Here is a 72,089-nt window from a genome sequence, read left to right on the forward strand (position 1 = left end):
ATATATATATATATATATATATATATATATATATATATATATATATATATATATATATATATATAGTCATATAGTCAAAGAAGAGGTTGAAGTTGTGTCTAACTAGAGCTTGGTAATCTGATCACTATGAGTATTCCCCTAAATGCTGCTGTTATGAATTTTTCACTTACTCCTGAGTGAGAGAGGGTGTGTTGTGTCTTGAAAAGGGTTGTAATAACAACACCTTCAGTACGGATGTCCTCACGTGGATAAAAAGCAAATATGCCCCATGAACAGTACACAGTAGATGGGTAGAAAACAAGCGATAATTAACCGCTGTCGTATTGCTCTCCCAGCAATAGTTGTCTTATTATCATCTGTAGTGTGGGTAATCTTTATTCCAAGAGAACTGCTTTCCAGAGAGATATAGAATACCCCCCTGGTACTACTCTGTATTAATCGAAATATATATATATATGTGTGTATATATACTGTATATAGTAGAAAATATCACTATAATATACTACTCAGGGGTTAAAAGGTGTTTATCATTAGCTGCTAAAGTAGAATTACAACCAGCTCAAATGATGTGTCCTCCTCTAGCAACTTTTTGTTTGCAGGGAATAATCATCTGTGTCCTGAGCTCAGCTCCCCATAGGATGAACACTGTTGCAACTATGAAGCTCCAAAAAAAGAGAATAAAGCAAAAAGCTCATATTGTGAGCGCTTCCCATATAGTACTGGGGTTTATGTACATAATTAATGGTAATACTACTTAAAAGGGACCGTATACGCCAACACGTTTATTGTTTAAAAAGATAGATAATCTCTTTATTACCTATTTCTCAGTTTTGCACACACAGCACTGTTATATTAAAGTGATAGTAAAGTCCAAATTACACTTTCATGATTCAGATAGGGCATGTCATTTTAAACAACTTTATAATTTACTTCTATCATCAAATGTGCTATGTTCTTTTGGTATTCTTAGTTGAAAGCTAAACCTAGGGGGGGGTCGTATGCTAATTTCTAAGCTCTTGAAGGCCACCTCTTTTCTGAATGCATTTGACAGTTTTTCACAGCTAGAGGGTGTTAGTCCATGTGTTTCATATAAATAACGCATGTTAAGTCGGCACTAATTGCCTGAAATGCAAGTCTGTGAAAAGATCTGAGATAAGGAGGATGTCTGCAGAATCTTAGATACAAGGTAATTACAGAGGTAAAAATTATATTTCTATATCTTTTTAAACAATATCATTTTCGATGTTTACTATCCCTTTAATATATTTTTTACCTCAGTGATTACTTTGTATCTAAGCCTCTGCAGACTGCCCCCTTATCTCAGTACTATTTACATACTTGCATTTTAGCTAATCAGTGCTGACTCATGAATAACTCAACAGGAGTGAGCACACTGTTATCTATATGGCACACGTGAACTAGCAGTGGCTTGCTGTGAAAAGATATAAAGGTAAAGGTGGCCTGCAGAGGCTTAGAAACAGGCAGGAATTTAGAGGTTTAAATGTTATAAAGTAAATTAATATAACAATGTTGGTTGTGCAAAGGTATTATCTATCTTTTTAAAAAATAAAACATTTGGAGTAGACTGTCCCTTGAAGTTTTTATAGCATGGAGTTTTTTCATTGTTCATCATCAGATAAAACTTTCAACTATTTATAGCTTTGTCAGTCATCAATAATTACTATTTTCACTTCCTGTAATTCACTAAAGTATTAAGAATATACTGTTATTTACATGTATAATCGGTATTATGAAATATTGCCTAAATGACATGATATTTTTGTTTACACTTAGTTCCATGTCCTCTCCCAACTGTCCCATTATTAAGATGCAAGTATTCCAAAATCCAATCCGTTTCCAGTCCCAAGCAATTTGAATAAATGATTTTCTACCTGTATTGAGATTTACTAGATTTACTAGAAATATAACTCAGGGATGTTTCTACAGACTTGTCACTAAGATGCTTAATTCTGATCCACCTATATCAGTGCAAATTCACTATTGTTTACTTATATTTAACCCTTGGAAGTAGTTGGTCAATTATGCTCTTTTATTACTTGGATTACTGTATGATGTAAGAATATTGCTGCATCTCAGTTTAATTGATTTGTGTATCTTTTAAAAATGTAAATAAAGTTATATTTTAAAAAAATACTATAAGGGATTAAAATACTATTTTCTATTCAGTGAAATCATAACTAACACTATGCCTCCTCCTTCCACATTCTTATCCCTTCTCCTGATAGAACCAAAAATGAAATATGGACACAGGGACTGGGATAAAATGTGATCATGGTCCTCAGGGACACCTTTAGCGTTTGTAGGGCCCTGGGCAAGACAGATTTTTGGGGCCCAGCGCCCTTATTTCCATGCCCCATATGCCCTGCCCCCTGTATGGCCCACTCATTTCCTAACATTCAGTGTTGCCTATATAAAGAATAACATTATGTATTACACCTCCTGATACCATAAACACTTCTTCATAAACTAAATACACAATGTACATTGCACCTTTTCATACCCTCATCCCTGAAAGTGAGGGTTCCCCAAAGTGCAGGGCCCTAAGCCGATGCCCCTCTCGCCCTGCCCAAAGGGCAGGCCTCATGCTCATCATGTATATTAGCTTTATAGATAACCACTAACCTTTTTTGGTAGACTGATGATGGCGTAAAATGTGTTCCTAACCTAACACAAACAATGACTAGTCGATTGCCAACATTAGATGACCTGCATAAGAGCACTATTTTATTGTGCCATTGACAATTGCAGGGAACCCATCTGAGGTCTTCAAATACCCTACTCATGAGAAAGGGCACCCTTAGAGCATAACCTAAGATGTTTCACTCCTCATATCAGTTTGACTGTCCCTGACCCTGTCTGGTTGCTGGACTGAGAACAACTGCTGTGGCTAGGGGTACTTATTCTAATCATCAGCGGACTTTGGGTGAGAAAGTAATAAAGCACAAATAAAATATAAAAAAAAAGAGGAGAGTACATTTAATAAAGTATGGGGTTAGTTCACGCACATACATGGAGGCAACCATGAGAATTAAAATGAGACAAAAAAATATGAGACAGAAAAGAAGCATCCCCTAAGCAATCAGAGGTAGAAAAAACACAAATTACAAAGTCCCCAAAATATAACATGTAATTACACTTATAAAACGTAAAACATAACCTTTATTAGTGAAAGTTAAAAACATAGGTAAAAGCATTTAGAATGGGGAAAGAAATATAAATGAAAATACTGGTGAGTCCAGAGCCCAGCAAAAAAAAACAAAAAAAAACAAACAATATATAATAGTTATAATGGGAAAAAGCACAAAAGGGGTAACTATCCCCATTACAATGTGTGGCAAAGTTCCTTACATAAATCTATCTGTGACTATTAAATACTCCACACTGGAGCCAGAAAAGGGAAGCAATCTGTTAACACTTTTGCAAAACCCCATCACAATTATTTAAAAAGGACTGGGTGTTCCTGTGCTACTATCCCTGAAAACAGTAAAAAAAAAAAGTTATCACGATCAGGAAAAATCAATAATCTGACCCAAGGGGCCCTGGACTCACCAGGAAAGCCTGATGAACGTTTCACATTCAGATTTATCAACGGCCTTTGTCCTCTGTATCAGTTTCGCTGACTGTCACAATCTGCAGACTTTTTCCCAACCTTACATTTAATATGCGTCTGTAGGAGTCCTGTCGTACGTCACATGCTTAAGCGCATTTCGCTTGCCATCGGGCAAACTTTCTCAAGAAGTCTTTTGCTGAGTCATCTGCAGATCCATATCTGGATTGCCCGCTGGCAAATGAAACGCGTTGAAGCATGTGACCTATGGCAGGACTCCTACAGTCTCTTACAGACGCACCTTAAATGTAAAGTTGGGAAAACGTTGCTACCGGTCTGCAGATTGTGACAGTCAGAGACGATGATACAGACAACGTTACATAGGCAGAAAGTTTCCCATATTGTCGAGGAAAGTACTGGTAAAGGAGTCGGTTGTTTTTAATACTGTACCAAAAAGATTTTATTTCACGTGTGTGCAATTCTTGGGATTGCGTGTTGAAGCGATTTTGTTGAATATAAATTTTTTCTTGAATTGTAGATGCACTTTGTTTATGTTTTGTAGATTCCCTTTCTTCGTTTGAGCCAGCCATTCAAAGCAGAACTGTCTTAATTTCAGCAGCGCTCCGTTTGTTTTTTCGAAGTTTACTTCTGGACTCTAGGACATTTTAAGTTTTTTGTATTTTCCATTATCCTACTGAATTTTACACTTTTATGTTGTTTATGTCATATCTGTTTGTCATATTTCTAGCACTGAATTATATTTTAGTATATAGAGAGTGCCAGGGCAGATTTAGTTTTTAATATTTGTATTTTTTATATCTTTTGCTATTTTCTTCTCTACCGATATATAAGCTATTCATAATATGCAGATTTGAATCAGCATTTGCTGTATATACAATTTTTTTTTCTTCATTTTTTGGGTTCTTTTAATATTTTATTTAGATTTAATTGTTTGTTCCATAGTCTGAAGGGCTTGAACAAAGGGTAATTAATTGTCATAATATATAAATGTGGCTTTTATGTATGCATATCAATCAATCTAACTGTCTGTCGGTCTGTCTGTCTATGTCTCTATCTAAGCACATAAATATATAGATATGGAAAATCTAGAAACATTGCTGCAGCAAACTAATGATTTTAAACAATCAGCAATAATCTTCAAGAAGTAAGTAGGTTTCACTAACACGTCATAGCAACCTCTGAAATTATACCATTGCTCTTCTTGGCAGCAGTATTGATTATAACTAAGAAGATACTTAGCAGGATAAATGCCTTGTTGTTATCTGCTTGCAAGTTCCGGGCATGTTAATTAACCCTATACTTGTGGAAAGTCCTTAAATGAAATGCCAGTGTCCTAGGACAAATAGGCTCACCTGTGTAGGAGTTATAAGCTATGGAAAACTGGGAGCATCCTCCTGAAAATACAAATAAAATCAAATGCAGGGAAATTAGAAACAAAATAAAGGTCTATAATGTTAAAATCTCTAGTCACATTACAATATTTGTTATAAAGTGCCTATGGTGCAGAATCAAGCTAAACAACTGTATAGAGTCTAGGGAATGGAATAGAGACGGTTTGTTTTAATAATACAGCCTATGGTGATTCATATAACCTGTGGAAATGTATAGCTCACTAGGCATACCTGCAGATATTTTCCAGAGTTGGGGGGGGGAGGTAGTGACCCACTGTTTTATGGGTGGACCCATAGCAGGAGAGGTGGAGCTGTGTTTGCTAATTGTGAGTGTGTCATGGGTAGAACTGGGGTAGTCCCTGGTGGATACAGCAGGCAGACCTCCTAATCAGACGAGCATATAACCTTATGCAGATAAAAAATATATATATATATAGAAAGCTTCATTTAAAACTTGATTTGAGCAATATAAATATCAAGTAATACTTTATGGTTATGCCATATTGTGAATGAGGCTTTGTGTATATTCTGTGATTTACTGAATAAATTAGACGTTTTGTATTTAGATGTTCTCCTTGTCTACTCTAAATCTCTTACCAAACACTTTAATCATGTCAAACTTGTGCTACAGCATTTAAAGGAAATTAATGTATATGCTAAAACTGAAAAATGTGCTTTCCATCAAACCCATATTATGAAGTTGACAAATGCGCTTATATATTAATACCCCTAAAGGGTTTGAGATGGATCCGGACACACTGGCCACATCCCTAACTTCATAAAAGCTTCTCTAAAGATTCTTAGGTTTTATGTACTTTAGGCATTCAGGACTCGAAATCATCTGCGGACAAACCTTCCAGCTGGATTTTATTTTCAACTCTTCTGCTAAGTCGCAAGGGTTTTTTTTCTGTTCTTTATTAAAATAAAGCCTGGTATTTTCTTTTAATCTGTCTAAATTGAATAATGATGTTTCCTTTTCTAGCTTTGAATATAGAACTTTGGGAAATGTTTCCAGTGATGACTATTGCTATTCCCTTTAGCCAAACGCACTACTATTCCCTTAGAGGACCGTACATTTTTCAGGAACCATATAAACATGAAATTGGTAACCTTTCATGGAAAAACCTGGTTCATCAAGAATTGCTTCTGTAGCAGTTGTGTCTGCTCTTTGATGTTACAAATTGTCTGTGCAATCTCAGAAGACTCTGTGGATGAAGATTTTAAAAATGGTTTGAAACTTCTGAAGTTGACAAATGCACTTATTTGTGGTCCTATTGCTGATATAATTCCATTTTATTCTGAATATATGACTTTAGCAGTGTTCAAGAAAAGGACTTTATGATTTAAGTAATTGTCAACAGTGTCCAAAGATAGACTTTTATCTCTCCTTTTAAAGGAATAATTTATTTGGACCTGGTCTTGACATTATCATTTCCACTGTGTCTGGAGGAAAATAAACTTTTCTCAATTAGGACAAGAAGCCTAAGGGAAAAATAGAACAAATAGTCCTTTTTTGTTCCTTTTATAATTTTATGAACTGAAAATCTTCTTCCTGCTTACAAGAACTTGAAAACTTTCAGAATGTTTTTGACTTTTTAAAGGACTCAATATGATTTTGTTACCTAAATAGTTTTTTTTTGGATAACATCAATCAGGAGATTATGCCCAATCTCCTTGTCCTAATCCAAATAATTAATTTGATTACTTCTTTCTTAAAGGGACAGTCAAGTCCACAAAAAACTTTAATGATTCAAATAGGGCATGTAATTTTAAACAACTTTTTAAATTACTTTTATCACCAATTTTGCTTTGTTCTCTTGATATTCTTAGTTGAAAGCTAAACCTAGGAGGTTCATGTGCTAATTTCTAAGAAATTGAAGGCCACCTCTAATCTAAATTCATTTTGATAGTTTTTCATCACTAGAGGGCATTAGTTCATGTGTTTCATATAGATAGCATTGAGCTCATGCACGTGAATTTACCATGGGGTCAGCTCTGATTGGCTAAAATGCAAGTCTGTCAAAAGAACTGAAAAAAGGGGGCAGTCTGCTGAGGCTTAGATACAAGGTAATTACAGGGGTAAAACATGTATAATTATAACTGTGTTGGTTAGGCAAAACTGGGGAATAGGTAATTAAGGGATTATCTATCTTTTAAAACAACAAAAATTCTGGTGTTGACTGTCCCTTTAAATTAGATATTGTAAGAAAATTAGAATTCTACTATTAAATTACAACGGTTTTTAGATAATTTTTAATTTGTTTGTCACTTTGTTTGTAAAGGTCAGAGGGTTACATCTTTCTTGCTTAAGTTTCTTAAGCTTTTTGGCTAAATTTCATGATTTCTTGATCAGTTCCCTCTTCTTGGATTTTCAATAATGATGCTTATATTGATTACATTTGCAAAGCAGCAACATACTTTCCCTAAATTCTACCACTTTGATGTGTTTGGTAAAAAAAAAATCCCAGCCAATTACTTGTGGACTTCAGAGTTTGGTTATTAGTTCCCAGGAGAAATGGCTCTTAGACTCTCACTACCTTATGATAGATAAATAAATAAATATATACTTACCTGATAAATTTAATTTCCTTCATGCTAGTGAGAGTCCACGAGACCTGCCTATTTTAATTTTTTACATAATTAATTCACCTAATTTTCCCTACTTTGTCCGTTCCTATCTTTCTACTTCTCCTTTCTTGGTGATATGTCAGACTAGAATACCAGAGAGGTGAGAAAGATTAAGTGTTCTTAGAGCTTTGAGAATTTTTGCCTCTTCCTAGTGGCCAGGAGTTAAATCCTAAGAGTAATAGCTTGTGGACTCTAACCACCATGAAATAAATGAATTTTATCAGGTAAGCATACATTTTGTTCTTTTCTCTCTCGCTTCAGTCCAGTGTGACTATAAAAATTATACTTTTACCATCTACAAAATTAACATAATAAGTAATTCGTTCTTGTACGACATTCTGTAGTAAAACTTACTGCACTATATCAAGGCCATAGCTTAGAGCAGCGCATAACAATCCTTAGATTTTTCAGCTAGCCTGAAAACAAGTCTAGAATTATATCTTCATAATGATTAATCTGCCTTTCAAGATAGCAGACAGAGTTGCTACATCTAGCTGAAGTTTACCATAGCACCCAGAAATATTTGTCAATTAAAAAATACAGCATTTTTGCAGCACTTGGATATCATCTACGTAACCTTTTCATTAGTGTCTTTAGGGTAGCTGCCAAAATTCAATTCACTAGTCTTCTACAACATTGGCACCAGATATGGAGTGTTCTCCTCAGGATAATGAGTCAGTACAAAGTGTCTCATGTACTGGACATCACGTGGTTCTAAGCTTGCTCATTGGTGCAAGATTTTCCTGCTTTTGAGTCTTTTCAAGCTCAGTTGTGGTGGCCGTCTTTGTCTATGTATTGGAATGTGTTCCAGGTTTGATTTGGTTGCCTTTTTTCTTTGTATCTTGACTATTATACTTCATGCTAATTTTTTATACTTTGGCAGTGGGTTGCATGACTAAACTTTTGGATTCAGACTTTGTCCCTGTTTTCATTGCTAGTTGGTGACTGATGACCACTCATCAGTACTTGGATCCCCCGTACAACTAGTGGGTCACATATTTTCTTTATCTCTTTTTTTGTGCACTGGGAAAACAAAGATACTGTAAATACATACAATGGTGGACTGCTTGTTTTGTCACTGAGGGTTTTATCCTTCCAAGTATTTCCGTACCAAATGTCCTGTATCTAATTCAATATCTATATTGTAATAGTTAAATTTTAATAAAGAAATTGATGCAATTTTTTTTTATATATTTGAACATTTAAAGTATGTTTTTATTTAAATGATTTACTTCTTTTTTAAACAAGCTTTATTGTATATAAGTGACAACATTAATAACATTCACAGGTGATTGATTTATCAGTGTTAGATGTGCACTCTGTTATGCTGCGCAGCTTCAGTTCTCAAGTAGATAAGAACAGTTCTATCAAAAGTCTTATGGTGATGGTGAGGTTAACAATCCAGTGTATTGTAGCTTGTCATATAATTTTTGCTTTAACCCTTTCAGTGCTAAAATTTCAAAAAATAAAAAATTAAAAAACCTTTTAATCAGCTTAGCACCCAGGTGGGAAAGTGCTTAGCACTCAAAGGGTTAATATAAACACGTTTTATTAAGCCTGATGAAACAGCCACTGGTGGCTGAGAAACGTGTTGCTAGTTGTTTTTAATATTTTTAATAAAGTAAGCTGATTACTTTTACCACTTGCTGCCACAACTTGTAATCCTTTGGGAACACCATTTTGGGTTATCCTGTATATCATCTGGACCCCTGGAGTATCCTGACTGTCCTTGAACAAGTGTGTTGGGTGACTGTATTGATCCCAGCCTGCTCTATTAGCATCAAAGAGATGCTACAACGAATGTGAGTGCATTTCAAACATTTATTATCATCTATTTTGGGATAAACAGTACTAGGCCATATAGGCACCCTGTGTTTTCTACCATTTTCTACAGATTTTCTAATAATCTCAGGAGGTCAGTCTTCTGGGTGACTGTTATATATCCCAGACTGCTCAACTTGCACTACTTGAGGTGCTCCATCACATGTGAGTGCATCTGACACATACAATAATTATATCTTTGTACCAGACAATATTGGGCCATGTGGCGCATCTGTCTTCTCATGTTTTTTTTAGACTGCTGTACTTGGATCCAGGCCTGGTCCGTCACAAATTGCTGCCTCCATCAACAACATTGTCTTCAAAAGAGACTATATATATACTGTATATCTACTTATTATCATCTATGGTTATATATTTTGCTTTACTATATTGTCTCAATATTATATTAGCTAGTATCTAGTACCATCTATTGATATTAAACTTACAAACTATCGTATATTATATATACACCACCCTTTTGTGACACTTAGGTTGCATAGACCAGGATTGATTTGCTACCTACAAATACAGGTGAAACTTGAAAAATTAGAATATCGTGCAAAAGTTCATTTATTTCACCAATGCAACTTAAAAGGTGAAACTAATATATGAGATAGACTCATTACATGCAAAGCAAGATAGTTCAAGCCGTGATTTGTCATAATTGTGATGATTATGGCTTACAGCTCATGAAAACCCCAAATCCACAATCTCAGGAAATTATAATATTACATGCAATCAATAAAACAAGGATTGTACATACCTGTAGAACAATATCGGACCTCTGAAAAGTATAAGCATGCATACTGTATGTACTCAGTACTTGGTTTGGGCCCCTTTTGCAGCAATTACTGTCTCAATGTGGTGTGGCATGGAAGCTATCAGCCTGTGGCACTGCTGAGGTGTTATGGAAGACCAGGATGATTCAATAGCGGCCTTCAGCTATTCTGCATTGTTCAGTCTCATGTCTCTCATTTTTCTCTTGGCAATGCCCCATAGATTCTCTATGGGGTTCAGGTCAGGTGAGTTTGCTGGCCAATCAAGCACAGTAATCCCACGGTCATTGAACCAGGTTTCGGTGCTTTTGGCAGTGTGGGAAGGTGCCAAGTCCTGCTGGAAAATGAAGTCAGCATCCCCATAGAGCTTGTCTGCGGAAGGAAGCATGAAGTGCTCCAAAATCTCCTGGTAAATGGCTGCGTTGACCCTGGACTTAATGAAGCACAGTGGACCAACACCAGTAGATGACATGGCTCCCCAAATCAACACAGACTGTGGAAACTTCACATTGGACTTCAAGCATCTTGCAGTGTGTGCCTCTCCATTCTTCCTCCATACTCTGGGTCCTTGGTTTCCAAAAGAGATGCAAAATTTGCTCTCATCAGAAAAGAGGACTTTGGACCACTGAGCAACAGACCAGGTCTGTTTTTCTTTAGCCCAAGTAAGACGTTTCTGATGTTGTTTGTTGTTCAGGAGTGGCTTGACAAGAGGAATACGACATTTGAAGTCCATGTCCAGGATCCGTCTGTGTGTGGTGGCTCTTGTGAAAGTCCCCAACACTTTTGAATGGCCTTTTCCTGACAATCCTCTCCAGGCTGTGGTAATCCCTACTGCTTGTGCACCTTTTTTGTTCCAAACTTTTCCCTTCCACATAACTTTATATTAATGTGCTTTGATACAGCACTTTGGGAACATCCATCTTCATTTACAATTACCTTTTGAGGCTTTCCCTCCTTATGGAGGGTGTCAATGATGGTTTTCTGCACAACTGTCAGGTCAACAGTCTTTCCCATGATTGTGATTCCTACTGAACCAGACTGAGAGACCATTTAAAGGCTCAGGAACCATTTGCAGATGTTATGGCTTAATTAGCTGATTAGAGTGGGACACTTTGAGCCTAGAATAGTGCACCTTTTCACAATATTCTAATTTTCTGAGATTGTGGATTTGGGGTTTCATGAGCTGTAAGCCATAATCATCACAATTATGATAAATCACAACTTGAACTATCTTGCTTGTAAAGAGTTTATCTCATATATCGGTTTCACCTTTTAAGTTGCATTAGGGAAATAAATTAACTTTTGCACGATATTCTAATTTTTCGAGTTTCACTTATATATATTTTAAGATTGGTGATCATCTAATTACCATCATAGTAAGGGTGCCCCCTACAACACTTTTCACTTTAATATAAACATTAGTATTACGAGTATTTAAAGAATAGCATAGGTGTCCTATCAAACCTCGGCCAGTATTTTTTGTTTATTTTTCTTTATTAAATTAACTTTAAGGGTCTCTCAAGTCAAAATTAAACTTTCATGATTCAGATAGAGCATGCAATTTTAAACAACTTTCAAATATACTTCCATTAATAAAATGTGCACCGTCTTTTTATATTTATACTTTTTGTGTCACCAACTCCTACTGACCATGTGCAAGAATAAACATGTATGCATTTGTGATTGGCTTATGCCTGTCACATGATACAGGAAGAGTTGATTATGCAAATCCACTGTATTTACTGGTCCTTTAAAATAAATATGAATGCCATGGAATAATTTTTGTAGTTACTTGTGCAAATTGCTTCCAAGGCTGGGAACCACTGAATTTGAAAATTGTGTCCATCCTGTCCTCAACTCATTGCATTGATGATTATTAATATTATTATTATTATAACGGCTCTTTATTTACCCGCTTTAATATGGAACCATATAGAGAAAAAAAATCTGATGTGTAGAACAATTGTAAGCTATTTATGTAGAGAGAATACCAAAAGCCTTCAGTTATTAATGACAGTTTTAATCAAAAGTTTCCTTGTTTATGTAAAAAAGAAAAATAGAAATGAGTCATGATTGATATCACTGACTGCTAAACTATTAATAATGAAACAGTTATAGAAAATAAAACGTGCAATGCTGCAATTAAATGTGTCTCTGCTGTATCAATTATTTAGGTGTTTAAATATCTTTTGCAACTTTTTGTACCATTTTATATAGCTATCAAAGGAAATTATTTATTAGTATAGTTGGTTTCATATGTACAGTTTACTGTCAAAAGAGCTGATGAATTATGCAATGGCAAACACTGGGACTAAAATGTATAGATTTGTTGTTTTTTTTTCCAAATGTCTATTTGATGATGCTGACATGTGAAACCGCAATTATAAAATGTCATTTCTTTGTTCAGATAGAGCATACAATTTAAAGGGACAATCTACTTGAAAAATGTTATTGTTTAAAATGATAGATTCCATTATTACCCATTCCACAGTTTTGCTTAACCAACACAGTTATATTAATACACCTTTTTATCTCTGTGATTACCTTGTATCTAAGCCTCTGCAGACTGCCCCCTTATCTCAGTTCTTTTGACAGACTTGCATTTTAGACAATCAGTGCTGAGTCATAAATAACTCCACGGGAATGTAATTTATGTGGCACACATGAACTAGCGCTGTCTAACTGTGAAAAAATGTAAAAATGCACTGAGATCATTTAATTTTGACTTGAGTGTCCCTTCAAAATAAGTTACCAGTTTACTTCTATTATCAAATGTTCTTAATTCTAATGTTAATCTATTTTGAAGCCATATCTAGATAGGTGTACATGTCAGGAAAAAATGCTGCCATCTATTGCTCTTGATAACGTAAAACATTCTTGCAGAACTGGTGCTGTATAGAGTAGCACACACACACACACCTGTGTTAATCTCCCTGTTTTTCAACAACGAATATGAAAGAATGAAAAAAAATGTTATAAAAGAAGTAAATTTGGAAAGTTTTCCAAAATTGTATGATCTGAGTCCTGAAAGAAAATCTGGTGGCTTTATGTCCCTTTAATTTCTTGATTGACGGTTTTCTATCTAACATAAATATGGTACACTTTGTAGTCACAACTTTTAGTGTTTCAATAGGATACCACATTTGTTAGTCAAATCTTAGAATATTTTGAAAATAATAAAATGAAAGGGTTGTACAAAAAAACAATAAAGCTTATTTAATAAACCAAAGACATAGAAATAATTCATTGTTTTTTTTTTTTAAAGATAATAAAAAAATTCAAATAATAAAGCAATATATAAGGGTAAGTTAAACATAAGAAAATATATATTATATACTACAGTTATTTCTTACTTGTTTCATTGTAGAAACATTTACAGAGGTTGTAAACATCTTCAATTGTGTCATAATTTTCTGATAAAAAAAAGACAAGCAGAAGAGTGTCAGCTCTTTTGTCAAGGAAAATGGCTTGAATGGCTTATTTACCTAGCAAGCTTACACATTAATTTTGAGACATAGCTAAGCCTAAGCTTGACTATAATATTAAATATACATACATACTACCTGCAAATAGTATGAATGTTTATTAATTTAAAAGGGAACTAACATTTCCATGATTCAGACAGAGCATGCAGTTTTAAACTCCAATTGTATCCAATTGCCTTTGTTCTTTTGGTATTCTTTATTGAAAAGCTTACCAAGGTAGGCTAAAAAGCAGCAAAGCACTAAGTAGCTAGCTGCTGATTGGTGGCTGTGCATATATGGCTCTTGTTATTGGCTCACCTACTGTTTCCAGCTAGATCCCAGTTGCTGCTCCGTTAGCAAAGGATAATGAAGCAAATTTGATAATGACAGTAAATCGGAAAGCTGTTTAATATTATCTGCACTGTCTGAATAATGAAAAAAATATTTTTGTGTTTTTATGTAATTTTAAGTAAGCATTACAGTTGGTTATTTTATTGGTAAAAGTGGTTTGCTTTATTGAAAAAGTTTGAAACTGTTGTTATTTTTTCCTTTTTTATGCTCTCGGGTGAACTTCACCCTCTTTATATTTATAACAGCTGTGAACCATTATTTCCTGTGAAGTCTCTTGTTGGTTTTTCCGCTCATATGCATTTTTTGCAACATCTGCTATAATTCTATATATCACTTATAGTCACTGTAGCCCTTTTAGGCACACACTTGTTAATACTAAATATCTGTGCAAATTGTACATATAGATGAGACCACTAAAAAAATAAACAACCTTTAATTTACCCACATTCTAAAAATGGGTATACAAATACCCTCATTAAAAAAAACATTTAAAAAGTTTATAGTACAAAAAACATATCAGGACTACTGAGATGTCTGAGAATATCAGTGAATATTCCATACACTAGTCCACTTCAATGGGGTAACTGGCCTACAACGGAGAAGCCCATTGTATCAAACTCTGCAAGTAAAAAAATATCTCTGTAATTACCACTATGATTTTATGATCCTCACAATTGTGAGTAATTGCTGGGCTTAACACATATATACTCTCACAGAATAAATTACCACAATTACTATTTCTTATTTATACAAAAAAGGTTTAAGGGCTTACTCCAAATGGATTCTAGATCAAAGGCCTTTGAAAAAGCTCTGGTGAAATGACTGCCAGGCGTGTCTGCTTTGGTATGTCTGAATAATTTATGTGCACTTTAATTTTATTATATTTTGATCACACCTGTATCCATCTGAATACTAGTGTAAGAGTGCTGGTATCCTCTTCACTAAAGAGAGAACCACTACCAGGATGCTTTCGCGTTGCGGAGGCAGGTGATCAAAGACAGCACAATGGAGATGCAGATAACACAGTGATGTTTCTTAAAAATTGTCTGTCCCATTTTCACCACTCATGTTGCGTAAACTGCAAGGTATCATAAGACACCAGGAGAGTGAACATACACATCTGGCCCTAGTGACTTTGTGAGTTTTATAATCAGAGAGTCAAAAGGTTTGTTAAGCAAAATGTGGCTGGAAATAGGCCACAAAAGATTCTTAATGCTGCCAATAAATTGCTAGATAGGTAAAAAAAAAAAGTCAGAACAGTAGTGGGTCCATCAAATTCTCTCTCTGATGCCACCAGATCAGCCAGCATGTGTTGTGCTCAAGAAGTTTTTAAGAAGCAACTTTGACATTTTGTTCAGGAGAGAAACTTTCAGTATCAACAGCTATCTGCAAGGGGGCAAAAGTCAGGGAATAAGTATTGTCCAGTATCCCCAGTTGTTATGTTACTAGATAATGATATAGTTGACAAGGTTTATCAATTCTTAGACCACAATATATACTCTCCAAAATGTAGTCAATCTATACATAAACCTGATTAAGTAGAGTGAAACAGAGAAGGTGGAATGCTCAGTGGATCTTATTACTGCATCTGTTGCTCAACCCTTAGCTACCTACTTCAATTGAGATCCCACAGATGATTTTTGTAGGGAAGATAGCATGTGCCCAATATAAGGAACGTAAAGGGTGTGGGCAATATGGGCAAAACTGACTTTCCACGTTAAACAGTATTGAATTTGGAACTACTTAACTAAATTTATTTTTATGATACAATATACTCAGATTGCCAGCCAGAAAGAGTTTATACTATCTGGAAAGTACTGTAGAGCTGTTTCATTAATTGGCCATGAGATTCTTTTAGTAGGACACATAGGTAGTCACCTGTCAAAGCTATGGCTTCAACAGGACTTATGAATTTTTTGTTTGGTGGATTTTGTATCCAGATAATATGAAGCTGTTTCTTTGTCAAGTATCATAGCTAAATTAAAGAGGCCCTTACTCCTATCTTCTCAAGGCTAGAGTTTCCCAATGAGAGATTTTTTTTATATCAAGGTACTCAGTTCTGCTACGAATATAGCATCTTTTTAGGGTTCAGGTATTTAGTTCTTCCTCATACCACCTTCATACCAAAGGTTTTTGTAAACATTTTAATGGTGCGCTAAAGTGTATGTTGAGAGAATTTATAGACAATGTACCAGACTGGGAGTGATTCCTACCCTACCTTATATTTGCATAAAGAAATTATATTTCCACATTTGGATTCTTGTATGGGCACTGGGTTAATGGACTTCTAGCACTGGGAATTCTGGAAGGGTAGGTGCTCTGTAATTGACCCTCCTATAATACCTTATGTTTCAGGGATACAGGAGAAACCCAAGATCCTGGTTAAATTATTTAAAGTTAGCATTTGGACAGCCAAGGCTCAACATGAATTCTGGATTTGTTAGTATTATGTAGGGCTTGGTTTTGTACCAACCTATTAGAACAAATCGCATGCTGAATAGGCAGGACCCCATACAATATTAAAGAAAAAAACTTAGCACTGCAACTTATTTACTCAGCAAAGATCAGAATACAAAGGGTTGTGACAAAAGTTTAGAGGAAGTTCCCAAAGCACTGAAGGGTGTGTGTGTATATATATATATATATATATATATATATATATATATATATATATATATAGATATATATAGATAGGTAGGTAGGTAGATAGATAACAAGAAAGATTTCCACTAATCTCAGACAATTGGACAAGAAATAAATTGCAGTGTAGCAGTAACATATATATACTATATATATATATATATATATATATATATATATAGTCCCAAAGGCGTTGCACTCCTAGTTCACAATATAGCAGCTGCCCGGGGTGCATGACTCAAAAGTAGTAAAAAGTTCCAAAAAAGACTGCAGTCACCGGATTTTTAGAAAAGTTAAAGATAACCTTTAATATTATATAATAAAGTTTCTTTGGGGCATCACACTGAGGATGCACTGACTCTGAGGCATCTATTTATCAAGCCGTCAACTTACCTGCATTCGACGGCACCAATACGCTTGCCTAAGATCGCCACCGCGGACCTGAATATGTTCTCCATAGTTATCAAAAAAGCTGCGCACCAAGTACGGGGCGATGATCAGCGGAGTCATCGATCTCGCTGCTCTTCGGCTTTTTTACAGCTATCTTGATACCCTGTCACTAAACACCCACACTATACTGTTTACCCCCGGTACCGCCGCAACTAAATAAAGTGTTTAAACCCCTAAACCGCCGCTCCTGGAGTCCACCGCAACTCTAATAAATGTATTAACCCCTATTCCGCCGCTCCCGGACCCTGCCATAACTAAATACAATTATTAACCCCTAAACCGCTGCTCCCGGACCCCGCCACAACTAAATACAATTATTAACCCCTAAACCGCCGCTCCCGGACCCCGCCACAACTAAATACAATTATTAACCCCTAAACCACCGCTCCCGGAGCCCATCGCCACCTACATTATACTTATTAACCCCTAATCTGCCGCCCCCTACACCGCCGCTGCCTACATTATATTTATTAACCGCCTAATCTGTGCCCCCTACACCGCCGCCACTATATTAAATCTATTAACCACTAAACCTAAGTCTAACCCTAACACCCCCTAACTTAAATATAATTTAAATAAATCTAAATAAATATTACTATCATTAAATAAATTATTCCTATTTAAAACTAAATACTTACCTATAAAATAAACCCTAAGCTAGCTACAATATAACTAATAGTTACATTGTAGCTATCTTAGGGTTTATATTTATTTTACAGGCAAGTTTGTATTTATTTTAACTATGTAGAATAGTTATTAAATAGTTATTAACTATTTAATAACTTCCTAGTTAAAATAAAGACAAATATACCTGTAAAATAAAACCTAACCTAAGTTACAATTACACCTAACACTACACTATAATTAAATAAATTAACTAAACTAAATACAATTAAATACTATTTTAAAAGAAAATCTAAAGTACAAAAACAAACACTAAATTACAGAAATAATAAAATAATTACAAGATTTTTAAACTAATTACACCTAATCTAATCCCCCTAACAAAATAAAAAAGCCCCCCCAAAATAAAAAAAGCCCTACCCTACACTAAATTACAAATAGCCCTTAAAAGGGCCTTTTGCGGGGCATTGCCCCAAAGTAATCAGCTCTTTTTTAAAAAAAAATTACAACCCCCTCCCAACATTAAAACCTACAACCCACATAACCAACCCTTCTCTAAAACCCACCCAATCCCCCCTTTAAAAAACCTAACACTAACCCCTTGAAGATCACCCTACCTTGAGAAGTCTTTACCCAACCGGGCCGAAGTCCTCCACAAAGCCGGTAGAAGTGGTCCTCCAGACGTCTTCATCCAGATAACACTACACTAAAATTAAATAAATTAACTAAAATAAATACAATTAAATACAATTTAAAAAAAAAAATCTAAAGTACAAAAAAAAAACAAACAATAAATTACAGAAAATAATAAAATAGTTACAAGATTTTTAAACTAATTACACCGAATCAAGGGACGCCATCTTGGATGACGTCATTTAAAGTTACATTTATTCAGTCGTCGGATGTCATTAGAAGTGCATGCTCTGCGTCAGATGTCTTGAAGATGGAGCCTCTCCGCGCCGGATGGATGAAGATGCCGTCTGGATGAAGACTTCTGCCCGTCTGGAGGACCACTTCTGCCCTTCTGGAGGACCACTTCTGCCGGCTTCGTGGAGGATTCTGGCTCGGTTGGGTGAAGACTTCTCAAGGTAGGGTGATCTTCAAGGGGTTACTGTTAGGTTTTTTTAAGGGGGGATTGGGTGGGTTTTAGAGTAGGGTTGGTTGTGTGGGTGGTGGGTTTTAATGTTGGGGGGGTTGTAATTTTTTTTACAGGTAAAAGAGCTGATTACTTTGGGGCAATGCCCAGCAAAAGGCCCTTTTAAGGGCTATTTGTAATTTAGTGTAGGGTAGGGCTTTTTTATTTTGGGGGGGCTTTTTTATTTTGTTAGGGGGATTAGATTAGGTGTAATTAGTTTAAAAATCTTGTAATTATTTTATTATTTTCTGTAATTTAGTGTTTGTTTGTTTTTGTACTTTAAATATTTTTTTAAATTGTATTTAATTGTATTTAGTTTAGTTAATTTATTTAATTTTAGTGTAGTGTTATTTGTAATTGTAACGTAAGTTAGGTTTTATTTTACAGGTATATCTGTCTTTATTTTAACTAGGAAGTTTTTAAATAGTTAATAACTATTTAATAACTATTCTACCTAGTTAAAATAAATACAAACTTGTCTGTAAAATAAAAATAAACCCTAAGCTAGCTACAATATAACTATTAGTTATATTGTAGCTAGCTTAGGGTTTATTTTATAGGTAAGTATTTAGTTTTAAATAGGAACTATTTAGTTAATGATAGTAATATTTATTTAGATTTATTTAAATTATATTTAAGTTAGGGGGTGTTAGGGTTAGGGTTAGACTTAGGTTTAGTGGTTAATAAATGTAATATAGTGGCGGTGGTGTAGGGGGGCAGGTTAGGGGTTAATAACTATAATGTAGGTGGCGGTGGTGTAGGGGCAGAAGATTAGGGGTTAATAAGTATAATGTAGGTGGCGGTGGGCTCCGGTAGTGGCGGTTTAGGGGTTAATAAGTTTATTTAGTTGCGACGGGGTCCGGGAGCGGTGGTATAGGGGTTAATAAGTTTTATTTAGGTGGTGGCGGTGTCGGGCGGCAGATTAGGGGTTAATAAGTATAATGTAGGTGGGGCAGATTAGGGGTTTATAAGTATAATGTAGTTGGCGGCGGTGTAGGGGGGCAGATTAGGGGTTAATAAGTATAATGTAGGTGGTGGCGGTGTAGGGGGGGGCAGATTAGGGGTGTTTAGACTCGGGGTACATGTTAGGGTGTTAGGTGTAAACGTTCCCATAGGAATCAATGGGATATCGGGCAGCAGCGAACATAAGCTCTCGCTGCTTTCCGGGTCCCATTGATTCCTATGGCATCCGCCACCTCCAGGGCGGCGGATTGAAAGCCAGGTACGCTGGGCCAGAATAGTGCCGAGCGTATCTAGTAGTTATTTGATAACTTCCAAAAGTAGTCAGATTGTGCCGAACTTGCGTTCGGAACATCTGTAATGACGTAAGCATCGATCTGTGTCGGACTGAGTCAGGCGGATCATATGTTACGTCACCAAATTCTACTTTTGCCGGTTTGTAGGGTTTGATAACTAAGGCGAATCAGGCTCGCCACAAATACGCAGTGGAATTCCAGCGTATTTGCGGTTGACGGCTTGATAAATACATGCTTGAGACTCTTTTTCTAAAATTCACTGACTCTGAGACTCTCTTCTAAAAATCCGGTGAGTGCAGTCACAATGGGTATGTTATAATTATTGTATTATTATTATATTTTTACTTCAATTGCTCTTAAAGCTTACTAGGTCTCCTTTAAAAAGAAAATGTTCTTAGCTTTAAAAAACAGTAATAGGGATTTTAGAATTTTGTTTATGTGCTGTAAGTTTTGAAGCTAGAAAATAGACCACCCAATGCATACAAACAAAATTAACAAATGTTACATTATAATCTTGTATCCTGTAATGATGATGTTTTCTCTAAGAGCAAAATAGTTACATTTACCTGTTACCAAAAAGCCCTGGATACCTCCCACTGCGTGCAAAGTGAGATGCATTGTGCAAAGTCTGTTCCATTAAGGTCTGTCCCTGCAGGAGGTCCCTGCTTCTGTAAATGCACAGTGTTCAGCTGTTTCTTTCTTGTACTGTTAGACTGACCTCAATAAATGCAACCCTTTAAATGAAACTTCCATGTAGTCCTCTTTACTAGTGACGTATTCTTCTAAGGAAGCAACAGCAGGTAGCATTAAATAATCTGCCCTAGGCTTTTAGAAATTACATGCTTATTCAATAACCTAACAGCCAGCTTGGCTCTAGGGTACAATGAAAGCTGAGTGCTAATTTTGAAAAACTAAGATTTGCTAATTACACAGCAGATGAGGACATAGTTCTTCCCTTGTGTTCAATCACGTGTTTCCCCCGTGCAGAACTCACCCAGCAGTGCCAATTCCTGTACTTACATAAGAGATCATTTCTGAAGCATGAAAATACAGAAGAATTAAATGAAGTCTCACATGCAACCACAAGGATATACAATGTAACTGAAGATGAGAATGGCTTGTACTATCAATCCTATTAATGTTTTATGGTCTTAAAAAAAACAGTTATTTCCAGATAATGTAGATTCATGTTGCTGTATAAAGTGCTGCAGTGATTTTTGGAAGTTGATGGGTTAAATCTCAAAATTGATTTGGTCATTGTCATCTGCCTGGCAACATGTAACTATCAAAACTACATTAATATTGCAATTTTCCCCAAGCTGCCTAGTGTTTCATGGCATTATTATTTTGGGCTGTAAGTCTGATTTTCAGCCTGTGCCCTACCAGGTATGTAAGTATATCCAGGAGAGACTAAACCATACCCTTAATATAGCGTGGCTCCTCTTAGTGAAAGATGTATCCCCAGATCCCTCAAAAATAGAATGCAAACAAAATAAGAGTGTGCTAATAAAGATCAGCAGCTATATCTTATAAGTGTATGGGAAGTAAAAAGATAGAACAGAATAAATATATATATACAAATGTATTCATAATTGAAAATGTATTTGAATGTCTTCTATATATCCCCTTTAACAGTGGATAGCAATGAAATTACAGATGATCCACTGGTGGAATTAAAAAATTAACTTATACAAATAATTTTAAAAAATGTCCTTGTTCACAAAACAAAAGATTCAAGTATATGAAACATTTAGAAAACCTTATATCAGAATACTATTACAGGGAGTGCAGAATTATTAGGCAAATTAGTATTTTGACCACATCATCCTCTTTATGCATGTTGTCTTACTCCAAGCTGTATAGGCTCGAAAGCCTACTACCAATTAAGCATATTAGGTGATGTGCATCTCTGTAATGAGAAGGGGTGTGGTCTAATGACATCAACACCCTATATCAGGTGTGCATAATTATTAGGCAACTTCCTTTCCTTTGGCAAAATGGGTCAAAAGAAGGACTTGACAGGCTCAGAAAAGTAAAAAATAGTGAGATATCTTGCAGAGGGATGCAGCACTCTTAAAATTGCAAAGCTTCTGAAGCGTGATCATCGAACAATCAAGCGTTTCATTAAAAATAGTCAACAGGGTCGCAAGAAGCGTGTGGAAAGGCGCAAAATAACTGCCCATGAACTGAGAAAAGTCAAGTGTGCAGCTGCCAAGATGCCACCAGTTTGGCCATATTTCAGAGCTGCAACATCACTGGAGTGCCCAAAAGCACAAGGTGTGCAATACTCAGAGACATGGCCAAGGTAAGAAAGGCTGAAAGACGACCACCACTGAACAAGACACACAAGCTGAAACGTCAAGACTGGGCCAAGAAATATCTCAAGACTGATTTTTCTAAGGTTTTATGGACTGATGAAATGAGAGTGAGTCTTGATGGGCCAGATGGATGGGCCCGTGGCTGGATTGGTAAAGGGCAGAGAGCTCCAGTCCGACTCAGACGCCAGCAAGGTGGAGGTGGAGTACTGGTTTGGGCTGGTATCATCAAAGATGAGCTTGTGGGGCCTTTTCGGGTTGAAGATGGAGTCAAGCTCAACTCCCAGTCCTACTGCCAGTTTCTGGAAGACACCTTCTTCAAGCATTGGTACAGGAAGAAGTCTGCATCCTTCAAGAAAAACATGATTTTCATGCAGGACAGTGCTCCATCACAAGCGTCCAAGTACTCCACAGCGTGGCTGGCAAGAAAGGGTATAAAAGAAGAAAATCTAATGACATGGCCTCCTTGTTCACCTGATCTGAACCCCATTGAGAACCTGTGGTCCATCATCAAATGTGAGATTTACAAGGAGGGAAAACAGTACACCTCTCTGAACAGTGTCTGGGAGGCTGTGGTTGCTGCTGCACGCAATGTTGATGGTGAACAGATCAAAACACTGACAGAATCCATGGATGGCAGGCTTTTGAGTGTCCTTGCAAAGAAAGGTGGCTATATTGGTCACTGATTTGTTTTTGTTTTGTTTTTGAATGTCAGAAATGTATATTTGTGAATGTTGAGATGTTATATTGGTTTCACTGGTAAAAATAAATAATTGAAATGGGTATATATTTGTTTTTTGTTATGTTGCCTAATAATTATGCACAGTAATAGTCACCTGCATACACAGATATCCCCCTAAAATAGCTATAACTAAAAACAAACTAAAAACTACTTCCAAAAATATTCAGCTTTGATATTAATGAGTTTTTTGGGTTCATTGAGAACATGGTTGTTGTTCAATAATAAAATTAATCCTCAAAAATACAACTTGCCTAATAATTCTGCACTCCCTGTATATATGTTGTGATAAAAAAATGTTGCAATAAAAGATACTGCCCCTTTTTAACTGTTTGTAACAGTGTTCCGTTCATATATATGTTGAATCTGAAAATAAAGTCACTTGTTTCCAAGTGTTAATGAAATGGATAGGTTGCTGAAATGAACAATGTGACCCCCTGGTCGTTGCAAGATCCGCAAAGATAGTTCGACCTTTGTGACACTTGATTGGTTGTTAATGTGCCGTATGTGTCTCCCAACAATATATCCGTGATGTAGTGTAAACTCACCGGTATACAAAATCCTCTTTAGGTATGATTTCTCTACTCACAAACGGCTTGCACACATGTAAGTATATCCAAGTCTACTGAAGCTGCTTCCAAGTTAAATTATTGATTTATTAATTTATCTGTGCACATTGTTGATACTTATTCCATTTCTGTTGTTGTGTATATTATTAATTAGTCCACTTGTGCTTGAAGGTAATACTGTGTAGCCACTGCACAATAGCAGCTCATGTTATTTTCTATACATTTGTCATAACAACATTACTTACTATTCTACTATCTCACTCTCTCTTGTTTTTATTAATGTATAAACATTACACACCTGTCAACATTGCAACCCCCATTGATGCAGTTGCCAAGACGAACAAACCCAATATAAACAATACCCACACACCAAAATTCCACTTTATTTAAAACCTGAGACACATCCCAGAAATAATTAGGCTAATTTGTCTCTAACAATTATTACAATGAAGTGTTTTGAAAATCAAACTATCACATGTTATGCACTAAATAGTGGAAGAAAAGTCTGTATAATATGGGCATTTTAGCTTGTATTTCCTTAATATTATACTTGTAATGAATGCTTGAGTAAGTTAATCATAAAATGCCCGCAAGTAAATCTAATAAACTCATAGTCAGATATGAATCTAACTTTTCTAATAGAAGTCTTTCATTCCACAGACATTAAAATCATAAATTCATCAGGTTTTAATAAAGATGGTCTCTATTTTGGTTTTGTCTCATAGAAAATTATATAGATCGGTACTACACTTAAATACCTAACTAGACCCCAAATGAGTATGTTTTACTATTTAGGAGTCTTGTTAATATTGAGCATGGATATAGGATGATATTACTGAGTGGTAATGCGCAAACTAATAAGACCCCTTTGAAACTGCAGTGTAAAAAATGAGTGATATTCTATCACAGAGTATGTGAGAAAATAAGTGATATCAGGTAAGTATGAGCGATAAAACTTACTGCTTGTTTGATTTTGTAAAGGGATCTCGGGTAAGCATGCACAGAGGAGGTAGAAATAGTGAGCACAGAGAAGCGGCAGTCGTCAGGTCGCACAGATCAGCTGATCGGCTCTGCAGGATGACATCACGGAGGTCTGTGGGAGGTCTGATGCGGAACGCTGTGCACAGCTCCATAGAGCGAAGATGAAGGGCTCAGGAGTGGATGATATTGCAGGGGCGCAATCCGATATAGATCGTAGTTTGCGGCGCAAGCGAGGGAACCCGTGTCGCCCGCAGTTTCAGCTCGCAACTCGAGCTATCCCATATACTGCGCCGTCAGATGCTAAAGTGCCGTAAGTCGGATAAACCAGCGATGTCCAGAAATCTGCGCAAGTACAAATTTCTGGCGTTGCCAGTGACTTACGGCACATTAGAAACTGTCGGCGCCTACAAAACCTGACTAAAGTCTAAATCACCCGCACTGTCTAACACGCCTCCCTAACATAGCCCGACAAGTCTAACACGCCTCCCTAACATAGCCCGACACGTCTAACCCTCTATCCGCTATCCCCCCTCACTAGCCTAACAATAAAATATGTATTAACCCCTAAACCGCCGCTCCCGGAGCCCGCTGCAACCTAATAAAATTATTAACCCCTAAACCGCTGCCAGCTATATTAAATCTATAACCCCCCTAAAGTGAGCCCCTAACACCGCCGCCATCTACCTTACCTACCCTCTAAAGTGAGCCCCTACCCCGCCGCTATCTATTTTAAAATTATTAACCCCTAATCTAATCCCCCTATACCGCCGCCAGCTATATTAAATTATTTAACCCCTGAAATACTAAACTATCCCTACCACTAAACCTAAGTCTAACCCTACAAATAGTGGCATTGCTCCAAAGTAACAGCTCTTTTGCCAGCCCTTAAAAGGGCTTTTTGCAGGGCATGCCCCAAAGAATTCAGCTCTTTTGCCAGCCCTTAAAAGGGCTTTTGGCGGGGCTTTGTCACAAAGTAAACTGCTCTTTTGCCTACAATCTACATCCCTCTACACCACGGCCACCTATAATAAATGTATTAACCCCTAATCTAATCCCCCTACACCGCCGCCAGCTATATTAACTATATATATTAACTATATTAACCCTAATTATATTAGGGTTAATATAGTTAATATAGTTATTATATTATATATATTAACTATATTAACCCTAATTATATTAGGGTTAATATAGTTAATATCGTTATTATATTATATATATATATATATATATATATATATATATATATATATATATATATATATATATATATATATATAAAGTAACCCTATCTAACTCTAACATCCCTAACTAAACTCTTATTAAAATAAATCTAATATTAATATTATTAATTAAAATATTCCTATTTAAATCTAAATACTTACCTATAAAATAAACCCTAAGATAGCTACAATATAATTAATAATTACATTATAGCTATGTTAGGGTTTATATTTATTTTACAGGTAAATTGTTAATTATTTTAACTAGGTATAATAGCTATTAAATAGTTATTAACTATTTAATAGCTACCTAGTTAAAATAATTACCCAATTACCTGTAAAATAAATCCTAACCTAAGTTACAAATACACCTACACTATCAATAAATTAAATAAACTGCAGGGAGTGTAGAATTATTAGGCAAGTTGTATTTATGAGGATTAATTTTATTATTGAACAACAACCATGTTCTCAATGAACCCAAAAAAGTCATTAATATCAAAGCTGAATATTTTTGGAAGTAGTTTTTAGTTTGTTTTTAGTTTTAGCTATTTTAGGGGGATATCTGTGTGTGCAGGTGACTATTACTGTGCATAATTATTAGGCAACTTAACAAAAAACAAATATATACCCATTTCAATTATTTATTTTTACCAGTGAAACCAATATAACATCTCAACATTCACAAATATACATTTCTGACATTCAAAAACAAAACAAAAACAAATCAGTGACCAATATAGCCAACTTTCTTTGCAATGACACTCAAAAGCCTGCCATCCATGGATTCTGTCAGTGTTTTAATCTGTTCACCATCAACATTGCGTGCAGCAGCAACCACAGCCTCCCAGACACTGTTCAGAGAGGTGTACTGTTTTCCCTCCTTGTAAATTTCACATTTGATGATGGACCACAAGTTCTCAATGGGGTTCAGATCAGGTGAACAAGGAGGCCATGTCATTAGATTTTCTTCTTTTATACCCTTTCTTGCCAGCCACGCTGTGGAGTACTTGGACGCATGTGATGGAGCATTGTCCTGCATGAAAATCATGTTTTTCTTGAAGGATGCAGACTTCTTCCTGTATCACTGCTTGAAGAAGGTGTCTTCCAGAAACTGGCAGTAGGACTGGGAGTTGAGCTAGACTCCATCCTCAACCCGAAAAGGCCCCACAAGCTCATCTTTGAAGATACCAGCCCAAACCAGTACTCCACCTCCACCTTGCTGGCATCTGAGTCGGACTGGAGCTCTCTGCCCTTTACCAATCCAGCCACGGGCCCATCCATCTGGCCCATCAAGACTCACTCTCATTTCATCAGTCCATAAAACCTTAGAAAAATCAGTCTTGAGATATTTCTTGGCCCAGTCTTGACGTTTCAGCTTGTGTGTCTTGTTCAGTGGTGGTCGTCTTTCAGCCTTTCTTACCTTGGCCATGTCTCTGAGTATTGCACACCTTGTGCTTTTGGGCACTCCAGTGATGTTGCAGCTCTGAAATATGGCCAAACTGGTGGCAAGTGGCATCTTGGCAGCTGCACGCTTGACTTTTCTCAGTTCATGGGCAGTTATTTTGCGCCTTGGTTTTTCCACATGCTTCTTGCGACCCTGTTGACTATTTTGAATGAAACGCTTGATTGTTCGATGATCACGCTTCAGTAGCTTTGCAATTTTAAGAGTGCTGCATCCCTCTGCAAGATATCTCACTATTTTTTACTTTTCTGAGCCTGTCAAGTCCTTCTTTTGACCCATTTTGCCAAAGGAAAGGAAGTTGCCTAATAATTATGCACACCTGATATAGGGTGTTGATGTCATTAGACCACACCCCTTCTCATTACAGAGATGCACATCACCTAATATGCTTAATTGGTAGTAGGCTTTCGAGCCTATACAGCTTGGAGTAAGACAACATGCATAAAGAGGATGATGTGGTCAAAATACTCATTTGCCTAAAAATTTTGCACTCCCTGTACAAATATCTATCTAAAAATACAATTAAATAAACTAAACTAAATTACAAAAAAAACCCCACTAAATTACAAAAAATAAAAAAAAGATTACAAGATTTTTAAGCTAATTATACCTATTCTAAGCCCCCTAATAAAATAATAAACCCCCCAAAATAAAAAAATTCCCTACCCTATTCTAAATTAAAACAAGTTCAAAGCTCTTTTACCTTACCAGCCCTTAAAAGAGCCTTTTGTGGGGGCATGCCCCAAAGAAAACTGCTCTTTTGCCTGCAAAAAAACCCACAATACCACCCCCCAACATTACAACCCACCACCCACATACCCCTAATCTAACCCAAACCCCCCTTAAATAAACATAACACTACCCCCCTGAAGATCTCCCTACCTTGTATTCACCCAGCCGGGCCGAACTCCTCATCCCATCCGGGCGATGTCTTGAAGCAAGCGGCAGAGAGTCTTCTTCCATCGGCGATGTCTTCAAGCAAATCGGCATCTTCAATCTTCTTTCTTCGCTCCTCCACCGCGGAGCATCCATCCGGCACGACGACTTCCCGACTAATGAGGTTCCTTTAAATGACGTCATCCAAGATGGCGTCCGTCGAATTCCGATTGGCTGATAGGATTCTATCAGCCAATCGGAATTAAGGTAGAAAAATCTGATTGGCTGATTGGCTGATTCAATCAGATTCAAGTTCAATCTGATTGGCTGATTGGTTCAGCCAATCGGATTGAACTTGAATCTGATTGGCTGATTCAATCAGCCAATCAGATTTTTCAACCTTAATTCCGATTGGCTGATAGAATCCTATCAGCCAATCGGAATTCGACGGACGCCATATTGGATGACGTCATTTAAAGGAACCTCATTCGTCGGGAAGTCGTCGTGCCGGGTGGATGCTCCGTGGTGGAGGAGCGAAGAAAGAAGATTGAAGATGCCGATTTGCTTGAAGACATCGCCGATGGAAGAAGACTCTCTGCCGCTTGCTTCAAGACATCGCCCGGATGGAAGAAGACTTCACTGCCGCTTGCTGGAAGACATTGCCCGGATCGGATGAGGAGTTCTGCCCGGCAGGGTGAATACAAGGTAGGGAGATCTTCAGGGGGGGTAGTGTTAGGTTTATTTAAGGGGGGTTTGGGTTAGATTAGGGGTATGTGGGTGGTGGGTTGTAATGTTGGGGGGTGGTATTGTGTTTTTTTTTGCAGGCAAAAGAGCAGTTTTCTTTGGGGCATGCCCCCACAAAAGGCCCTTTTAAGGGCTGGTAAGGTAAAAGAGCTTTGAACTTTTTTTAATTTAGAATAGGGTAGGGAATTTTTTTATTTTGGGGGGCTTTATTATTTTATTAGGGGGCTTAGAATAGGTGTAATTAGCTTAAAAATCTTGTAATCTTTTTTTTATTTTCTGTAATTTAGTGTTTGTTTGTTTTTGTAATTTAGTTTAGTTTATTTAATTGTATTTTTAGATAGATATTTGTAGTTTATTTAATTTATTGATAGTGTAGGTGTATTTGTAACTTAGGTTAGGATTTATTTTACAGGTAATTGGGTAATTATTTTAACTAGGTAGCTATTAAATAGGTAATAACTATTTAATAGCTATTATACCTAGTTAAAATAATTAACAATTTACCTGTAAAATAAATATAAACCCTAACATAGCTATAATGTAATTATTAATTACATTGTAGCTATCTTAGGGTTTATTTTATAGGTAAGTATTTAGATTTAAATAGGAATATTTTAGTTTATAATATGAATTAGATTTATTTAATAAGAATTTAGTTAGGGGTGTTAGGGTTAGATAGAGTTAATATAGTTTATATAAATACTATAGTAACTATATTAACTATATTAACCCTAATATAATTAGGGTTAATATAGTTAATATATATAATGTAATAACTATATTAACTATAATATACTTAGGGTTAATATAGATAATATAGCTTGCGGCGGGGTAGGTAGATTAAATTAGGGGTTAATAATTTTAATATAGATGGCGGCGGTGTAAGGGGTTCACATTAGGGGATAGATCAGTTAGATGGTGGCGGTTTTAGGGGCTCACAGTAGGGGGTTAGTTTATGTAGATGGCGACGGTTTAGGGGTTAAATACTTTATTAGGGATTGCGGCGGGGGATCACGGTTGACAGGGAGATAGACATTGCGCATGCGTTAGGTGTTAGGTTTATTTTAGCAGCCAGTTTAGGGAGTTACGGGGCTCCAATAGTCAGCGTAAGGCTTCTTACGGCTGCTTTTTGTGGCGAGGTGAAAATGGAGTAAGATTTCTCCATTTTCGCCACGTAAGTCCTTACGCTGTATATTGGATACCAAACTGCGCGGGTTTGGTATACCTGCCTATGGCCCAAAAAACTACGGGCGACGGCAGAAATATACGCGCGTAACTTCTAGGTTACGCCGTATATAGTATACCAAACCCGCGCAAATATTGGCGTCGCCAGCTTTTGCGGGCGACGATTTTTATCGGATCGACCCCCAGGAGTGACAAAGGTAGAGCACTGCAGGGAGCAAACGCAGACTGGGAACAGGTCACAGGCAGGAGATCAAAGCAATAAAGACTAAAATTAACACACTTAAAGGGACAGTCAACACCAAGATTTTTATTGTTTAAAAAGATAGATAACGCCTTTAGTACCCATTCCCCAGCTTTGCACAACCAACATTGTTATATTAATATACTTTATAACATTTAAACCTCTAAATGTCTGCCTGTTTGTAAGCCACTATACACAGCCTCTTAATTAGCTTTTCACAACAGGAGACTGCTAGTTCCTGTAAGCCATATAGATTAACATTGTGCTCTATCCCATGGAGTTGTGGCTCACACTGCACTAATTGGCTAAAATGCAAGTCAATAGATAATACATAAATAGCCATGTGATCAGGGGGCTGTCAAATGAAGCTTAGATACAAGGTATTCACAGAGGTTAAACGTGTATTAAAGGGCCACTGTAAGTAAATATTTTCTATGCCTGTTACTAACTAACTACCCCAAATACGCTTTTTATCAATAGCATTTCATTAACATATCTCTACCGTATATCAGAAATCTTGTCTGCAAATGTAATTGTTTTCCAAACCCACTCCATGGGTATCCTTTGCTCTGTAACAATCCGTTTACAATACCTAGGTTTCAAAATGGCGCTTTAAACACAAAGTTATTGGTTTAAGTATTTTGAACACTCAGTGCTGAAAATAGTGGGCAGGATAACGTGACATCATCGGCGAATAAAAGATATAACTTTTAGAACGTTATGAAACTTCATTTTGGAGAAAATATAGGTCAGTAGGTTTTAATTAATGTTTATTAACTTTAATATGTTAGTTGTTTAGCTTAAAAATTATAACAGAAAGTAATCCTTTATTATAATCATGTTGGCTATGAAAAACTGGGGAATGGGTAATAAAGGGATTATCTATCTTTTAAACAATAAAAGTTTTGGAGTTGACTGTCCCTTCAAAGGTACACTAAACCCCAAATATTTCTTTCATGATTCAGGTAGAGAATACAATTTTAAACAACATTTCCATTTACTTCTGTTATGTAATTTGCTTCATTCTTTAGATACCCTTTGTTGAAGAAATAGCAATGCATATGGGTGAGCCAATCACACGAGACATCTATGTGCAGCCACCAATCAGCAGCTACTGAGCCTATCTGGATATGCTTTTCAGCAAAGGATATCAAGAGAACAAAGCAAATTAAATAATAGAAGTAAATTAGAAAGTTGTTTAAAATTACATGCTCTTTCTAAATAACGGAAGAAAAAAAATGGGGTTCATGTCCCTTCAAGTATGCATCTGCATAATTCCATGCACAAATAATTGATCAAACAGTTAATGTATTAGCAGTTCATATTAAAATGTTGCTTTTAGATAGCGCATATAATTGCAGGCCAGCTAATGCCTTGGAAATAAGGCTTTGTTTGCTTTCCTGCTCTGTGGATGACATAAACAATATAGGCTTTTAGTACTGCATAGCGCTATAAGAAAGTAACTTTATTATGTGTAATAAACAACTGTCAGGAAAGCCGCAACATTTCTGCTTTTTATTATTTTGTTCATAGTTTTGTAATAAAATAGTTAGTTCTGTGATTCTGTGATTCTGTGGAAGGGGGGGGTCAAAGAGCTGCGGATGAGTCACAGCTGTCTCACTGACACCATTGCAGGCAGAGTGATGCAGGTTGACAGTTTGGTTTAGTGTTGAGTCTGGGTATTGTCACAATGTTGAACCTGAACTGGTCCTGTTGAGATGAGACTAGGCTGAATATCTTCTACAAAGTGTTTGTCACCTGATGAGATGGAGTTCCTCCTCTGTGTGCTATAACTGTAATCTTCTTCTCTGCCAGTATATGCCATCTTTAGCAACTAGCAAGCCATTAACAAACAAAGCAATGTTTTGCCTAATGTATAATCATTTCTTTGCTTATCATATGTGTCAATAAAAGTGATTTACTTCACACATTGCCTGTAACTTTCCTTTATTCAGGACTAATAGTTACCTTGGCATTCTCCTCGGCTCAAATAAGCCCCTTTTTCAAAAGGACACTGTACTTAAAGGGACACTGAACCCAATTTTTTTCTTTCGTGATTCAGATAGAGCAGCGGTCCCCAACCTTTTTTCTCTCCCGTACCCCTTGATTGGGCTTTTCATTTATGAGTACCCCCTCTCTTCATTACCACCACCCATCACATTTATTTTCTTAGGTTAGCAGCTAAATCAAATGACTCAAATTAACATAATGACATTTAAAGGCTTTTAATTTTGATTTTACATAATGTATTTCAATTTTTTATTATAGCAGCCTAACTTTAGATCAAAACAAATAAAACTTGCATTCAAATATTTTTAACCTTATTAACTTATGATAAAAGAACATAACAATTATTCTTCTTGATATAAAAGTCTTCCAACATGGCTCTTCTTCATATTGTTAATGTGATCCTTGAACTTGTTTCATGGAACTAAGTTTTTTAAAATCAGGTTCAAATGAAGATAGATATAACCTCAAATCAGGAGCTGCGTCAAGCTTACTGCGGTATTTATTCTTAATATACGCATAAGACGAGAATGCTCTTTCGACAAGCTCTGTGTTTGTGAAAGGTAGTAAATATTTTATAGCTTTATCACTGAGTTCTTGGTACTCTTCTTTCATCGCTGCCCAGAATTCAATGACATCTCTTTTTTTTTAAATCAGATTGTAAAGAAGAATCAGTCGAAAGTTAAATCAATTTTTCTTTTTCAGAAAATGAAAGTTTTTCAGCTTGTTGAAAAAACAATTCGTTGAATGGATTTAAAATCCAGTTTTCTTCACTATTTCGCTTTGGAAAATACCGTCTGAACGAAATCTTAAGTCCCTTTAAGTGGGCTATTATACTACTTTTTACAACTTTTGACAATTTCAGCTCGTTCTCAGATAAGAAACTGTGAAGTGTGTCAAAAACTTCACACTGGTCTTTTTTGAAACATGATTCCCAAAAATCCAATTTCTTGATCATAGACTCGATTTTATCAGACACCTTAAAGATGTTTATCGAACTGTTCTGTAATCCGCGGTTTAGTTAATTTATTTCTGAAAAAATATCAGATAAGTACGCAAGCTGTTGAAGCCATTCACTTTCATGAAACTTAGAGCTCAACTCAAAAGGATGGTCTTCAAAAAAAACTTGAACTTCATGTCTCAATTCAAACAATCTTGTGAGTACTTTTCCCCGTGACAGCCACCTCACTTCTGTGTGTAACAATAATGTAGTATGGAGGCTGTCCATCTCTTTACACAAATATTTGAATAGTCTGGAGTTTGTTGAATTAACCTTAATATAATTAACAACTTTGACAGATTGATTGAGCACTCCCTTCAATGAATCTGGCAGGGGTTTGGACGCTAGGCTTTGTCTGTGAATACAGCAATGACTCCAAGCTACAACGGGAGCAACCTCTTTGATGCGACAACATAAACCTCTATAACAGCCAGACATAGATTTTCCACCATCCGTGCAAACACCACAGCAATTGGCCCAACCAATTGTTTTTTCACAGAAATAAGACTGAATGGCATTAAATATATCTTCACCTGTACATCTTTCAGTGAGAGGATAGCAAAGTAAAAGATTTTCTTCAAGCACGTTATCATTTAAATATCTTGCAATGACAAGCAAAATCGACAGATTGGAAACATCAGTGCTTTCATCCACCTGTAATGAAAAGAAGGGACTCCTTTTTATTCTTTCAATTACTGTAGATTCAATGTCGTCAGACATGTCCTTAATTCTGCGTGAAACTGTATTGTTTGATAAGGGAATATTGTTAATTTTTTGTACATGTCTTCACTGAACATACATTGAACAGCATCTTTGATGCAAGGAGATATCAATTTTTCAGCAGTTGTATGATTTGTACCGCTTTTAGCAATACGGTAACTTATTCTGTATGGTGCTTCAACCGCATTCTCATGGACTTTGTTAGCAGATAATAAATAAGAAGTTAGATTAAGGCCGTTTGATGGTCACTTGAAAAAACTTACATCTTTTTGTTTATAAATTGGATGTTTTGTCTCTAAATGGCGCATCATTAAAGATGGTTTCATGCTACCGTTAGACAATATCTCTCCACAAACAACGCACAGTGGTTTTGGACAGTCTTCATCTTCCATGAACGAAAATCCATATCTCAAGTATTCAACGGAATATTTTCTCTTCTTTAGTGGAGCACTGATGTTTTTAGTTTTTTTAATAGTGTTAACTTTATCTCTTGCAAGAACAGGCCTATCAGTCGCTACACCCTGGTCCCCTTGCACTTCTAAATCATCAGACTGCTTTGAAGTACTTGCAGTTGACGAATCAGCAGGTTGAATTTCACTGCTAACTGCAGCTCTCTTAAGAGTTCCAGTTTTCAACCACTTATCCATTTCGGGGCACAAAGTCACTCAATGATCAATAAATAGCTAAACACTTAAAATGAAGCACTCATAAAAAAGATCAGTCCCAAAGCATGTGTTTTTGTATCTGTGACTGAAGTCTATCTATTTAAAACTTGGGTGCAGGTGAACCTTTCACTCGGTGAGCTATGTCATAATGATGCAGACAGTGTCAGAGGTTATGCAGGGGAGAGTGTTAGACGCAATGTACAGGTGTTAAGTGCATAAACTCTTACCAGGGCGGAAAGTACTTGATCCCAAACGGTCTCCGCTAGTAAACTCAGGTTCCTCTCTTCTGCAATTCCTTTGCAGTCTAGATAGAACAAAACACAACAGACTGTTACCAAATACAGGTCATAGATAAATCCCAGGAAGATAAAAACAATACACAAATCCATACACACAAATATGTATCCTTGACCTCAGTAAGGCTATCTTTATGAATTATTTAGCCAAAATTGCCTGTACATATTGTATGTCAGCACTGATAGAGTAAATTAAATGTTGACAGTAGAACTTGCCTTAATAAAAAGATACTGTGATTTCAATAATTAAAAGCTTGATGCAGTTCCTTTAAAAATTCAAACCTGACATTCAGGGACCCCCCAAAATATTGTGATACCTTTATTTTGCCAATTTTTGAAAGGGAAAAACAAAAAAACAGGCCTATTTGGTAGGTAGGCAATAATATGTCCTTGTGAAAACCAGATTCTTGGTATAATTATATGTTGTGTGATTAATTTTACAAATACATGATATACAGTCACATATGAAACCCTAAAGCTGTTCATTAAATAAATTAGCAGACTACAATAAATGTATTGGTTCTTGGCCCCAGTCCCTCAGTCTCAACATCAGGTGGTCCTTATATTCAAAATTTTTAGTCTGTTGCACAAAAATATGCAATCATTTAATTTTCCATTACTCTTCTCCTATTGCACACATGTTAATGCAAGTGATGCTATATTTATATTATAATGAATATAAGTGAACTTTATTTGTTCCATACTTAGGTGAGAAACACTGACTCATAGATTTAATTATTAAATGTATAACAGTGTTTCTCACCTAAGTATGGAACAAATACAGTTCACCAAGGTTAAAATGGAAAGTAAACATTCATTGTAATATCAATATAGCATCACTGACACTGGCATTAACAAATGCGCAATAGGAATACTAAAAAATTAAATGATTGCAAATTTTTGGATACAAGGAGGATATCATATTATTACTGTGTCCTTATGTTTTTAAATTATGTTTTTTAGAAAATTACTTTTATAATATTAAATGAGATTAGTAAGCTATGTGCACTGAGCAGAGTCACTACAGCCTCTCTGCTCATTGCTTGCCTTTAAATTCTTGTTTAATATTATAAAAGGCTGAGCCCAATATAAGCAAGTGGATTTGAGATTTTGAGTACAGTAGGTGCTACGGTCTGTCATCTGTCAAGGCCAGGGTAATATAATGAAATTAAAAACATTAAAATTAAAAACAAGTAGAGGAGCACAGACCGGTGTTTTGCGGTATACAAAATTTATTTGCAATAGTGGCGCCATAGAGCTCAAACGAGTGAAAAATGTAACACGCACACAAGTGGAGGGAATAATAACCCCGTGGTAAAATACAGAGAGTTCGGGAGCTGTGATAATAACAGGCAATAATAATGAGAGCCTGTGAGTATCACCTGTGTGGACAGCGGGTGCCAGTCAAGTCAATCTGTGGCTGCCGGAAATGAAGACGTGCATTGAAGCAAGACGCAGACACTCACCAGACTCCTGTGTTCTCTGTAGCGCAGCCCAAGTGTAGCGCATGCATTTTACACTGTCCAATGATCAGTAGCGCTAGGTTGCTAGGAGGACACAAATAACTAAAAAAAAATTTGAGGACATGTTTATGGCAGGCAGCAAAATTACGCCATTACAAGTAATAGAGGACATGTTTATGGCGGACGGGCAGTAAAATTCCGCCTTTACAAGTAATATCTTCAAGTACCCCCAACCTGTCTGCCGCGTACCCCCAGGGGTACGCGTACCACAGGTTGGGAACCGCTGAGATAGAGCATGCAATTTTAAGCAACTTTCTAATTTATTTATTTATAAAATATTTTACCAGGAAGGATACATTGAGATTTCTCTCATTTTCAAGTATGTCCTGGGATCACAAAACATTGCATTGATACAATCGTGTACAATAAAATACAAAAACAATAATAATACACAACATATGCAAACATTTAACATAGAACAGGTACGAAATATTTAATCAACCATGACAGGAGCATTCTGTTTTGAGATATGTATAGAGGGATCTCTTAAAGGATTTTAGGCTTGGGGAAGGTTTTAAAGTGTGAGGGAGGTCATTCCATAATTGTGGTGCTCTGTAGGAAAAGGAGGATCGAGCTGCTTTCTTTTTGTATTGAGGCAAGCTAAATAATGTGCTGGATCGGAGGTTATAGGAGGTGGGAATAGCAGAGGAGAGCATTCTGCTCAGGTAGGGTGGAAGCTTCCCAGAAAGGCTCTTAAACACAAGGCAGGAAAGATGGAGGGTGCGTCTGGATTCCAGTGACAGCCAGTTTAGTTCTTTTAGCATGTCACAGTGGTGGGTCCTGTAGTTACATTGTAGCACAAAGCGGCAGAACGAGTTATATAACGTATTTAGTTTATTAAGGTGAGTTTGCGGAGCAGGTGCATATAATATGTCCCCATAATCCAAGATAGGTATCAGCATTTGCTGTACAATCTTTTCCTTTACTGTAGGGCTGAGGCAGGATTTGTTTCTGTACAGGGCACCTAGTTTTGGATAAAGTTTAGAGGCAAGTTTTTCTATGTGGAGTCCAAAAGATAGATTGGGGTCTAACAACATACCTAAGTATTTAAAAGAGTGGACTGCGGTCAGTGTGCAACTGGATTTTGTTTTGATGCGAAGATGGGAATTTTGTAATTTTTGTAATTTAGGTCCCGTTCCAAAGATCATTGTGACAGTTTTGTCATTGTTTAGGAAGAGTTTGTTTTTCGAGATCCACTTTTCTACTCCTGTGAACTTGTCATAATACCAAATGCCTGTCTCTTTAAAAGATATATCCCTAACTGAGTCCTGGCTATAAAGGAGCCTGCAACATTCAATACCTTGCTTGGTAATGAAGTTGCATGCTTCCCTGCACAGCCGCTCTCACTGAGGACTCTGACTTCCCTCTGTGCTACTGAACACACGCTGTTTGCGTGTCATTTATCCACTTCCGGTTTCACGGACCTTCACTTCCGGTTTACACAGAACAGGACGCTGCAGCTCTGTAAGCTGCTCTCCCCTCAAACTACTTCAGCGGTTTGCCTTAAAAACAATCACTGAACCACCATTGTTACTTTTTCTCCCTCCGGAGGTGAGTCATTGCTGGACATATCATCTTATATATTTCTGTCATAAAACCATTTTGTCACTTTTACATTTTTTCACAAAAACGTTACTTTTTCTTTTGTTTTCTGGACATTATCTCTTTTGTAATTTTTGCCTCATATTTATTGTTTGCTACAAACCCATATTTTTCCTTTTATCATATTTTTGCTATGCAGTCCTAAACCTTCAGAGTTAAAACTGTTATTTCATTCAATTACAACTTTTTAGTGAGAACCACAATCTAACTCACTTATTGGCCACAACAGTTTTAACTCTCATATTAAACTCCACTCACTCAGTTTATATGTGTGTATTTCCAGATAAAATACCCACTATAGATTATGTGAGACACAACCTTTATTTATATGGTCTGCTATAATAACTGTTTTGCATATATTTGTTCTACAAAATCTAACTTAAAGTTAGTGTGTGTTACAGAACTGGTCTTGGAGCACTGCTTCAAGCTGCGGCAGATCAGATTTGTTTGCATAGATTACCGTGTCGTCTGTGTACATGTGTACAGGTGAGGATTTGCAGACATTAGGCAAATCATTTATAAATTATGTGAATAGTAGGGGGCCGAGAATGGAACCTTGGGGAACACGGGAGAGGGAGGGAGTCACTGTTAGAAACAGAGACATATTGTGATTGATCCGATACATATGATTTAAATCAGGTTAACGGGCGATCAGCAAGTTTTTTAGTTTGAGAAGTAGTATGTCATGGTCCACTGTGTCAAAAGTCTTAGCAAAATCAAGGAAAATAGCTCCAGTTAGGTCTCCTTGTTCCATGCCAGTTTGGATGTCGTTGCAAACTTTTAGGAGGGCAGTTGTAGTGGAGTGATTCAGTCTAAAACCTGATTGATCAGGGGTCAGATAGTTAGAAAGTTGATAATACTTGCATAATTGCGTATGGACGCATTTTTCTAAGATTTTTGACAATACTGGGAGCAATGATATAGGGCGATAGTTAGAAACCAAGGTTAACTCCCCACTTTTATGAATAGGCACTACTCTTGCAGTTTTCCAGAGTTTGGGTATGTATCCAGACACCAAGGATTTGTTAATTAGGGTTGTGACAGGCTTAGCAATTGCTGGTGCACTGAGCTTCAACAGCATTGCTGGGATTTGATCAGGTCCTGACTGGTTTTTCATTTTTAGATTATTGAGGTGTGTCTTAATGACATTGAAGGGTACAGGTCTAAAATTGAACTTCTCTATATTGGGTCTTTGCTGTTTTAGTGGGGCCTGATCCACATTTGTAGCTTCAGGATGCGTGTCATTTATTAGTTTGTCAATCAGGGTGGTGGAGCATCCGACAAAATAATTGTTAAAGGCATTTGCTACTTCTAAGGGGAGTTGCAGGTTTTGGTTATCCACATTGACAGTGGAGGGTTGGGAGTGGATTGGTGGATTTTGTAAGTTATTTATGAGTTTCCAAAACTTTCTAGGGTTAGATATATTATTGTGTAGATTTTCACAGAAATATTGTGCCTTAGCCAATTTTGTTTGTTTAGTACATATATTTCACCATTGTCTATATACACAGTGATCATTCATAGAGCCAGTATGCTTGAACTTTGACCACAATGAATCCCGAAATTGGTACATTTGAATGAGGTCAGCTGTGATCCAATTCAAGTGTGCTCCTTTTACTCTCACCTTACGCAGCGGTGCATGTAAATTCCAAACTTGTAGGAGTTCAGACTGAAAGAATTCAACTGCAGAGTCTAGATCTGGGATTAGGTTTAATCTGTGCCAGGGGAGGTTCTTGATGTCATTTAGAAATGATTGAAGATTAAATTTTTTGAAGGACCTGGTGATTTTAACCTTGGGAGAGGATTTAGTAGCCTTTATTTTGCGCACACAGTACACTAAGCAGTGGTCACTGAAATTGTTAGGGAGAACACCTGCCTCCTGGATTCGGTTGGGAGAAGTGGAGAGAATCCAGTCGAGCAGGGTATGATTATGGCTTTTGATGTTTATGCGAGTTGGGGAGGAGATTAATTGCGTTAGCTGCAAAGATTTAAACAGTGAGTGACAACTGTTATTTTTTGGATTCAGCCAATCGATGTTAAAATCTCCAAAAACCAAAATTTCACTTTTTGGGTTTTGAGTTATGGATTCACTAAGGAGCTGTGCTATGTCCGAAATGGAATGCACAGGGGAGCTAGGTGGGTGGTAGATTCCTGCAACAATGATTGATTTACTGCACGGGATCTCAATTTTGCCAGAAAGGAAATCAAAGGTGGCAGGAGAGCTAGATTTTTGTATGGGGGTGAACTTTGTGGAGTTGTCAACATAAATTACAATGCCGCCTCCTCTCTTTGCTCTGTCAATTCTATGGCATGAATTTACTCCTATTATCACATTTTCTTCGTTCTCTTGCTAACTTTATTTGAAAAAGAAGGCATCTAAGCTTTTTTTATTGGTTCAGAACTCTGGAGAGCACTGTTTTATTTATGATGATGAATGTATCCACCAATCAGCAAGAACAACCCAGGTTGTTCACCAAAAAGGGACGGCATCTAAAATTGCATTCTTGCATTTCAAATAAAGAACCAAGAGAATGAAGAAAATGTGATAATAGGAGTAAATTAGAAAGTTGCTTAAAATTTCATGATCTATCTGAATCACGGAAGAAAAAATTTGGGTTCAGTGTCCCTTTAATACAAAAGTGTTTGTCAATGATAAGAACAAGCAGCAAATACAATTATGTTTTTTTAACATAAATATTTTGTATAGTGCCACAAAATCCTCTTGTTTTTGTTTAACCTGAATATGAAGTAAAAGCGTTGTAATTTACAGGGACATTATAGTCAAATTTGACACATTCATGAGTGCATTTCAATTTAAAATAGAAGAATGTTTAAAATGTTGTTTTATTCTAAAAAATGCTTCTAGCAAAAGTTATAACTGTTTCATCGGCATACATACGTATGCTGGGCATAGCATGTGCACCAGCATTCAAACACCAGACCTACTCAGTGGTGGCTTGTATGATTTTAACTAGATAGTCGCTGACATGCCTTACGCCACCACTTGCTCTCTAGTTTACACATTACTTAAAAGAGTGTACACAGGCCATTGAATAACATATTAGCATTTGCTGCTTAAGCACAGCTTTAAAGGAACATGAAACCCAAATTTTTGCTTTCATGATTTAGAAAGAGCATGCAATTTTAAGCAACTTTCTAATTTACTTCTATTATCTAATTTGCTTCTTTCTCATGATATTCTTTGCTGAAAAGCATATCTAGATAGGCTCAGTAGCTGCTGATTGGTGGCTGCACATAGATGTCTTGTGTGATTGGCTCACCCATGTACATTGCTATTTCTTCAACAAAGGATATCTAAAAACTAAAGCTAATTAGAAAATAGAAATACATTGGAATGTTGTTTAAAATTGTATTTTCTACCTGAATCATGAAAGAAAATGTTGGGTTTAGTGTCCCTTTAACTAGAATCAGTTTTGCCAATATTTTAAAAGTAATTATATTCAAAACTAAAATGCATGCACACATTTTTTTTAATTTTGACCATTATGTCTCATAAAATTGAAACTTGTATATCCTATTAATGTTTATTGGCCAATAATTGCTTCCTACTAAACCTCATTGACTAATAGGCGTTCAGCTTAATGCTCATTGGTTGATAGTTACGTCCTGTTGATGTTGACTGAGCACCTAAACAGCCTTAGTATAAAGTGTGTATACTGGTTATATACATTTTAACACTTTTTACTTCATAGTTTCTTTTTTTATTGCAAATATTCCTCCATAGTTAAAGGGATAGGAAAGTCACAATTAAACTTGCATGATTCAGATAGAGCATGTTATTTTAAGACACTTTTAAATTCACTTCTATTTTCAAATGTGCTTCGTTCTCTTAGTATCCCTTGTTAAAAAATGAATATCCACATATCATACACTAGTGGGAGCTGCTGCTAATTGGTGCCTGTGTTCTGGTAAGAGGGCGAACTTTGGAAAAGAGCAAACCATGTCACTTCCTGTGATGTTACATCAGCTTTTATACAAATTTTGGAGCTAATGCGCATGCGTGCCAGCGTTATCACATACCTGGCCGCACTGGTAAAATATTTAGAGCTGTGAAATTCCGGAACCCTTTCTAGAGCGCATGCGTGGCATTTTGTATCACATTTTGTATCACAAATGGTGCGCTCATGGAAAGTTGTTTATTCGGCTCCTCAGCAATATTCGGATCTCCGCCCCCCCACTGCAACTATTCCCATTACTACTACTACTGTAAAGCTGAGTCTCCGTGCTCGTGTATGAAACACAATGACATTGAAGGGAGCAAACATTTGTTGCAGCAGTAAATCCGAGGAGCCGAATAAACAGCTTTCCATGAGCGCACCATTTATGATACAAAATGCCACGCATGCGCTCTAGAAAGGGTTCCGGAATTTCACAGCTCTAAATATTTTACCAGTGACATATGCAGCCAGGTATGTGATGACACTGACACACATGCACATTAGGTCCAAAAGTTTTGAAACAGCTGATGTAATGTCACAGGACGTGACATTGTTCGCTCTTTTCCAAAGTTCGCCCTCTTACCAGAACACCTGCATACACTTCTCTCTTGTGATTCGCTAAATAGATATTTTCAGTTTCCTGTCAGTAGTGCATTGCTGTCCCTTCAGCAATGGATAGCACGAGAATGAAGAAAATTTGATAAAATAAATAAATTGGAAAGTTATTTAAAATTGTATGTTCTATCTGAATCATAAAAATAAATTGTTTGGGTTTACTATCCCTTTAAATGTTATTATTTCTTATAAATGATACAAACATTTTGTCTACAGTGTCCCTTTAAACTATTTGATTTCTTTATTATAGTTAATTCTACTATAGAATAATGTCAGCTAGCTTTCCTTTTCTCCAAAGAGCCTGCTCATTTGTAGTACACCTAGCTTCAGTTTTATAATATCAAGTGATATGACATAAAAAAAGGAAACCATTTTCCTGCAACTTAATCCTTATAGGATGTAGCTCTTTAAGAGTTTTGCAATCTCCTTCATGACACAACTATTGTGAACAGTGACATAAGTGTCTATCAAAGGAGATGCTCAAAAGGATGGTAAGTGGAGGGTCATTTTTTAGAAAATAATTGTCCCTCCCTATAAATTATTTAAGGAACTGGAGCTGGGGTTTGTGTTTCAGGTAGGGGTGTATCTGAGTGTTTTTGAGCTTTGTTTTGAAGCATTAGTGGGGTTTGTTCTCCCTTTAAAGGGACACTGTACTCAAATTTTTTCTTTTGTGATTCAGATTGAGCATGAAATTTTAAGCAACTTTCTAATTTACTCCTATTATCAATTTTTTTTCGTTCTCTTGCTATCTTTATTTGAAAAAGAAGGCATCTGAGCTTTTTTTGGGTTCAGTACTCTGGACAACAGTTTTTGATTGGTGGATGAATTTATCCACCAATCAGCAAGGACAACCTAGGTTGTTCACAAAAAATGGGCCGGCATCTAAACTTACATTCTTCCATTTCAAATAAAGATACCAAGAGAATGAAGAAAATTTGATAATAGGAGTAAATTAGAAAGTTGCTTAAAATTTCATGCTCAATCTGAATCACAAAAGAAAAAATTTGAGTACAGTGTCCCTTTAAATATATTTGTAGAAGAAATACTTGAGGTATTATAATAAAAAAAGGGGGGTGTTTTGTGTATATGTTATATATAATTGTCAGTTTTTAACTTTTTATTTGTGCATTACATTTTTTTTAAAGTTTTAAGAGTCACAACCATTCCTGAGGCATTGGTATTTTCTCTGCACAATTATTATTTATTAAAGGGTTAGAAATCTTGAAAGATACTTAGGTAGATGTCTGAAGCACTACATGGCATGAAATATTTCTACCATCTTGTGCTTTAGCATATGGAAAATACTCTGCAAAACTGCTGCTATATAGTGCTCCAGATACGTGCATTCTCTTGAGCTTATATTCTTGTATTCCAACAAAAGATACCAAGAGAATGAAGAACATGTTATAATAGAAGTACAATGGAAGAGTGTTTACAATTGTAGGATCTATCTGAATCATGAAAGAAAGAAACAAAATTGGTTTCCTTGTCCCTTTAACTTACTTTTAATTTTTGAGGTTAGGGAGAAAATCAGCAATCATTCTCCCAGAAATCCAATGGTCAGACATCTGTCTGTAAGGAGCCCACTAATTCTAACCAGCAAGACTTGTGTGTATGTTACAGACTTAAAGGAACCGTTAACACCAGAATTCTGGATGTTTAAAAAGATAATCCCTTTATTACCCATTCCCCAGTTTTGCATAACCAAAACTGTTATATTTATACACTTTTTACCTTTGTGATTACCTTGTATCTAAGCCTCTGCAAACTGCCCCCTTATTTCAGCTCTTTTGACAGACCTGCATTTTAGCCAATCAGTGCTGACTCCCAGGTAACTTCACCTGCATGAGCTCAATGTTATCTATATGAAACTTATGAACGCCCTTTAGTGGTGCAAAACTGTCAAAATGTATTCCGATTAAGGGCAGCCTTCAAGGTCTAAGAAATTAGCATATGAGCCTACCTAGGTTTAGCTTTCAACTAAGAATACCAAGAGAACAAAGCAAAATTGGTAAAAAAAACGTAAATTAGGGAAATTACATGCCCTATTTGAATCATGAAAGTTTATTTTGGACTTGACTGGACCTTTAAATATTCTGCACTTACAAATATTTACATATTTTTTTATGTTTGAAGTTGGTTTTTGAAATTGTTGCAGTTATCTGAGATTTCAGATAATGGTCACCCCAATAACACGCCCAAAAAAACATAATAGAATATGTTTATTCAACACAGGGAAAAGGGAGAAAAAAAAAGTTACAAATACATTTTGAAATACAACAAAGAAAACAAAATGTGATGTAACATAGACCTTATTTCATAGCTGATTATGATGTAATAATGACATGTTTTGGATATTGACTGATTGGAGAAAACGGCAAATTAAAAATTACAGTGCTCTTTAAGTGGTTGTTATATGTTTTACCTATTAGTTTAAGGGTGAGCCTTAGGGTGCATGTTGTCTACAATATCTCAGTTTTTTGTCTTTGGAATTGTTGTCCTTATTCTGACCCTGCAGGTATGGAGGGACTTTGTACTCCTTATGGAGTAAAATGAGCACATGCTGGGAGTTAAAAAGTTAGGATTCTCAGCTTAACAAATGGATCTTTCAGTCTTTATCAGTTTCTCTGGGTCCTAAATCAATAAAACCTATTTGTGTCCTGAAACTGAGCTGATAAGTGAAATCACATTTTTTTTTTAGTCTTCATTAGGAGAGAGAAATATTTTCTACATTCCACTAGGACCAAAAAACGCAGAAAGGACAAAGAAAATAAGCCGGTCAGAAAATGGTTAAATGAACGGATACATACATACATAAATATATTCTGATTATATTATTATCTGCCATGCAATCAACCTAATAATTTATAACTCCATTAACACAATACAATCCATAAAACTTCAAAGTATTTGAAAACTAACCAAGGTGATTCAGTAGCGTGTATAGGTAGCTGATTATGTTACAATTTTAAGTAGATTTAAAGATTTCTATTTGCTTGTCATGAGTCATTTGGTAGGGTACACTTGTTGAGAACAGGGAAGTATATATAGTTTTGTGCTGCTGTTGGCTTGTAGAACTTGCACTAGCTACTACTTTCATGTATAAGCTGCGGTCCAGCTGCTCATCTGCTACCTTGAAGGTATTTTCCATATAAAAAAGTGGACTAATGAATCTTATTAACAATCAAATGTTTAATGGACCCCTTAAAGAATATGAGACAAAAACATTTTTTTTATTTGTCTTATTAATAATTTGCACATCATAGGTATTGTTGAACAACACTGTGGGGCATATCTATCAAGCTCCATACGGAGCTTGAAGCCCCGTGTTTCTGGCAAGCCTTCAGACTCAGCAGAAACACCAGTTATGAATCAGCAATCTAAAGACTGCCGCTCCATAACCTGTCCACCTGCTCTAAGCAGGCGGACAGACATCGCTGCAATTCAACTAGTGATGTCGCGAACAGTTCTGCCGTGAATAGTTTGCAGCGAACATAGCATTTTCGCTTTCGCAGCGGACGGCGAACATATGCAATGTTCGATCCACCCCCTATTCATCATCATTGAGTAAACTTTGACCCTGTACCTCACAGTCAGCAGACACATTCCAGCCAATCAGCAGCAGACCCTCCATCCCAGACCCTCCCACCTCCTGGACAGCAGCCATTTTAGATTCATTTGGAAGCTGGATTCTTAGTGAGAGGAGGGACAGTGTAGCTGCTGCTGATTTAATAGGGAAATCGATAGCTAGGCTAGTGTATTCAGTGTCCACTACAGTCCTGAAGGACTCATCTGATCTCTGCTGTAAGGACAGCACCCCAAAAAGCCCTTTTTAGGGCTATAACTTCAGTCTGCTTTTTTTTTTTCCCTGTGTAATCTAATTGCAGCCTGCCTGCCAGCTCAGGCTCACAGCGTATACTGTGCCCACTTGCCCAGTGCCACCACTCATATCTGGTGTAACAGTAGTGTACATTTAAAAAAAAAACAACCTTTTTTTAATTTGAAATAATAGCAGTCAGTTTCCTTCACACGGGTGCGTTTCAGGTCCTGCCAGGGCACAGTGTGACACCAGTGCAAGTCATATCTGCTAAAACAGTAGTGTACATTTTTAAAAAAAAAAAAAACTTTTTTTAATTTGAAATAATAGCAGTCAGTTTCCTTCAAACGTGTGCGTTTCAGGTCCTGCCAGGGCACAGTGTCACACCAGTGCAAGTCATATCTGCTAAAACAGTAGTGTACATACATTTAAAAAAAAAAAACATCCTTTTTTTACTGTGAAATAATAGCAGTCAGTTTCCCTCACACGTGTGCGCTCCAGGTCCTGCCAGGGCACAGTGTCACACCAGTGCAAGTCATATCTACTAAAACAGTAGTGTACATACATTTAAAAAAAACAACAACCTTTTTTACTGTGAAATAATAGCAGTCAGTTTCCTTCACACGTGTGCGTTTCAGGGCCTGCCAGGGCACAGTGTCACACCAGTGCAAGTCATATCTGCTAAAACAGTAGTGTACATTTAAAAAAAAAAAAAAAAACTTACACTACCTGAACGATACAACATCATACCTGATGTTTTAAAGCACGTTATTCCAAACAATTTAGGAATGTTAGGTGATTTATGCCCTTTATGGATTAAAACCAGACTCTGCATCAACTATGTAATTTTCCATGTGAATTCTCCATGGATCCCCCTCCGGCATACCACAGTCCAGGTGTTAGTCCCCTTGAAACAACTTTTCCATCACTTTTGTGACCAGAAAAAGTCCCTGTGGGTTTTAAAATTCGCCTGCCTATTGAAGTCTATGGCGGTTCGCCCGGTTCGCCAACTTTTACGGAAGTTCGCGTTCGCCATTTGCGAACGCAAAATTTTAGGTTTGCGACATCACTAAATTCAACCCAAATGGGTTGATTGACACCCCCCTGCTGGCGGCAGACCTTTGTTAAATAGGCCTCAGAAATCAGCCAATCTTGGATGACGTCATTAAAAGGAACATCATTCGTCGGGAAGTCGTCGTGCCGGATGGATGCTCCGCGGCGGAGGAGCGAAGAAAGAAGATTGAAGATGCCGCTTTGCTTGAAGACATCACCGGATGGAAGAAGACTCTCTGCCGCTTGCTTGAAGACATCGCCGGATGGAAGAAGACTCTCTGCCGCTTGCTTGAAGACATCGCCCGGTTGATTGAAGACATCGCCCAGATCGGATGAAGAGTTCTGCCCGGCTGGGTGAATACAAGGTAGGGAGATCTTCAGGGGTTAGTGTTAGCTTTATTTAAGGGGGGTTTGGGTTAGATTAGGGGTATGTGGGTGGTGGGTTGTAATGTTGGGGGGTGGTATTGTGGGGGTTTTTTTCAGGCAAAAGATCAGTTTTCTTTGGGGCATGCCCCGCAAAAGGCCCTTTTAAGGGCTGGTAAGGTAAAAGAGCTAACTTTTATTTTAGAATAGGGTAGGGTTTTTTATTTTATTTTGGGGGGCATTATTATTTTATTAGGGGACTTAGAATAGGTGTAATTAGCTTAAAAATCTTGTAATCTTTTTTTCTTTTTTGTATTTAGTGGGGTTATTTTGTAGTTTAGTTTAATTGTATTTTAGTTTAAATATTTGTAGTTTATTTAATTTATTGATAGTGTAGGTGTATTTGTAACTTAGGTTAGGATTTATTTTACAGGTAAATTGGTAATTATTTTAACTAGGTAGCTATTAAATAGTTATTAACTATTTAATAGCTATTGTACCTAGTTAAAATAAATACCAAGTTACCTGTAAAATAAATATAAACCCTAAAATAGCTACAATGTAATTATTAATTACATTGTAGCTATCTTACGGTTTATTATATAGGTAAGTATTTAGATTTAAGCTGAATTCTTTGGGTCAAAGCCCCGCAAAAAGCCCTTTTAAGGGCTGGCAATAGAGCAGTTTACTTTTGGGTAATGCCACGCAAAAAGCCCTTTTCAGGGCTATTTGTAGGGTTATACTTAGGTTTAGTGGTAGGGATAGTTTAGTATTTTAGGGGTTAAACAGTTTAATATAGCTGGCGGCGATGTAGGGGGATTAGATTAGCGGTTAATTAATTTAATATAGCTGGTGGCGGGGTAGGGGGATTAGATGAGGAGTTAATTAATTTAATATAGGTGGCGGCGGGGTAAGGGGATTAGATTAGGGGTTAATTAATTTAATATAGCTGGCGGCAGGGTAGGGGGATTAGATTAGGAGTTAATTAATTTAATATAGGTGGCGGCGGGGTAGGGGGATTAAATTAGGGGTTAATAATTTTAAAATAGATGGCGGCGGGGTAGGGGCTCACTTTAGGGGGCAGGTAAGATAGATGGCGGCGGGGTAGGGGCTCACTTTAGGGGGTTATATATTTAATATAGCTGGCGGCGGGGTCCGGGAGTGGCAGTTTAGGGGTTAATAACTTTATTAGCTGGCGGCTGGGTCCGGGAGCGGCGGTTTAGGGGTTAATACATTTTTATTGTTAGGATAGTGAGGGGGATAGCGGATAGAGGGTTAGACGTGTCGGGCTATGTTTGGGAGGCGTGTTAGACAGTACGGGAGATTTAATACTTTAGTAAGGTTTTGTAGGCACCAGCAGTTTCTAAAGTGCCGTAAGTCACTGGTGACTCCAGAAATTTGTACTTACGCAGATTTCTGGACATCGCTGGTTTGTCAGACTTACGGCACTTTAACCTCTGATGGCGCCGTATATAGGATAGCTCGAGTTGCGAGCTGAAACTGCAGGCTGCGGGGGTTCCCTCGCTTGCGCCGCAAACTAGGCTGCATATCGGATTGCGCCCTTATTTTGCTGCATCTTTCATCTCTGCTTTTACCAATAATTACTAATGCAACATGGAGACTTCCTCTACCAACCAGGGATTCTTTTTACTTTTAATTGGATTACCCTGGATAAACTTGTTTCTGGTGTAATTTTAAATGAGGTGGAGAAGAAAAACAAACAAATTAACCTTGGTCAGTAAGAAAGATATATATTTAAAGAATAAATTATTTATAGGGCAGTCTGGGAAAATCAGGTTGCTTTTGAATTTATTTAAATAGCTATAAAGGAGCAATAATAAATTGTTCTTATATTCAGAGCATGTTATTATTGCTGAATCTGTGTTTAACCCCAGAAACAAGGTTAACCCCTTAAGGACACAACTTGAGTCTGGTCAATGGTTCCATGACAGAACAATTCCGTAATTGATCATTAAGGGGTTAAACACATAGGGCTAAATTCACAATCTCTGCAGTCAGACAGGTTTGCAGGTAGGGAATCTGTGCGCCTGCAATCGCCACTTACCATTAAACAAGATGATTCTTGTGCAATGCTGCCCCCTGCTCCGGCGCAAACAGCTGTGCTAGAACAGGAAATGTAAATCACCCAGAATGAGCGAGTGTCGGGGAGATTGATCTCGTCACCTCTGAGGTGGCGGAGAGGAAAAGAAGCATTTCCTGCTTCTAAAATATTTGGCAGCAGGCTCGCTTATGCAAACCTGCTTCTCAAAGCCAAAAAAACCTGCAAATTCAGCTTAATAAATTTACCCGATAGTGGTAGATTTCAATATTTTCATTTTTTTTTTTCTTTCCATATTTTCATTTTTGATATAGGATACCAACATTATTTTTCAAGTCAAACAGAGCCGAGATTGTTAACATTTTCCCACAACACTCAGGACTGTCGATAATGGATGCCGATCACTGAAATATCAAATGAGTTAAAGGAGTTAATAGCATCCATTTTTTTTTTATTGGATAGAGTGGTGTTTATGATAAATATTTAACTATATAAATACCACTTGTATATTGGCATGATAGTTATATAGGGCCTGTTTAAACTTTTATTATGTTAAAATTTTTCTTTTTTTTTAACTTAATTAAACCTCTTTGTTCATTTTTGCGAGATATTCATCAAAAGACAAGGATAACTGTGCGGGATAATCATTTCCATGAGAAGGTAGTAGCAATTTTCTTATTTTTTAAAACTGGATTTTAACAGTTTTCACACTTTTAAAGATAGTTCCAAGTTGAAGAACTCACTGTAAAGACCACTTTTTGCAAAGCTCACTGTACAGCGCAGGGTTATTCTTTAACGCATTTCTATAACTGTAAGAAGATTTTAGTTTTAAACAAACAAGACTAAATGCCAACTACTTCTCTTCCTCCTCTCTTGTTACCTCCTCACATTCCCGTTTACAGGACTTCTCCAGACTGGCCCCCATCTTGTGGAACTCCTTGCCTCTCTCCACAAGACTCTCCCCTAGTTTTAACAGCTTTAAGCGCTCCCTAAAAACTCTATTATTCAGGGATGTTTACAACCAACACTAACCTTTCCTAACTCCATTGCTTTCCCCTAAACCCCTTAGAATGTAAGCCTATGGGCCCAGCTGTTTACAGATCGCTTCATAAGAGCCGACTACAACAGTGAAACTCTCGGCAGGGCCCTCTACCCACTTGATCCCTGCAAAAGCGATCCGGTATGTTGACTATGTTTACAGCGCTGCGGAATCTGTTGGCACTCTACAAATACCTGATAATAAATGATAATAACTACTTCAAGGGACATGAAACCTTTTTTTTCTCAGGACTGAAATAGAACATGCAAATTTGAACAACTTGCCAAATGACTTCTATTATCAAATCTGCTTTATTAACTTGATATCCTTTGCAGAAAGAGCAGCAGTGCACTACTAAGAGCTAACTAAACTTATCTAGTCGGCCAATCGCATGAGACAACTGTGTGCAGGCACCAATCCCCAGCTAGGATATGTACATATACTTTTTCAACAGTGGATACCAAGAGAACTAAGAACATTTGCAAATGGAAGTTAATTTATTTAAAAGTGTCTTAAAATTACATGCTCTATCTGAATCATGCAACTTTAATTTTGACTGTACTATGCCTTCAATTATTATAGCATTAAAAGCTCACAGGTAGCTAAGGGTTAACAGCTAGATGTGAAGGAGTTGTATTTAGCTATCGCTGGAAAAGTAGCAAGAACTGGCTTAGGACATTAAAATAAAACACTTGACCACAAAATGTAAAAAAAAAAAAACCTTGGTCTTGACAGTGTGTTATAGGTTATATTTGCATAGTAAATGTTACGCATATAATAAAACTAGATTTAGTATGGCAGGAACCTGACATCTCCAAATAGGAACTTCACACGAAATAAGTCAGAGATTTACAATATTTCCTTCAAAAAACCCAATATTTTATTCTTCTGCGCTTTCATGTTGGAAACTTCAGAACTGTCTGAACCATCTGGTAAAGTTAAAAGGATACATATATTACAGTGAGGGCCTTTGAATAAGCTACAGGTTTTTTGCAAAAGTTCATTTATTTAATATCTAGAAAACTTTAGAAAAAAAAACAGTACTGAAATTATGCAAACAAGAGAATTTCCATTTATGAGCCATGAAGAATATTCAATTCTACGTGACAAATCTTAAAGGGACATAACAATGCAAATACAAATGTATTAATGTGTTATATGCAAGCAATAGAGCAAAGAAAAAAAATATCCTATTTTTTTAGCCTCTGAAAAAACTACAGTGTACTAACTAGCAGAGCCAATTATAAAAAAGGTTTATGTCTACAGGCACCAATCAGCAGCTAGCTCCCAGTAGTGAATTGCTGCTCCATACCTCGGTATGCATTCAACTGATACTAAAGAGAACTCAGAAAGTTTTTTTAGAATTAAATTAACATCTAATTTATTTTACTTTTGTGTCCCTTTGCAGTTTATATATTTATTGGAACATGAATATATATATATATATATATACACACACACACGATATGGCCCAAAGTATATGGACACCCCTACTAATGATAAAGTTCAGTTGTTTCAGCCTCACTTGAACAATGTTTCAGGCCTTAAGTAGGCCCTTAGTCATGACTAAGGGCCTATTGCAGGCCTAAAATGTTGTTAGTTTGTTTTCTCCTATGGACCCAGTTGCAAAATAAAAGTCTTTTAAGAAAAAAAATTTGGAGGCCGGAAATTGTGTGAATTTTGAAACATTATTGGGATTTGGCAAACCCCTTTCCGTGCCCCATATGCAAGGTGTGCTGTCTTCCTACCTGAAATACTGTGAACCTTTTCAGCCTACAGTATAATAATTTAAGCTCATCGTCTGTAATGTAAACAATGAATTATTTGTAATCTACTCCATTTTCCACTAAGTGTTTTGCTATAGGTGTTTACTATATAGTTCCCATAACTTCTTTAGCAAGATGTATATTAAACACTGCTACATGTTGCCTGTGATCAATGATTAACCCCTTAAGGACCAAGGACGTACAGGGTACGTCCCACAAAAACTGTCACTTAATGACCAAGGACGGACCCTGTATGCCCTCAAGGTTTTTAAGCGCTGAAAGCAATTGTGATCGCTTCCAGACGCTTTTAGGGTATTGCAGTGATGCCTCGATATTGAGGAATCCTGCAATACCCTTTCTTAAGCATCTGATGCAGAGAGAGACACTCTGTGGCCCTCTCTGCATCGGCCAGCGATTGTGCAGATCGTTGGTGGGTAGGAGCCATTGCAGGGTGGTGGGTAGGTGGACGATCGCTGGGAACTTCCGTCCAGTGGGAGATCTCATTCGTGGGTGCGACCACTTAGCAAGAAGTGGCAGGAGAGGAGGGTGGGAGAGGAAGGAGGGAGAGGGAGGGGGGATAAAGTTGGGAAAGGGATCTGAGAGGGGGTAGGGTATTGAGGGGGGGCAGCTACACTACAGAAAAAGTTTGATTTATATAAAAAAGGGCACATTTTATTAAAAAGTGGGTAATGGCAGACAGCCAAATGCCAAAGGCAAATGGTGAGAGGGGGGAGGGTTAGAGAGCTGTTTGGGGGGGGCTCAGGGAGTTTAGGTGGTAAGGTAGGATCCTACACTGCAGAAAATGTATAATTTAAAAAAAAAAAAACACTTATTTTTATACTGGCAGACTTTCTGCCAGTACTAAAGATGGCGGTGACAATAGTGAGGTAGGGGAGGGAAGAGAGCTGTTTGAGAGGCGTCAGGAAGGGATCAGGGGGTGGGATGTGTCAGGTGGGAGGCTGAACTTTACACTAAAACTAAAATTTACCCTTAAATCTCCCTACAAGCTACCTAATTAACCCATTCACTGCTGAGCATAATACAAGTGTGCTGCATAGTGGCATTTAGCAGCTTTCAAATTACCAAAAAGCAATGGCAAAGCCATATATGTCTGCTATTTCTGAACAAAGGGAATCCCAGAGAAGCATTTACAACCATGTATGCCATAATTGCACAAGCTGTTTGTAAATAATTTCAGTGAGAAACCTAAAGTTTGTGAAAAAGTTCGTAAAAAAGCTAACAATTTTTTTTTTATTTGATCGTATTTGGCGGTGAAATGGTGGCATGAAATATACCAAAATGGGCCAAGATCAATACTTTGGCTTGTCTGCTAAATATATATATATAATAAGATATGAAGAAAATAATGGTATTTTTAGAAAATCCATTTAATGGCAAGGAATCATGTGTATGGGTACAGTAAATGAATAAGAGGAAATTTACAGCTAAACACAAACACCGCAAAAATGTAAAAATAGCCCTGGTCCCAAACGGTAAGTGCTGTGGTCACTAAGGGGTTAAAGATTAACTACAAGGCAATTGTGATCTAATTTTTGCTTAGTCTGAAATAAAACAAGAACTTTGTAACTTGTGCATAGTTCCATATTTTCAAGGTATGGTTCTGTACTTACAAAATCATGATAGATTTGCTGTTGTTGGCATAAAGTATCAGAATATTTGTTTTTGTTATCAGTCTTCACACTTCAAGAGCACTTCGAATGACCATTTTCTATCAAAATACAGTTAGATGTTTTTTTCTACTGCTGCAAATTCAAACCATAGACCGCAAGTTGCAAGGCTGAAACCATGTCCCTCTTCCTCCTGTATTAATTTGTTTGTTTAGTCTCTTTTATGTATGTTTTTATACTAGAGATGTGCAAAGATTCGTTATTCCTTATACGTTGTGAATAACAAAGTTATACTCAGATTCTGCAGTTTGGTTAGTTATCACATCAATATATATAAGAAATGAAGTGGAAAGCTAATTAATCTGGTGTCGGACTTAATCCTGTAAACTACGGATAACATTATTAATTTGCAAATTAACATATTGGGCTCCATGTACAAAGCAGCGAGAGCTGCTCCGGAGCCCTTGCGGAGCATGTTCGCATATGCGAGCCTGCTTCCCGCAATGTAAGAAGCAGCGGTTGTTAGACCAGTGCTTCTTACACCCTACGCCACCTCTGAGATGGAGAGGGAAAATACCTGAGAGCTCGCTCGCTCTCGTTGACTAACAGCCCCTTCAGTCGCGCGATTGGTTGCACACTGCAATGAATGTGTAATGATACATATGGGCCAGCGGACGAACAGATCCGCTACCCATATGTAGTGAAGGCAGACAGACAGCTTCACAAGTTGAGAAGCTGCCCACTTGCCTCTTAGTACATAGGGCCCATTATGAGTATTTGCAAAGCTAATTTTGGCCATGAAACAATGTCATTGTATACCCTTTTGTGCCCAACACTACATAATTTATCAGCACTTTACAAATAAGTTCTAATAATGGCCTAGATTACAAGGAAATGCTATTGATAGTGTAGGGTGCTCCATCATTTCGCGGGACCGCACTTAGAGCACAATCTGGTATTGCAAGTGATTTACCAACGAATGCTTAGCATGGTCGACCTCTCTTTAGTGCACCCAATACTTTCAATGCATAGAGCGACTGCCCCACACATCATTCATATTACACGTTTTGTGTTATGTGTTACACGCGAGCCCCATAGAAATCTATGAGGTTACGGATTTAGTGCAGCCGCACTATCCAATCTCCAGATGTTAGTGCGCCTGAGGCTTTTGCTCGAGTTCTACCATTTTACTTTGAACTTGTAATTTGAGCACAGGTATAAGAAAATTATTGATTTAGCTTGAATGAAGTTAGCGTACAACAGCGCTTATATTTTTGCGCTCCACTTGTAGTCTAGGCCAATGTCTGCTATATTGTAAGCTTTTTGGTGCAGGGCCCCATCTCCTATTGTATCATATATTGTCAACTCGAATTGTATCAAACTGTATGTGCTGTAGAATACGTCACCATGATACAAATTTGTATTAATCTGCTGTACTGTCATTGGTCACAAATGATGTTTTCTGCATTGAACAATTGTTGCTATCCTCCAGTAGACTTTACCTATTTAGAGATATTTCCTTGAAAAAGAGTCTGTTAACATACATGAGCTTCTAACTCTTATTTTAAAGTCTGTGCAATAAACATGAATCTGGATATTTTATTTTGAGTGGTCTTATGTCAAGTGTTCAGCCAGTTACCTTTTCTTTGTATTGAGTGGAGAGTAGATTCAAAAAGTTCAACTAGAATTGGCTGCATTCTGACAAATTTAAAATGATCTGACAGGTCTAACAAGCTCTTTTTAAGACCATCAAAAAGCACTTTGAGTATTGGTAGCTACAATAAGAAATCAGGAAGTGAATGGTTTTGTTGAAATTTGAAAGAAGAATGTGCTTGAAAAAGAGATACAGTTTTAAACTTTAAAAGCATGCTCAGATATAAAATATTAAAATGAGAATTTTTTTTCACCACTGCAATGCTGTAAGAGCTGAAAAAACTAATTGATGGGGAGCTTCCAGGTGGCTGCCATGACTGGTAGCAATACTGTGTGCTGAATGTAGCTTTACTTCAATCCAATAATTATCTCAGGATATTTGAGCCACCCTTATCATTACTATTTGATTCTGAACTATACAAGTTATAAGGAGCAAGAATATATCACTTTTGTCCTCCCAGTGCCAGTGTTCCGTAACATCTACTGAGGCCTAGTAGGTAGAGAATTGGAGGCCTCATCCATACCCCCCCCCCGTCAACAGTTTCTTAGCTACTGTGTGAGAGCAGTGCTATCTTGCATGTCACTGCATAAATAACCTACCTACATTGCCAGTAATTGCTATTAAGGAAACTCTCTATTTGCTATGGAGTCAGCTGCTTTTATGTTGGTGAAGCTAATCAAGATTTTTGGACACATACCAAGTTGCCTTTGCAGCAGCAATAGGAGAAGCACTTTATCCACCAACAGTCGACAACCCTGTTGAGGATTTTCAGAAGGACCCTGCTCTTGTGGTGGATGGTAATGGCGACGCACTGAGGCTCTAGCGGATGCGACTCACCCTTCCAATTAGTATACAAGCTTCTGAAATATCGGCTGTGAATCTTCCATTGAGATTGGTTTCAAATACGGCGGTTGGAGAGTGACTTCCCCTGTTAGCCTACAATGGCCGTGTGAACACATAAAATGTAATCTACTTACCTCAGCAGGGAGCTAGACATATTGTGTGTGGATGGCCGATACTACCTTAGCTTTTACCTAGTGTTTTGTTGATGAACTGCCAAGGAATGTCCACCTGCTATCACTTAGAGAGGTTTTTTTGGGATTTGTCTGTACTAACCGGCATAGATATAGCCTGGCCCTTTGTTATGATCAGAATCTCTGTGCGCTTTTGGCTTCTGCTGGGTCGGCTTATCAGAAGAGGAGTTTTGGTGAAAAATTTTGTTGCTGGGCTTGACATTTCTATAGTGATGCCCCATTGAGGCAACAACAGGTGTAGCTTTACTAGAGTGGGTTTAATAGGGGGATGTTGATTACGGCAACCTGGACTCTTATACTTATATCTTAAGCCAGACCCAATGCCAGCTTTAGTTATTGGACTCCCTAGAATTACTGCCCCTTAGAACCTTTGATAATGTTCCATTGAACTGATGTTTTTTTGCTGTGGAAGCACTCTGCAGATACTGACACTACTTTATATAATGTGAATCTGTAATCCAGTTTATAGGCATCTGCGTGCAGTTTCTTATTAGCCTTATAATATTATTTAAATCTATTTCTTTATTTCATCTACAGGGAGTGCAGAATTATTAAGCAAGTTGTATTTTTGAGGATTAATTTTATTATTGAACAACAACCATGTTCTCAATGAACCCAAAAAACTCATTAATATCAAAGCTGAATAGTTTTGGAAGTAGTTTTTAGTTTGTTTTTAGTTATAGCTATTTTAGGGGGATATCTGTGTGTGCAGGTGACTATTACTGTGCATAATTATTAGGCAACTTAACAAAAAACAAATATATACCCATTTCAATTATTTATTTTTACCAGTGAAACCAATATAACATCTCAACATTTACAAATATACATTTCTGACATTCAAAAACAAAACAAAAACAAATCAGTGACCAATATAGCCACCTTTCTTTGCAAGGACACTCAAAAGCCTGCCATCCATGGATTCTGTCAGTGTTTTGATCTGTTCACCATCAACATTGCGTGCAGCAGCAACCACAGCCTCCCAGACACTGTTCAGAGAGGTGTACTGTTTTCCCTCCTTGTAAATCTCACATTTGATGATGGACCACAGGTTCTCAATGGGGTTCAGATCAGGTGAACAAGGAGGCCATGTCATTAGATTTTCTTTGTTTATACCCTTTCTTGCCAGCCACGCTGTGGAGTACTTGGACGCATGTGATGGAGCATTGTCCTGCATGAAAATCATGTTTTTCTTGAAGGATGCAGACTTCTTCCTGTACCACTGCTTGAAGAAGGTGTCTTCCAGAAACTGGCAGTAGGACTGGGAGTTGAGCTTGACTCCATCCTCAACCCGAAAAGGCCCCACAAGCTCATCTTTGATGATACCAGCCCAAACCAGTACTCCACCTCCACCTTGCTGGCGTCTGAGTCGGACTGGAGCTCTCTGCCCTTTACCAATCCAGCCACGGGCCCATCCATCTGGCCCATCAAGACTCACTCTCATTTCATCAGTCCATAAAACCTTAGAAAAATCAGTCTTGAGATATTTCTTGGCCCAGTCTTGACGTTTCAGCTTGTGTGTCTTGTTCAGTGGTGGTCGTCTTTCAGCCTTTCTTACCTTGGCCATGTCTCTGAGTATTGCACACCTTGTGCTTTTGGGCACTCCAGTGATGTTGCAGCTCTGAAATATGGCCAAACTGGTGGCAAGTGGCATCTTGGCAGCTGCACGCTTGACTTTTCTCAGTTCATGGGCAGTTATTTTGCGCCTTGGTTTTTCCACACGCTTCTTGCGACCCTGTTGACTATTTTGAATGAAACGCTTGATTGTTCGATGATCACGCTTCAGAAGCTTCGCAATTTTAAGAATGCTGCATCCCTCTGCAAGATATCTCACTATTTTTTACTTTTGCTGAGCCTGTCAAGTCCTTCTTTTGACCCATTTTGCCAAAGGAAAGGAAGTTGCCTAATAATTATGCACACCTGATATAGGGTGTTGATGTCATTAGACCACACCCCTTCTCATTACAGAGATGCACATCACCTAATATGCTTAATTGGTAGTAGGCTTTCGAGCCTATACAGCTTGGAGTAAGACAACATGCATAAAGAGGATGATGTGGTCAAAATACTCATTTACCTAATAATTCTGCACTCCCTGTATATGGATAACAATAGATATGTTCAGATAGAATGATGGTTCCCTCAGTATCTGTGGTTCTGCTATTGCATACTACATTCACTCACACATTAAATAGCAGCTCAGTTGTCAGCGGCCGAGAAAGCTGAGCTTATTTTGCTTATTTCCTTATTGATCTATACTTTAGGCTAATTTACAGACTGGAGATCACACAGTTATCAAAGCCTTAGTAATTTAGGATTTGATAACTTTCATAACAGATTCATACATTTACAGTCTTTTTTAATTTTTATTTTATATCTTCTATTTTACAGTTACTGCATAAACCCAACCATTTATATTGTATGTATATGATCCCCAATCATGGAGGGCTCATTATCCTATATCTCTAGAATGGCTGAAACCTGATCTCATTACACTTTTAAGAGAGACCTATTGGTTTAAAGGCATAAAACTTTATTTTGACAACACACCTCTCTTATAGCTTTATAGTCTTTAAGTTTGTGCTCTTTTTTTTTTATTCTTTTTTTTTTTACACGTATCCTTATTTCACTACTAGTCTCCTATATAGATGTGTGGTGTTGGTGTCGTGCTATGGGTGCATGCCTTCATTTTTATTTTTACTATTACTATTGTCTTATATACAAATATTGTTCAGAATGATAGCAGTTCCAACTTTATATATAGCTAATTCCCATGAGCTCTGAGCTTGATATCCCCATCATGTTGTTATTCTGTCACTAGTAGTATAATTTTATATTTTGTACTTAAATTTGAATGTAGTAATGTGTATTTCCTATTAAAATCAGTTAGATGCAGTCTACAGCTCATTATAGTCTATGTAATGTAAAATGTACACTTATAATCATTAGCATCTAACGTGTTGATGTCACTTTAGCTTCTTATTGAGATGTTGAAGCATTCAATCTGTTCGTGTTATTTTATTTCACAAATACCTTTGTCTGTAGTTACAGTATAATTACAAGATTAGGTTTAAGGTTGGCACCTTTAAAGTTAGAAGGTTGCATTATTATACCTGTTAAAAAAAATAATTAAAATAAGGTTTGTTAACCATTTTCTTACAGAAATTTGCACGTTTAGTTCTATTTATGGAAAGACTTGGGACATGCTTGACATTTATCTGGGTACTTTATATGTATTTCTATTGCAATCTTTTTATTGTCAAAATGTGAATTTTCATGACTACTCTATATTATGCATATCTATGATTGTACCCCTGTTTGACTTTGATGTAAGACTTGCTTGTTAAGATATGTAAAAACCTCAATAAAAACCCAATATATTAATTTTCCACAACACTTGCGCCATTTGCCACATGTTTACCATCTCCCTTTGTGAGACATGTTTTGGGAAAAATTCTGCATTGGTAAAATGTAGACATGTGCGATTCGGTTTGGTTCGATTCGAAAATTTTGCGATTCGGATCGAACTGAATTTCCGAATTAAAATTTTGCCGAATTTTCCGAATCGAACAGAATCGATTCGTAAATTTGGATGACCATTGGATTACACTAGTATTATACAGTATGTTAGGTTAACACCTAATATACAGTATAATACTAGTCTAATCACACCTAACACTTACTGAATTGGCGAATTTACGAACCGAATCGAAACGAATCCAGCCGAATTTCTTTGAATCTGAATGAATCCGAAACAAATTGATTCTAAATTTTCCAAATTCGAATCGATCCAAACTTCGAAAAATTCTGAATCGATCCGAACCGATTTTTTTCGCCATGCACATGTCTAGTAAAATGACAGATGATGATAGATAAAAGACCTCGTCCATCACAGGTCAGAGTACATGAAACAAACGTGCAACGTTTGATGTGCAATGTAGTGTTGTTATGATTTCTACTTCGTGTATTAATCCCTTAACGACGCAAGTCGTACAGGGTACGTTGCACACAACATGGTCTTAAAAGACCAGCGACGTACCCTGTACGACATTAGGGGTTTAAAGCGTCTGGAAGCGATCCCGCTCGCTTCCAGCCGCTTTCCGGTTATTGCAGTGATGCCTCGATATCGAGGCATCTTGCAATAACACCCCTAATGTAATGTAGAGGGGAGCGGGATTGGGGGCGGGGTCGATGGGGGCGCGCAAGGGCGCGTGCATGGGAGGCAGCGGGCGGAAAATATATTGTTATAAAAGTGGGGAAAGGGGTGTTATAAGTTAAAAAAAAAAAATCAAAGCTATCTAGGAGGGGGTGGGGGGTTGGTCTGTGGTGGGGGGGGGAGCTACACTACAGAAAATTGGGAAAAAATAAAAAAAAAATTACACTAAACTGGGTACTGGCAGACAGCTGCCAGTACCCAAGATGGCACCCATTAAGGCAGAGGGGGAGGGTTAGAGAGGTGTTTGGTGGGGGATCAATCAGGTTGGGGGCTAAGGGAGGGTCCTACACAGCAGCATATGTAAATATGTTTAAATAAAAAGCCTAAATATACCTTTTATTTTAGTACTGGCAGAGTTGCTGCCAGTACTTAAGATGGCGGGAACAATTGTGGGGTGGGGGAGGGAAGAGAGCTGTTTGGGAGGGATCAGGGGGTCTGATGTTTCAGGTGGGAGGCTGAGCTCTACACTAAAGCTAAAATTAACCCTGCAAGCTCCCTACAAGCTACCTAATTAACCCCTTCACTGCTAGCCATAATACACATGTGATGCGCAGCAGCATTTAGCGGCCTTCTAAGTACCAAAAATCAACGCCAAAGCCATATATGTCTGCTATTTATGAACAAAGGGGATCCCAGAGAAGCATTTACAACCATTTGTGACATAATTGCACAAGCTGTTTGTAATGATTTCAGTGAGAAACCTAAAATTGTGAAAAATGTAACATTTTTTTTAATTTGATCGCATTTGGCGGTGAAATGGTGGCATGAAATATACCAAAATGGGCCTAGATCAATACTTGGGGTTGTCTACTACACTACACTAAAGCTAAAATTACCACAAAAAGCTCCCTACATGCTCCCTAATTAACCCCTTCACTGCTAGGCATAATACACGTGTGGTGCACAGTGGCCTTTAGCGGCCTTCTAATTACCAAAAAGCAACGCCAAAGCCATATATGTCTGCTATTTCTGAACAAAGGGGATCCCAGAAAAAAATTTACAACCATTTATGACATAATTGCACAAGCTGTTTGTAAATAATTTCAGTGAGAAACCGAAAGTTTGTGAAACAATTTGTGAAAAAGTAAACTATTTTTTGTATTTGATCGCATTTGGCGGTGAAATGGTGGCATGAAATATACCAAAATGGGCCTCGATCAATTCTTTAGGATGTCTACTAAAAAAAAATATCTACATGTCAATGGATATTCAGGGATTCCTGAAAGATATCAGTGTTCTAATGTAACTAGCGCTAATTTTGAAAAAAAATGGTTTGGAAATAGCAAAGTGCTACTTGTATTTATGGCCCTATAACTTGCAAAAAAAGCAAAGGACATGTAAACATTGGGTATTTCTAAACTCAGGACAAAATTTAGAAACTATTTAGCATGGGTGTTTTTTGGTGGTTGTAGATGTGTAACAGATTTTGGGGGTCAAAGTTAGAAAAAGTGTGTTTTTTTCCATTTTTTTCTCATATTTTTTTTTTATAGTAAATTATAAGATATGATGAAAATAATGGTATCTTTAGAAAGTCCATTTAATGGCGAGAAAAACAGCATATAATATGTGTGGGTACAGTAAATGAGTAAGAGGAAAATTACAGCTAAACACAAACACCGCAAAAATGTAAAAAACAGCCTTGGTCCCAAACGGACAGAAAATGGAAAAGTGCTGTGGTCATTAAGGGGTTAAAGGGACACTGATCTCAAATGTTTTCTTTCATGATTGAGATAGAGCATGACATTTTAAGCAACTTTCTAATTTACTCCTATTATCAAATTTTTTTCGTTCTCATGCTATCTTTATTTTAAAAGCAGGAATGAAAATCTTGGCAGCCAGCCCATTTTAGGTTCAGCACCATGGATAGCGCTTGCTTATTGAAGGTTTACATTTATCCACCGATAAGCAAGCATAACCCAGGTTCTCAACCAAAAATGGGCCGGCTCCTATCCTGCTTTTTAAATAAAGATAGCAAGAGAACAAAAAAAATGATAATAGGAGTAAATTAGAAAGTTGCATAAAATTGCATGCTATATCTGAATCTTGAAATAAAAAAAATGGGTTTAGGGCTCCATGTATGAAGCAGTGAAAGTTGCTCCAGATCCTTTGCAGGGCAGGTTCGCATATGCAAGCCTGCTTCCCGCAATGTACGAAGCAGCGGTCATTAGAAGGCGGGCGAAAAGCTACGCGAGTTGAGAAGCTGTCCGCCCGCCACTTAGTACATGGAGCCCTTAGTGTCCCTTTAAATATTTCATTTTTACTTCAATATTTAATTCATTAGTCTAAGAATATTTTATGAATTTACAATTTTTGTGTGTGTGATCCCTAGTGCAATACATGCATCTCCTAAACACACTTTAATGCATAAAATAACTCTTTGTGAGACATACTGTTAAAGGTAAAAACTTCAGTTAAAGAATTCCACCATGGGCTTCATAATACTGGCAACATTTCTTAGACATTTGTGCAAGCCCAGAAGCTTTTAGATAACAAGCCCATTAGTGAGGATGCTATCAAAAACTAAAACATTAGCAGGCAGCGAATGAGATATATTTTCTATTACAATTCAAGCCTACATTTTAAAGCACAGATTACTTTAATATTTTCATTATTTGATAAATATAATTTTTATTTTTTTTAAAAAAGGTGAATGGTACAGTTCGTAAGAATAGTAAAGTCACAGTCTACTGATGTGCACCTGAGGTCAATATATAGATAAAAAGAAATAACTGAAAAGCTGTGATGTGGCGTGAATAAATGAGCAACGTTTTTGACTTACGATTCCAATAATTAGCATGGATGTGCTACAAAATGTGGTTAAAGCGTTAGCACATAATTAGACTGTAAAGGTTAGCAAGTAATTGCTTTGTTAATGTCTTTTGATTGCTCATTGAGTGCAGGAGCAGACAGCTAAAGCAAGGTTGAACAATCTGTTCAGCGCTCCTGCAAGATGCCTTAATTTTGAGGAACTCGTTAAAGGAAATAAAATCCTTTTGTTTACAGTTTATTTTTTAATTAGCAATTGCGATTTTAATGCAATTTGCACATCTGCATATTTTGTTGAATGTACCTGAGCCGCAGATATCGTTACAGGTAAACTTACCCACATTTTTGTGTCGCTCTCGCAATGTGGACATTACGGAAAGAATCTGCTTAGTTAAATTTGGCTTCTGTAAACATTATGCTTCAGACCACTGCTTTGCAATTTGTGCTCCGGGTGAAACTTTTTTCCTGTAGAAAACATTATTTAGCAGCCTCTGCTGGAATTTGTTAATGTATTGGTATCTCAAAATGAAAATTATTGTGCTCTTTTGACTGTGACCCCAAAGAGAAAATGCACTAAAACTCTTAATAACTCACAAACATTTTTAGTAAATCAGCATCATATGATGAATTAAAGTGATGGTAAATTTCAGACTATAAGAATGGTGCAATAAAAAATATATTAGTTTGCAAGTAAAACATCATGATTATTTTGTTTTCTAAAGTGAATATATATATTATAATAAAAGGTTTATAATCCTAATTGGTATTGTTTGTTCCCCCCCCCTTCATTTCCTCTTTTGACTGGGCTGTGATGTATAAAGCAGTCCCACCCTCTCTCTACATAGGCTTTTTATGGGCTTTAAAGGGGCTGGACTTCAAGATTGTCAACTGACACATATGTTGATTGGATATCAACTGGAATTGTCATTAAAAGAAAAAAAAGTTAATCTAAGTGGGCCGGCATAACATTGTATTAGAAGCATTATTATATGCTCTAATTTAACTCTTTCACAGATGGATTAAAAACAAAAAAGGTACACATATACTTTTTTAATGGCAAATATTACATTTATGATATTTGATTATTTAAAGTTTACCATCACTTTAACGTAAGCGTCTTTATATAGTGGGAAGATTCAATTATTCCTATTGTATCTATGGCCAGGCTTGACAAATAAAGTGTGCTAATGCGTCACAGTGTCTATAATATAGGCCCTGGTGCCTGTTACATACTACTCGGCCATACCTGGGATGCCTGTTAAGGGGTTTAATCATTTCTCTATATAATAAAAGAAAAGGAAACCACAACATTTTTCTGTCTCGATTTGGATAGAACATACGATTTTAAACAACTTTCCAATTAACTTCTATTACCAAATTTGCTTCATTCTCGTGTTATCCTTTACTGAAGGAACATCATTGCTCCACAGGCAGCTAGCTGAACACATCTAGTTACCAATGACAAGAGAAATGTGTGCAGGCACCAATCACCATCTAGCTCCAGCTAGTGTAGGATATGTGCATATTCTTTTTTAACAAGGGATACTAAGATAACGAAGCACATTTGAAAATAGAAGTGAATATAAAAGTGTCTTAGTGGTGAGTTGAGAAAGGTCAGTGTATGACCGAAACGCGTCGACTGGTAAGTGACACTCTGGTAGGATTATTTTGTTTAAAACCATCTGCACTATTATTGTTTTTTGTTGTTGGCAGAAAAGAATAGAATATTGCTGAAAATCACACTGACCGCTTGGGTCAGCACCTAGAAGACAGATTGCACCCCACACTGGCAAGGAGAACACTGGGAGATAACTTTCTACACTCCATTTGGGAGAAAAAACAAGTACACACTTTCATCCTAAACTGACATTTTTATGGATACGTAATTGTTCACATTATATCAGGATTATTTTTTGCATATATTTTTATTTTTATTTTTCATTTTTGTATTTTTTTCATTGTGTTCACATCAACACTGACTTCGATCACCGGACTGTGATTTTTTGTTTTTCACCGATTATTGAGTATAAGTTTGTGCACACAGCATTGAATATTGTTTGTTCACTTTGTTCTCTGAATATCCTTTGTTTTTTCACATTTGTTTATCAACACATTTTTAAAGGAATTTTTAAAGGAATTATTTGAACACATAACTTTTTTAGACACTTCTTATATATCATCAGCCCCATTGGGCACTCTTCACTCATATTAAGGAATTAGAAAATACACGTTAAAAACTATCACATGATGCTAGACATTTAGTCAACATTAGACAGACCACAATAGAAAGAGTGTCTCTCTAACTAAATCGTCCACTTATACACAGGCTACATTACACCGCTAGCAATTACAAATTGCTAAAGGAATAATTGTTTTTATTATTATAAGTTTTAATTTGTGATTTTAACTCATTGTAAAACCTTGGATCCTTGATTATTTATTTATTTTGTATTAAGGTTTAACGTAATGTTAACTTTTATATGTGCAAATAAACATACATAATTTTATCTATCCCAGACCCGGCCATTTGGTTTTTGGCGCTTTGATTACCTCTCATCTGATAAAAGTGTCTTAGAATGGCATGCTGTATCTGAATCTTGCAAGTTTAATTTTGACTTTCCTATCCCTTTAAAGTGAATGTAAACTTTGACGAATGTGTGCCCGTTTTTTAAAAATCTTATTAAAAACAGGGTCCCTTTCATTCATGAAAGTTTACATTTCAGCAGTTTGGTTAAAATACTTACCTTTTCTTCTTGAAAGCCAGAGCAGCGATTTCCCCCCTGCTGCACGTCTCTTCTTACATCAGAAATGAAGAATCCGTCTTCCTCCAGTCACGGCTTCCCCCTCAGAGCAAACATTGCCTGAGGCCATGCCGTCATTGGAGGAAGCCAGATTCTTCATTTCTGACCTATAAAGAGACACGTGGCAGGCGGGGGAATCACTGCTTTCACCAACATTTTACATTTACATGGGTTGGTGAGATCTGTCCCAGATATATGGACATGGATGCCCTCAGAGGGGAAGTATTGTGATGTATAAGAGGTATATCGATGATCTCCTTTTTATATGGAGAGGTACACCACAGGAAAGCTCTAAATGAGAATAAGTTAGGGACAAAATTCATGAGTGTAAGTGATAAACGGGACATAGAATACTTAGCTCTAATGCTATCAGGGGAGGGACAAAAGGTAGTGGAATTGCTCCTCTATAAAGGATTATATACAACTTGCAGAGGGGTTAAAAGAACGCTTCAGAAAGAGGGTTTTCTCCCAATATCAAATTAACAGGGCCTTCCACTTAGTGGAGGGCATAGATAGGAATACCATGTTGTATGTGAATAAAGAATCAAAGAATAACAGTATGAGTAATGTACCTATTATTTAACTAATTACCGTAACCAGTTTGAGGAGACATTAAATATCATTAAAGGGACAGTAAAGTCAAAATTACATTTTCAGGATTTAGATAGAGCATGCAATTGTAAACAACTTTCCAGTTTACTTCTGTTATCAGAATTGATTTGTTCTATTTGTATCTTTTATTAAAGAGCAAAACTAGGTAGTTTTATAAGTGTTCAGGAGTGTGCATGTGTCTTTAGTACTCTATGGCAGTTGTGTTTTGCAACATTGTATAATAAAGCTACAAATAATCTTGCAAAACACTGCTGTCATAGATTACTAAAGACGTATCACACACATATACATACATATATATATATATATATATATATATATATATATATATATATATATATATATATATACTGTATATATTGAGAGAGAGGCAGCAAGATAGGAAGGCATTCACCGGGTCTTCATTTTTAATGTCCATTATTAATTGCGATGTTTCGGGGTTGCCTCCGTCCTCAGACAAATATTACATGATATACATTACTCACCAACATTTATAGCACCTCATCACATAGCGCTGCTCCCGGCGTTCCGGAAGTTGCAGCAGTCACGTGATACACCTCTCACGTCATTGATTGCTAGTAACAACCGGACACCGCTCAGCAAACCCCTAAGTTAAAATTAAAAACTAAGATAACAAAATAAAAGCAATTCTTATTGCACTATGCATTCAAGGTATACAATTGTTAGACATCATTAACAGCATCAATGCTAGTATTCACCTCAATATTTGCTTTGGTCATATTGCCATGAGTTACTACCCTCATTTCCATCACATCTAATTAAAACATGACAGTCCTATAATAGAGGTTATTCGGGAAAAAACTACTCTGATTATATTAGCACTATGGTGTTTCCAATGGTGTCCTGACTATAATAATCTTAAAGGGTCAGTTTTCCAAACTGATCTATAACTAATGTTTTACAGGTATTAAAATATCTATCCTTTCTAGTGGAGGGTCTAACATTTTAATTTTTTAAAGGTATTGATGCTTTAAGTGATTATTACTCATCATTAATTTTAACTTAACAGGAGATAGAGGTCTATTCCTATTCTACAGGAAGTGACACCAGTGTAGGTGGACATTTAACCCCTGAGGTGCCATGGTACCTAGGGTATATATCCATCTTGCCTCACGCTGTAACAATATTTTAGCTCTGTCCCCTCCTCTCTGTAGGGGGGAACATGGTCAATTATGATGTATTTGAGATCAGACACATTATGCTTAGCTAAAGCAAAATGTCTTGCCACCGGTTTGTCAGAGGTTTCCTAATAGCTGTTCTGATAGCAGCACGATGATTGACCATTCTGGTTCTAAGGTTATCCACTGTCTTACCGATGTAAAAAAGGCTGCAGACACAATGTAGCATGTACACCACATATTTGGTGGTGCAAGTTACTCTGTACCTAATAGGATTTTTTAATTTTTGTAAGGGTGACGAAACATATTCCCTGTGGATAAGCCATTACATGTTGTGCAACCCATGCAGCGATACCAGCCAGGTTTTACTTGTAGCCAAGTCTCTTTAGCATAACATTGCCTGGGATCCATATGTATCAGCTGGTCTTGACTTGAAGGAACCTAACTCTAGTATACCCCAGCCTTGGGGGCAGTGTATTGCTGAGTGGCAGTTCCTTATCCGACTCCAACAGTGTCCAGTGTTGATGAAGACCGTTCATCACACCTTTTTTTCCTTTTGAGAATGTTGTTGTAAATGTCATCCTATTGGTTTGTTCTTCTGTGGTTTTTGTCTCCAGTAGCTCTTGCTGTGTTTGACCCTCAATTTTTTGCTTGTATTCTTTCAGGATTTTTTTCTTGTATCCTCGTTGCAAAAACTGTATTTCCATCTCTTGTAGCTGTTTCTCCCTCATCACCAAATCCAAGTTGTTCCATACAGTTCTCTTAAATTGTGATCTAGGCAATGCTTTCTCGAGTGCAGGGGGATGACAGCTCCCCACATGTAATAGAGAGTTCTTATACATGTCTTTGCTATACAAAGTTGTTGATAGGCCATTACCCTGTTTGAAGATCCTTAGATCCAAGAACTCCACTGCATCACTACTGTAATACATTTTGAATGAAATAGTCGGGTGTACAGTGTTCAGTTCATTGAACCATTCTTCCAATTCCTCCCCTGAACAGATCTTCTATGTATCTTTTGAATAATTTTGAATCTACTATAAACAGCATAGTGCCATTAGTTTCAAATTCGGCCATAAAAATATTTGCATATGTGGGGGCCACGTTTGACCCCATGGCTATCCCCGCAATCTGTAAATAGAAATCTTTTTCAAATCTGAAAGAGTTTAATTCCAGGCATGCTGTGGGCAATTATGCTATAATTTCCACAGGTGGACCAATATATGGATATTTATTTAACTGCTGCATCACTTCTGCTACTCCCTCTGTATGTGGGATCACTGTATACAGGCTAGTTATATCCAATGTTACCAGAAGTGTCCCCTGCAAATATCCAGAAGTCCTTTCAGAATTTGAATCATTGAAGCTGAATCCAGTAGAAATGTTTGTGTATGGCGAACCATCGGTTGCAATAAATAATCCAGGAAAGTAGTGATAGGCTGTAGTAAAGAGCGTAAAGCCGATACTAAAGGTCTCCCCGGGGGGGACTGGTGTCCTTGGATATTGTACGGTCATGTATGCTTTTATGTTACCATCTATATATATATGTTCTCAAGACAGGCCTGCAACATGTTATCCAATTGGAGTTTAAAGCTCCTCGTCTGGTCTCCCCTCAATTTTTTTATAAGTGCTGGTATCCTCCAATTGTCACATCACTTCTTTGTGGTAATCCACATAGTCTAGAACAACTATTGCATTCTTCTTATCAGCCTCTCTTAATACAATGGTCTTGTCCTCTTGTAAGGTTTTCATGGCCATTCTCTCTTTCTTTGTTAAATTATGTTTATATCACTCCTGCTGGGGATTAAACTGTGGTGTTTCCTGAAGTAATAATCTAGATAAGTTTTTTTATAGAAACATTATTACTACATTGTTCAAAAGTACTTGTTCCTCTATCTTATTGTTCTCATCTTTTTGGGGTCCAAAGTGTTCCCTCAATCTCACTGATCTTGAAAATCTTTGTACATCAACAAACAGTTCAAATTCATCTGTTTTGCTGTAGGGATGAATGACAGACCTTTCTTGAGAACACTGATTTCCCCTTCTGTGAGCACGAGCACTCACGTTTACTATTAGGTCCTCATTATCCTTCCCCTCCTTGGGGGTCTGGAGGCCTGCTTGTAGCCCCCCTCCTGGTATGGATCCCCTGCCGCCCTTGTTTTTTGAGCGGTTTGTCATACCTCTTATATTTGTTGATGGTCCTGTATCCGCTGTATTTACATTATCTGAATTCGAGCTGTTTTCTGAGCTGTCCACTGTACCCAACGGTCTTGCCCTGTTGTAATGTTGTCTCCATGGTCTGTTTGAGTGATATACCATCCTTTCCTCAGGACTAAGTTGGCCAGATGTATACACTATTGTGTTTGTAATCAGTAGTGACAGAAAACCAATTTTCGTTTTTTGAATGCTATTAATGTATTCTTATATTTATCACTCTTCTGTCAATTTATTGATTCAATTTTGGTCAGTTTCTACTTCCAGTTTTTTAAGATGTATATGCTCATATTGTTTAATTTCAATTTTATTCAATTCCAAAAGTCTTGTCACTTCTTTTTTTACCAGGAGAACAAGGCCCAGTGAACATTTGTTTAATATAATGCACCACTTATTGCAAAAATTGGAATTGTTCCTTCCAATAGTTGGAACATTTCTAATTCTGAATCCACAGGGTATAAACTTTTTCCTATGGTATTCGGAAAAGGTAGGATCCATGTAGTATTAGATCCATTTCTTTTTTCTTCAATTTCACCAATTTTGCATAAACCTGTGCCGATTGTTCCACTAAAACTTTCTGTGAAATACATGCAAATCTTATCCTAGATGCATCCTCTTCTGTGAAAAATAACTCATCTGCTCCTTTTATTTCCTCCCCATAGGTGTATCTGTTCCTTCAACCATAGTGCAAAAAATAATAAAAATGATCTTTGTCCAGGAAAGCCCTTACACAGCGCGCCGGGTGCTAGTACAGGCAATATACAAATCCAAATAGTGGTACAGCACTCCAGGTAACATGAGCAATTTCTCCTTGCCTGGGGTGCACTTCAAAGTAATAGATAGGTAACAAGATAGGAAGGCACTCACCGGGTCTTAATTCTTAATATCCTTTATTAATTGTGATGTTTCTGGGTTGCCCCTGTCCTTAGACAAACATTACATGATATACATTACTCACCAACATTTATAGCAAGCCTGAACCTCATTCCATAGCGCTGCTCAAGGCATTCCGGAAGTTGACAGAGATATATATTTATAGTTTTTTTTAATATACATATTAAGATATATATATATATAT

General features: G+C 37.0%; 1 pseudogene; it reads right to left on the minus strand.

The window, feature by feature from the left end:
- Nucleotides 1-6,383: 6,383 nt before the first annotated feature.
- LOC128636230 (zinc finger BED domain-containing protein 5-like) lies at nucleotides 6,384-34,837 on the minus strand (annotated as a pseudogene).
- Between the last annotated feature and the right edge of the window lie 37,252 nt (nucleotides 34,838-72,089).

The sequence above is a fragment of the Bombina bombina genome, chromosome 7 (genome assembly GCF_027579735.1).
Source record: "Bombina bombina isolate aBomBom1 chromosome 7, aBomBom1.pri, whole genome shotgun sequence".
NCBI classification, from domain to species: domain Eukaryota; kingdom Metazoa; phylum Chordata; class Amphibia; order Anura; family Bombinatoridae; genus Bombina; species Bombina bombina.